At 36.9% G+C, this 60,948-nt stretch overlaps 2 long non-coding RNA genes across 2 annotated transcripts; one reads left to right on the forward strand and one right to left on the reverse strand.

Moving 5' to 3' along the window:
* Positions 1-18,750: 18,750 nt before the first annotated feature.
* LOC125346852 lies at positions 18,751-41,720 on the reverse strand. Its single transcript, XR_007210048.1, has 2 exons — positions 41,648-41,720; positions 18,751-18,905 (listed from the first exon to the last, which is right to left on the reverse strand). It is a non-coding gene; the product is annotated as an uncharacterized LOC125346852 (long non-coding RNA).
* On the forward strand, positions 29,894-58,415 carry LOC125346850. Its single transcript, XR_007210046.1, has 4 exons — positions 29,894-29,907; positions 35,027-35,036; positions 51,994-52,001; positions 58,276-58,415. It is a non-coding gene; the product is annotated as an uncharacterized LOC125346850 (long non-coding RNA).
* Positions 58,416-60,948: the final 2,533 nt, after the last annotated feature.

The raw sequence follows: 60,948 nt of genomic DNA on the forward strand, positions 1-60,948 counted from the left end.
ATGATATATACGATTAAAATGTTTACCATAGTGAAATACATTAACATATCTACTATATTACCTGTTATATTTTGTATGAAATAAATTAAAATTACATATCTAACAAAAATCCTAATACACAATTAGCATTTTGATGGAAATGAAACTTCACTAGGTAGCAGTGAAGAATAGGTATGTATATATGTATGTACACAAACTATATATATGTATCCATACTAAAAGCACACACACATATATGTATATACAAATATATATATGAAATTATTGGCATTAGTGCTCAGTACTCAGTAGTAGCAACAATTGTCCTTTGCCAAGTGTCTGGGGGCAGTGAAATGTGGTGTGGTAGTCCAACCTACCTCCAGACTGCACTTAGGTTCCACCGACCATCCCACAGTAGTTGCCTCCTCAAAAAAGTATTCTGAGAAGAGTACTGTGAGAATGGGTTGGGTTGTTCAGTAATCTTTGAAGGACAGCAAAAGTAAATGGAATATTGAGTCTATTATAGACTTTGGGCGTTGATGAAGAGTAAGTATCTTTGCCTATCAAAATAAAAATAAACTCCATTCCAGTGTCTGAATAGAGAGCAAGTCTCCATTTAATTCTTCAATAAGACAGGTCACAACAAAATTCTTCCTGAATTACTCTCAGAGGAGAAGGGATTACCTTGGGATTCCTGGAATCTGGGTGTGGTAAGATAAAACAGGGTAACCCTATGTGTGTGGGACTTCAAAGCAAACCTGGGGGCCGTGTTGTGCAGCTGTAAACTTCTAGAAAACAATAGCAGGAGAGGAATCAAGTTGGCATGTGTATTGAGCAACGGGTAAGAAGGAGTTGGCAGCAACACCAACAGGTTCTACACCAAATGACTACAGGTGAAAAATCAAAAAGAGATTTGCCACGGGCACAGCTATAACGGGATGTTGAAGATTCCTTGTTGTGGCGGGATCCCCACAACTTCACACAAAACCGTTATGACCTTGCTCTCCTGCATTAGTGAGTGGTTCAGAAATAAGAGGTAATGGCATAGAATTTTGGAAATATAACATTTACAATTTAAAATAAAAGTAGGGCTGGGGATATGGCCTAGTGGCGAGAGAGCTTGCCTCGTATACATGAGGCCCTGGGTTCGATTCCCCAGCACCACATATACAGAAAACGGCCAGAGGTGGCGCTGTGGCTCCAGTGGCGGAGTGCTAGCCTTGAGCAAAAAAGGGAGGCCAGGGACAGTGCTCAGGCCCTGAGTCCATGGCCCAGGACTGGCCAAAAAAAAAAAAAACAAACATAAAATAAAAGTAGCCTTGAAAGGCCATGATATACAGAGGAAAAACTGAGACCCAAAGTAACTATATACAGTGCTCAGGACTTAAGAGGCTATTTAGCAATCCATCAACCTAGAACTCAAGCATTTTAGGGCTTTCTGTATTCTATTTGTTATTATTATTCTGGTCAGAAAAGGAGTACTTTTTTATTAAGTAGAAATAATTAAAGTTAGAATAATAGCATGATCATATCTTCAATTTTCAAAAAGATAGAGGAAAGTTACACTGAACTTACAAATTTCCCCAAGCAAAATAGAAGCCACTGTGATCTTATGGAAGGTCTATGGCTATCCTTTAAGATGAACATAGGTTTATAGTGGTGGGTACACACTTTTCCACATATTGCCCAGGAATCAGATAATTCACACATTACCATTTTCCAATACATAATTAAGAGAACATTAATTCAACTTCGCTTAAAAGGAAATTGAAAATTAAACAATATTTTGGTAGGTTTTCTGGGTCTCCACTCAAATGTGTCAGAGGTGAAGCCTTCAAATAAAACACACTTTCATGTTATAAATCATGTCCCAAACCCTGCCCATCTATCACTGGCTGCTCCATCCACCACTTACGTCTTTTCTCCACAATGATTGCAATCTAACCAATGACAATATACACTTTGCTATGCCCTACCTGGCATGTTTCAAGTGGTAGAGTGGCAGCCATGATAAGAAAAAGCTGAGCAAGAGCTTAAGAACTCAAGTTCAAGTATTAGAATTAAAATTATATTTATATTATACATAAATAAATATTTATATAATATAGCATACATTATATAATATAAATATGTTATATGTTATATAATTTCTATAAACAGATAGTCTATATTTATGTATATTATATACAATTAATTAAATCATATGTTTAATATATGTTAATATAACATAATATATTGTTTATATATTATCTTATATATTATATAACATTATATTATAGACATTATTACATTATGTACTACATTATATTGTATGTATTATATTCTATTACATGTTATAATGTAGTGTATGAATTATATTTTATATATTGATAAATATTTTCAATTAAATTATATGCTAAGTACATCATTAAATATATATATACATATATGAAAGGAAGCATGTTGGCATGCATGTTGAGCAATAGGTAAGTTGGAATTGGCAGCAGCACCAACAGGTTCTACATCAAGTGACTACAGGAGAAAAAATTCTTCCTTTATATATTATATAATATATATGATGTATGCTATATATTACATATGCTATATACTTCTTATTTAGACACTGATTGCAATTTCTGCTCCCAGAGTGGGAGAGATCATCAGAAATTAACTTTAAGTCTCTATGGATATGAGCACATTAATTTACTCAAAATGTGCATTTTAAAATATCTCCCCATAGTTTGCTTATGAGAACTAAATAAGAGGTCAGTTTTAACAGATGGGCAGGTTGGCTAATAATCATCAAGGGACAGCCACCTGAAAGGAGTGAGGGAATGAGTATTTACCATTCCCAGGGTGTGGGTGCAGACATTAGCTGAAGGGGCTTTCCTTCCTGGACTGAAATTGCCATCCATTCCAGTCCCAGAAGGAGAAAGAGACGTGACATTGATTTTCTGAATTCTTCAGTGGAAGAGAAATAGAGAAAGAGGCGATGGTTTTGTTTCTCGGCATTCACAGTCATCTCACAGCCCACCAGGGAACTTTTCCTTCTGACTCCCAGCAGCCCATTTGCAAAGTTGTCGCATGGGAGTAAGTGCGGACTACAGAAAGAAACTAGGCTAAGGCTTTCAAAAGCTACCAATGTCCCCCTAAATTGAAGAAAATACTGGAAATAAAATGTATGCCACTATATTGCATTTAAGATATGTGCTTATTGGGCTGGGAATGTGGTAGAATGTGTGGGAATGGGCTTCGTGGTAGAGTGCTTGCCTAGCATGCATGAAGCTCTGGGTTTGATTCCTCAGTACCACATAATCAGGAAAAGCCAGAAGTGTTGCTGTGGCTCAAGTGGTAGAGTGCTAGCCTTGAGTAAAAGCAGCTCAGGGACAATGTTGAAGCCCTGAGTTCAAGCCCTAGGGCTGGAAAAAAATAATAATAACTAAAATGCCAATGGTACCAGGGCATGACTCAAATGGCTTAGCACATAAAGAACTCTAAGTTCAAAACCCCAGTATCATTGACTAGGGGTGGGAGGAGGAGGTAGGGAGAGAGGGAGAGACAGAGAAACACACAGAGAAATTAATATACTGTAAGAATAATTGTTCTTAATTCTTGTACAATAATCAGATCACCTGGAAAAATCAGAATTTTAAAAAGAAAAAATTAATAACGATATGTGCTTGCAAAATCATTTCCAATATATCTTTTTTTTTTACATGGACTATGTAGCAGCTGAGTACTTTATATATCGCTTAGCACCTTTACTATACCGTATTCTCTTGAAGCATACTATTGTCTTGTCATTGATACCCAATGCTGGTGGGAAAAGATGGAGGGAAAGCAACCAATACTGCCTCGAACCCTTTTCACCTACATTTTCTAACAACATACGGTTTCAAACTGCATCCAGCTACAACTAATGCATTAAATAGTAGATAGATCCATCTCAATAATCCTCCCTCTATCTTCTCCTGAAATATGCTAAAGTCCCCCCACAACCTTATACCCACTGATATCCTTGATGACAAAAGACAGAGCTTCCTTATCTACTATCCAAAACATTCAGCATGGCTTCCCCCTCCAACTGCCTCACTCTCTCTAGCCCTGTAAGAATTTTAATGTGTGAAATGAAACCCCGGATTATGCAGGTCAGATCACAGGTGCTACTTTTGTAGAATCTGGATGAATATCAAAGCTCTTCATTCAACAAGTGTTAGTTGAATCTACATTACATTGCCTTTTTATTCACCTCTCAAAACTCAGGGGTGCTTCTGCTGTGATTCATAAGTTAAAACAATTATACTCCAGAAGCCTTAAAAAAAAAACTGCCTAGCTCTCACTGCATTGTCAGTACAAACCACAATTATTTAGCTCTTGTTAAAAAAAAAACCTCATTTTTGTCCTTTTTAAATGTCCATCTCTGTTATCTTCCCAGTCAAACTGTAGGTCATCAAATAACAAGATGCTTATCTTTTTTAGGTTTCTGATACCCACGTATTTCTTACACCATAATATTCATGCTCATTTCCTTTAAATCTTATATGAAGCAGAAGCATTCCAAGATCTTCAATTGTTATCAATGCTGGAATCCGAAGCCATTTTCACTGCCCTCTCCTCCTTTATGCGAATTATCCCCAAGATGGATTTCACAAAGAAACACCAAACATTTTTTAGATGTATCTTCTGTTAGCTTTTTTTCCTCAAATCAGAAGTAAAGCTCCTTAAAGTAACCTTGTCAAAAGCAGCCTGTGACTGGAATGAGTACCTAGTCTTGGAACATTTTGGCATTTGATGCCCTGAAAGCCACATGTGCTAAAGTCCAAAGAGCCTCCTTTCAAACAGCAGACAGATCTGCAGGCTGCTCATGCAAGAGGAGGAATCAATAGCCTTGAAGGAGAGTGGTAAACTCCCCTCTTCTTGGCATAATCCATAAGCCATGATGAGACCAAATAAATTTCATAAATATGTGTCACCATCCAAACTGATGCATCCAGACTGTACTCATTGAAATGCCATGGAAATTGCGCTGGTGATACAATGGGATTAGCAGTTTGTGCATAAATCTATTTAGAATACTCTTGAATTTCTCATGGGATGTTAGCAATATGGTTTGAAAAATGATAAAATCATGTTAGGTTATCTCACAAAGTGATCATCAGTTCAGTAAGTTAAAAAGTGACAGACAAAGTAGAAATGTTGGTGTGGGCCTTGTTCTCCCTGAATGACCTGAAACTGGCCACCCTTTATGGTCTTATGAAGTAATACATGGCATGAAAAAGAAGCAAGGAGAGACCAGATTGCACATGAAACTGTGTCCAGTGAGTTATATGGCTTCATTAGTTAACAGGCTTCTGTTCTTTAATTTTCAACAATAGATTCTTCTATCCTACCCTACCCACTCACCTAAATACTGTCCCCTTACCCTATGCTAGCATTCTCCTTATTGTGTGTGTGTGTGTTTGAGTGTGTGTGTGTCTGTCTGTGTGTGTGTGTGTGTGCCAGTCCTGGGGCTTGAACTCAGAGCCTGGACACTGTCCCTGAGCTTTTTTGCTCATGGGTAGCACTCTATTCCTTGAGCCACAGCTCTGTGTCTAACGTTTTAGTGATTAATTGGAAATAAGTGTCTAACAGACTTTCCTGTCTGGACTGGCAGCAATCCTCAGATCTCAAACTCCTGAGTAGCTAGGATTACAGGTATAAATCACCAGTGCCCAACTCATTCTCTTTATTTTAGTGTTTCCAGTATATCTGCATCCTCAAATAACCATTTGGACATTTTCCTTTTTTCCCAAATTTTTATTATCAAACTGATATACAGAGAGGTTACAGTTTCATGTTAGGCATTGGATACATTTCTTGTACTGTTTGTTACCTCGTCCCTCATTCCTCCCACCCTCCTCCCCCTTTCCCTTTCCCCCCATGAGGTGTTCAGTTCACTTACACCAAACAGTTTTGCAAGTATTGCTTTTGTAGTTGTTTGTCTTTTTTTTACCCTGTGTCTCTCGATTTTGGTATTCCCTTTCAATTTCCTAGTTCTAATACTAGTATACACGGTTTCCAATATACTCAGATAAGATTACAGAGATAGTGTAGATACAACCACAGGAAGGGGATTCAAGAACATCATCAATAGTAGAAGCTACAGATACACATGGGATGTTGAAAGTAGTTACAACTGTGATATAACAATCATTTCCATAACATAGAGTTCATTTCACTTAGCATCATCTTATGCATCCATAAGGGTATAGCTATTGGGCTCTTGTGATCCTCTGCTGTGACTTGCCTAAGCCTGTGCTAAGTCCATGTTTCTTTGGGTCTGGCTCACTTCACTTAGTATAATTTTTTCCAAGTCCTTCCTTCCATTTCCTTACAAATGGGGCAATGTCATTCTTTCTGATAGAGGCATAAAATTCCGTTGTGTATATGTACCACATTTTCCTGATCAGTTTGTCTACTGGGGGGCATCTGGGTTGGTTCCAGATTCTAGCTATGACAAATTGTGCTGCGATGAACATTGTTATGCTGGTGGCTTTACTGTGATTTTGTTTGTGGTTTTTTGGATAGATACCCAAAAGTGGGGTTGCTGGGTCATAGGGGAGTTCTATATTTAGCCCTCTGAGGAATCTCCATACTGCTTTCCAGAGTGGCTGAACCAGTTTACATTCCCACCAACAATGAAGTAGGGTTCCCTTTTGGCCACATCCCCTCCCATTTGGACATTTTCTTGCATAGTCACCATACAGTAAGCATTCAATAAACATCTTCCAAAATTAGTGAACCAATGAAAATTTAGTGTTTCTAAGTCATTAAATAACTACAGTAAAGATTAAAAATGTTCTCGCCTTTTCATCATAGATATGCCTGAAAAATCAGTGACCCTCAGCTCATCCATGCGTCCATCTCTAAGCCTCAATTGGACCATTTCTCAGTTTGGCATGGAATAGAGACACTAGAGGTCAGGAATAGGAAAGAGTAGATCTCAAGAAAGTGATGCAAACTTTTCTTTCACAATTTTTTGTTTAAAAAAAAAAACAGAAGTTTGTTGTTTTGTTTTAGAGACCCTGGTAAACTATTGATGACCTCAGCTAAAAGATTGCATTTTTCCAACTGTCTTGGATACTCGAGCAGAAGTTACTGTGTGTTTCTTCCAGGAATGCCCTTTGTGGTAGAGTGACTCAGCTGAGAGAGAAGCCTTTTTCCTCTTCCCACTTCCCCCCTTCTTCCCCTGCAGAAAAGACAGATTCAGTAAGTAGGACCTCACATGTATAGTGTTAGCCTAGAAGATACTCAGAATTAAGAGAGAAACGAGTTGAAAGTCTGGTTATCTGAAGCCATCATGGACTCCAGCACCTTCTATCTCTCAATAGAGAGATCTCTCTGAGAGAGAGACAGACAGAGACAGACAGAGACAGACAGACAGAGAGACAGAGACAGACAGACAGACAGACAGACAGAGAGACCTAGAGCTTAAACTCAGGGCCTGTGCACTATTTTTGAGTGCTTCCATTCAAGCCTAACACTCTACCACTTGAGCCACATCTCCACTTCTGGCTTCTTTGTGTTTAATTGGAATAAAAGTCTCATGGATGTTATTGCCCTGGCTGCCTTTGGACTGTGATCCTCAGAACTCAGTCTCTTGAGTAGCTAGGATTACAAGGGTGAGCCAAAAGCATCCAGCTACATTTGAAAATTCTAAGGTAAAATTATAAACTTTTTCTGCCACCATCATATAATGGATTTTCTCTTATTATATTCATCTAAATCTACCCTAATCAATACATCACTGATTGGGCACAGTCAAATAGGCCAAATTTTCATGTCAACATAGCTATAATTAAATACGTGTTTTGCAAAGGTTTTTACCTACTTTGTCATTTTTAATCTTTAAAAGATACATCAAGAATTCATTAACGAAGATGTGTTCATACCCATTTACAGATGAGAAAATAGACTAAGAAGGCTGTCTCTCATCCAGTGTTTGTAGATGATAAATTAGGACACAAATCATCTAATTAGCCCAGGGTTGTTTTCAGTAGTGCTGGTTCTCACTTGCTGAGATATGTGTCAGTGATTTAAGAATCCCGACATATCACTCCTGTGGCATTAGATTTATAATCTACTCCTAGATTTTTTTTGAGAAAAAAAATGTTAAGCTTAACCATTTGTGCAGGAGATAAAATGAATATTTCAATTGTCAGAAATCATTTTTAACTATTTCTGTAATTTCTAAAATCTTTCACAGAGAAAATAGAATCTTCAGCCAAAATGTATTTTTTATAGTTATTCTGGCCCAAATAACTCAAAGGATTGATGTGAGAATATATGCACCATAACAGAGTTATGTTTTGAGAAAGCTTATGCCCACAACTATGACCACAATCAAAAGTACACCTTTTCACCTGTTATAGACCACTTGCAGTTATTAAAAACAACCAAGTAGATTGCCATACACTCAATCTAATATATTTAGGGCAATTCAATTATATAAGATGTATGCATAGTATGAATATTTGTGTTATCTAGTTAATTTTCACTAATATGCCAAAATTTTCTTGGCGAAAAGGTGTTTTATTTTTCTTATACAAACAAGAAAATTGCCAGATATGCTACAAATATTAGGTTAAACAAATTACTCTGTGTATTTTGTCAACAGGTTCAGTACCAAACAACAGATCCGTAAATTTAAACTGATAAATTAAAATGATATTTTTATGGGTAAAATTATTTTTGAATATAAATTTATGCCCTGTTATTTTAAGTTAAGTCATTTCAAAAATAAGAAAATCTACTTCTCTTAACTCCCAAGGTTGTTTTTTCGTGTGTTTTGTTTTTTAGCATTTTGACCACTGATGCATTTATTATCACGTCACTGAATTTTGGAACTAATTATTATTCTGTGAAAATGGTAGGCAAAAATGACAGGATCATATGAATACCTTTGGATTATCCAACTCTGTTTACAGTCATAGTTGTCTCCCAGAGATATCTTATTAACCCTTCACAATGCACCTCAGTGAAGTTCTCCCTGGGGACCCTCCCTTTCTAGTGGGAGCCCTATTTATCTTTTTCTTCAATAAATTTTCCATGGATCTTTTTCTTCAATAATTCCTCAATACATTTTACTTCTCCCTCTGTGATATGGCCTCATTCTTCCTATCATAGAGACAAAGGACCTGATCCAAGTGTGGCAGTCTTCCTGTGTCATGAGGAAGGTGATAGAATTATAATGTTTTAAATAGAGGAACCAAAACTTATGCCTTATACTCTAAGGCTTTCAAGGAACCCACTTCCCTTAAAGTCTCTGGCCACTTATAAACTGAAATAGTCAGTTCTCAAGAAATATTGGAGATGAAGACCTTTGAAGAACAATAGTAGTTAGACATCATTGTTGCAGGTTTGGAATGATTTGCTGTAATCATTTATGATTCCTCTAGTTTGTCTTTATTTGTAATTTCTCATCTCATCTCATCTCATTTAATTTCTCATATAATAAGCATATCAGTGTACAGCTGGAAACACATTTTCACACTGGCTAGCTTTCCAAATATAACATCTTAAGTACAAGACACGATAGAAGAATGCTAGATTTATTACTTAAAAATATTTTAAATTCCTTATGTGTTAAGGTATTTATAATTTATACACTTGAAATGCAATTAAGAATTCAATCTGTATGCCTTAATTCACATAGGGAAAAAGATTTCTCCTTCAAAGAATTAGGTTATTCAGAGATAAGTCATTGTACCATTGTATTTACCTGATGTATTCACTGTGATGCAAATTTTCATTGGAGTTTTCAAAGATCCTATGGAAGGTTTAATAGTGTGATCTGCAACTTCTTCCTAAAGACATAATGACATGCTATGTGTACAGTTCCAGCCTTAAGACAGCTTTTTAAAAGTTCCTGAATTTCAATGGGAAATTAAATATTGATGAACTCAAGAAATTTCTGACAAGATTAATAAAACTGTACATGTACAGTCTCTCTTGATAGTTAATCATGTGTATATATAAATGTATACACACGTATACATAAAGCTACACATATATAAAATATCTAGTCTTAATGTGTATACAATTCTTGTAAGCTACAAAATATAACTATGGTAACTGTATAAAATAGTTCATAAAAAAGTTCCTATTTAATCACAGTTGTGATGCAATGACGATTACTTTTCCAAGGACAGAGTTGAAAGGATCAAAGCATGAATAATACCCATATGTTCACCACATTTAAAAAACATGAGAGTTTGAACAGATTGACCATAATGTGCTCCATCAGATTTGACCTTGAGGGGAAATAGCTACTCCATAGTTATCACTTAGAAGGAAAGTTATCCTTTGAATTCAACAACCAGCTTTCCCTTCTCCCTCACTGGCTGTCTAGAGGTCTTTTTTATCTTTTGGAAGACACAGAAGCTTTGTTTGTTTTAATATCTAGAAATGTTACCTTTTAGTTTATGCTTGGGATACAGAGCACTCCTGGTATCATGAATTAAAATCTATTCAGGGACTCTCTACCAGAAGTGTTACTAAAAGAGATGTTTTTTATTTTAATTTTTATTATCATACTGATGTACAGAGAGGTTACAGTTTCATACCTTAGGCATTGGATACATTTCTTGTACTGTTTGTTACCTCGTCCCTCCCTCTCCCCCTTTCCCTCCCCCCACCCCACCATGAGTTGTTCAGTTCATTTACACCAAACAGTTTTGCAAGTATTGCTTTTGTAGTTGTCTTTTTTTTACCCTGTGTCTCTCGATTTTGGTAAAGAGATATATTTTTTAAGACCGCAAATATATTTTAATGACTAAGTTTCTAAAGTTCTGGTTTTAAGTTTAGATTGTTGTTCTAAATCTTAAAGAAAGGATGAGGAAAATTTATAGGCTGGTGAAAAACATTTGAATGCTGGGGAGTTTAGGGGAGAAAAATAAGCCAATTGCAGCTTACATAGTGAATCCCTAAAAGCAAGTTAAGTATGTTCATAAGATTCATTTAAAGGAACTTGTTTGCAAACTAGATTTTGTTTCCACAAAATGTGGATCATTCTCAGTTTAGCTCTACGGACTGCTGAAAGAATTCCACTATAAAAGCTCAGCATACTATCTGTTCCAGATTACCCAATGATTTAAAGACAACTGGCAATAAGATGGGTCTTTGCATGAAGTAAGCTCCATGTTGGATACATGTGAATTTAATCCTTATGTGTTTTTGTAATTTTCTTTCCTTTTCTCAATTTATTGTTGTTTTCACACATTTTTGCAAATAAAGTGGGTTCATGCATGGTATTAAATTCTTTAACTGTAGAGATAAAGTATCTTCTGATCATGAAGAAGTAGAAAAAAAATCATTATCAAGTTAGCCTAGGTCATCGTTGATAAAAATGCAGTGCCAAAACAAGTCTGTGATGGATGATTTCACATTATTACCCTAAAAAGACACTAGCTACAGCTCTTCCAGGAATTAAAACTGGCAAGTACAGGAAGATTGGGCTAGGATGTGTTATTGTTACAGCAGGTATATGCATAGACTTGCTCTGATAGTCAAAAGCTTGCATCCTGGCTGCTTTATATTTCTGAGTCTATTATTGTGCTAACACAAAGGCCTGGATAATCAGGGACCTCTTTTCTGATGGGTTATACAAATGTTTTATACCAGAACTTTGCGGCTTACTGCATGAAAGCTAGATTGAATGATGACAACAAATTTTGGTTCATCTACCAGCCAAAATTGTCTTCAAAAGTAATAATGATGATGATGATAATGATGATGATGATGATGATGATGATGATGATGATGATGATGTGTTCATGCATGACTTTTCCCTCAAATGTGAATTCATTAACTCAACTGTGTGATTAATGTACTCTTAAGTCAGTAAGGAATATGCATAAAAATACTTTCTTAGACAGCATGATGGTACCAGCAGACATGAGAGTGGAAGGTTTTCAAAAGGAGTTCCAGGGTTGGGATGTAGCTCAGTGCCAAAGCGCTTGCCTAGCAAGTGCAACGTCCTGGATTCGATCCCCAGTACCAAAAAAGAAAACAAAAAAATACAGTCAAAAGGAGTTCCACATGAAGCATGCCAATACCTGGAACACAGTGAGTAAAGACACACCCTCTGGTCTGCGACTATATTCAAGCAAGAAGCTGAACACAGTGATGACTTTGAAGGATTCTGTTTGTCACATAAGAAATAAAATGGGGTCTGATTCTCCACCGAGGTGCATGAGCTGGAACACATACCCCCGAAGTGCTTTCCACATTGAAGAGGCATAAGTTATCCATTTACGGACCAGTTGTCAGAACCAAGATTGTTCTGGAACATGGTTTGATACATAGTGATGGTAATGACATTGTTAGCACTGTCGTAAAAGATCCTGTAGACAACCTAGTAAGAATATGTTAGGTGCGGATGGAAGGATTACAGCAGTATGCATTCACCACAGAGTAAGAAACCATGTCAGTTTATAAGATGAAGCAGTTAAAAACAAACAAAAACATTTTTTACCATGGCAGGTGGCTCTGGAAGAAATATTTTAAAAGAGTCAGCAGAATACCTCTGCATCACTGGAGGAAATACTTCCTGTTTCCTCTGTGACCTGTGACAGTCTCACCTGAAACATAAACTGTATAATGACCTTTTAGTCAAAATGCCACCACCCAGGCAGAGATGGAAAGAAAGCCTGTTGTATTGTCATGGCTAGTGTTTAACAGCTGGTCAGGCTTCTAGCAATGCTGCAGGACTGCTTAGTTACATTGAACACCCTATTAATTTCATTGGCTAAATGTTGTGTCATATTTTCAACTGTTATTTACTTACATGTGAATGCATAAGGAAATGATTACCAGTAGCACACACATATAGAGTCAGAAAGGATGCTGATGTCAAACCACCACAAATCATCTGCATAAGTGGCTGAGATGGTGATGCCTTTGTCTGGAATGGTTCAGTGGTCATAAACTTTATTTCACACAGAAAGCTATCAAAAATATTGTATGAAATTATCTTCAGGCTGTATTTCTAAGGAATATATGAAACCAACATGAAGTTTTTATTCTAAATGTGAATTCATCACCAAGATATCTAATTAGATCTATGTAGAGATGCTGATTTTTTTAATTCAAAATCCAAATTTTGGAAGGACACAGAAAAAAAATTATGTTCTGTGAAGTCAGGTTCAGAGAGACAAATGGTACATGTTTGCTTTCATATGTGGAAACTAGATCTAAAATACAAGCATATGTGATATTATAAACAAGGTTTTATGCACAAACACAGAAAACAACTAAAGGATTGTATGCTCAAAAAGAGTTGTCCAATAGTGTAACTCCTCTGAACAACTAAAGATTTCTCAAAATGAATACCTGGAAGTGGAAACATGTTTTGGCAAGGTGGGAAAAAAGGGAGAACACAGGAATGGTTAGATGAAGGGTGAGTAAATGAAGTCACTATATTCAATGTACATTATGTAAAAAATGAACTATATAACTTGAGAGTAGGGGCAGAAGGGAGAAATAATGGAGAATAACAATGGAAGAGGTGGGGCTGGGGATATGGCCTAGTGGCAAGAGAGCTTGCCTCGTATACATGAGGCCCTGGGTTCGATTCCCCAGCACCACATATACAGAAAACGGCCAGAAGTGGCGCTGTGGCTCAAGTGGCAGAGTGCTAGCCTTGAGCAAAAGGAAGCCAGGGACAGTGCTCAGGCCCTGAGTCCAAGGCCCAGGACTGGCCAAAAAAAACAAAAACAAACAAACAATGGAAGAGGTGGCATTGTACAGTAAATATATTATACTCATAACCTGACTTAAGAGATTTAAACCTCTTTATACAAATACTTAATAATTTAAGAAAAACCATTTCTGATCCTTGGCATTTTAAATAAAGAATATTCTATATGCTCTGCTGTCTTTATGAAGCTAAAATGAACACATTCTATGTATCCTTCATTAAAAGATTGGGAAGGACTTTTTGTTAGAAATATCTTCTGTGCTTGGGAATAAATGATCTTTTATTAGAAGGTGTAGAGGCAAGCATTAATAAATAATGATAAAAGTAATTTAAAATTCATATTTGACCTCAGGGCAACAGTATTTTATATAAACCTTACAATGCCAGACTTTAAAGTCAGAGATAAGCTTGTGTACACACGGTAGACATATAGCGTGATTCAGAAATTGAATACTTCAAAGCTCTGAGCAATATGCCCCCAAAGGACTGAATTTCCCATTTTTATATTCCAGTTTTCAAGAACACCTTCAATAGAAGTCAGTCATTCAAAATGAATTAGAGATGACAACTACGCTATTTGTTTCCACTAGGAAATTCTAAAGTGTCTTAAAATGAATTGTTGCAATCTAACTAACTATGTAAAAACTGTCTGGAGAAAAGTCCTTTTATTATTATACAAAAAGCTAAAATATTAGGCATTTTGTATCCAAACCGAGTTACCACTTGCTTAACTGGGAAAATAGCATTCATAGTTTTTATCCAGAAGAATAAATTATACCTAAATCTTATAAATTTGCATTGAGTTCTTGTTTGAATTCTATCACTTCATGATTTCAACAGATAACTTAGTTATACTCAAATTATTTGGACACTTGTAACTGTAGACAAAAGAAAACAACAACGACAAAACATAACAAATCCTTTACAGAAAATAAAATTGTTCAATTTGGGGCTAACATTTCAGAATCTTAAGTATGTTAAGAGCAAAATGATCAGAACATCAAAACACTGAAAATGAAATCCAACAATCATAACAGAAGATATATTTATACAACAGGACATAAGAGCTTAATGGACTAGCATTACTGGAAATAGCTGAATAGCTGTTTCTATTGCTTTTTATCCAAACTTCAATTACTATACAGTAGTTAGGAAGACTAATAAAACTTTTTATATTTTCTGCATTTTCAAGAAAGCAAGCAATAAAGACATATAATCGTGATAGTAATACAAAGAGTCTTCTAGGTACTATGGAATATACACATGATTGTAAAACTCCTTTCGTTTATTACCCAATTTTTTTCTTCTAAGACAGTTTCGATGGCATATTGGATGTTCAATTCTTTAGTCTTTAGACTCCTACAGAGACAGATACCCACATATCAAAATGCACAGAATGTTTATGGTTGTTTTCTCACTTAAGTGGTGTACAATAGATATAGATCATTTCATCTTGGCCATCTGTTCCAGTGAAACTCATTGCACCACGTCAACATTTGTGACTTCCATCTCTGAAAGTATATCTCTTTCCCCTAAATTATGGCTTTAAATATCAAACTTTATGAGTTTATCTAGTCTCCATCCTCTAGTTGACAGTTTCTGAAATTTTACAGCATACATGAATATTAAATTTATCAGCATTCAAGTTGATGATTGGCATCTCTTGTATTTAGAACTCTGACTTTAGAACTTCAGAAAATAATTCTTAGGCCAAAACCTCCCTACAAGTTTAATTTTTTTCAGTGGGGCCTGTAGTTCCAGTATTTTGGAGTTTTAGGCAGAAAGATCATGAGTTTGAGGCCAACTTGAGTTACATAGTGTGTTCACGACCAGCTTGAACTGCAGAAAGAGACCCTGTCTCAAAAATACAAAAATGGAGGTGCAGCTTGGTGGTAACGTATTTCCCTAGCAGACAGAAAAGAAAAAAAACGAAGAGAGGGGAAGGAAAGGGGAGGGGAGGAAAGGGAAGGGGAAAAGAGGAAAAAGATGGAGACAAAGAGAAAGAGAGGAAAAGAAAGAAAGAAGAGAAAGAAAGGAATGAAGAAAATAAGAGAAAAGCCATACTTTATAAAACACATTCACAAGTTTCAAATTGTTTGCCAAATTTTATTGTTTCTAGCTTCCCACAATATTCTAAAATACAACAGACAATCAGGCGTCAGCATGATTAATTCTGATGATGACTTCATTTTCTTCTTATGTGCAGTGACCCTGGAAGCTCTGAGTTCAGCTTGCTATGCACAGAGGCTCTTCAGCTAACTGGAATGTTTGTAAATAAATGATATTTTTTCTCCATTAGCATGTCTCCATTTTGACCTACAGGAGTGGACTGTGTGGATAATCTCAGATGACTAATTTGTCTTTTCCTTTAAGCTTCTGCAAAAGACAGAAAAAAGAAAATGTGGAGAAATAAAAACATTTTCAAATATATACATATTCTGGCCCTATCACTGAAAATGTACTTCTTCATTCAAGCCAAAATTTCCTATACCTTTCTTTTTTAATGACACCTAACATCAATTGGGTGACAATGTATTGCATTTGAATTGTTATAAATTAAAAGACTGTTTTAATGTTCGTTATCTCATTTTATTTCCACAAATATCTGATAACCTAATTATTATTCCCATACTGCAAATGGAGAAAATAAGAGGCAAATAACTGAAGTAAATTCTTCTAGTTTCAGAAAAGCTAGGACTTTGTAGAGCCTAGCTCTTAGTCAACATGACTGAGAACACACGTATAGGTACATGACAAGCATCTACACGAAAACAGTGAGACTGAGATTACTTTCTACATGAGGAACACAAACACACCAACCAAAAAATCAAAACTAGATAAATGTAACCACATCAAACTAAAAGGTTTCTGCACAGCTAAGGAAATAATCAAATGAACAAAGAGAAAATCCTTCAGAATGGTAGAGGGAGGAACCAATATGTAAAAAGAATAGAAAGGAAGACATAACCCTATAAAAATGGACAAAAATTGGAAGACACCAGTGGCTCATGCCTGTAATCCCAGCTACTCAGGAGGCAGAGATCTGAGGATCACAGTTCGAAACCAGCCCAGACAGAAAAGTCCCCATGAGACTCTTATCTCCAATTAACCACTCAAAAATCAGAAGTGGCTTTGTAGAGCTCTAGCCTTGAGCACAAAGAGGATCAAGGACAGTACCCAGGACCTGAATTCAAGCCCCTAAACTGACAAAAAAAAAGACAAAAATTAACCCTAAAAATTACATTATTAATATGGGTAGACATTTCTCTAATGAAGACACAGAAAAGATCAACATACAAGTGAAAATGCTCTCACCTTCTTTAAACCAGGGAAATGCAAATGAATACTGCAATGATACATTATCTTTTATAATACAGTAATTATGGAAAACAATATGTTAAAGATGTATACAAACTCTATTACCATTGCAGCATTATTCATGATATTTAAAGATGTAGTCAGTCTAAGTGTTCATAAGGGATGTACAGATTTTTAAATTTGGCAAATATAGACAATGGAATCCTTTTTCACTCTTTAAAAAAATGGAAAATCGGGCTGGGGATATAGCCTAGCGGCAAGAATGCCTGCCTCGGATACAAGAGGCCCTAGGTTCGATTCCCCAGCACCACATATACAGAAAACGGCCAGAAGCGGCGCTGTGGCTCAAGTGGCAGAGTGCTAGCCTTGAGCGGGAAGAAGCCAGGGACGGTGCTCAGGCCCTGAGTTCAAGGCCCAGGACTGGCAAAAAAAAAAAAAAAAAAGGAAAATCATAACAACATGCTGATTTCACTAGTAGTGAAAGGCATAAAAAGACAAATAGCTCACATTTTCATTTATTCTCTGGAATCTGAGAACTCAAACTCATAGAAGTAGAGCACACAATGGTGGCTCCCAGGAGCTGAATGTTGTTGGGTGTCCAGACAGAAAATGGGAAACATTGAGTGACTATGGTAGCTCTTCCTTGAGTTTTTCTGAGCCTTCATCCCTGCTAGACTATAGTATTAGGACATGTGGAAAATAAAGTAGAAAATTAAAAGAAAATCTCAAGCACATAATCCTATCTACACTGGAGGCACAGATCTGCGCATAGGTGTTGGAAGGGAGCCTGGCAGGAAAGTCTATTGGGTTTCTTAACCACCAAAAAGGCCTGAAATGGCGCTGTAGCTCCCATCATAGAGTGCTAGCCCTGAGCAAAACAGCTCAAGAACAGTGTCCAGGTCCTGAGTTCGAGTCCCAGAACCAGCATACACACATACACACACACACACACACACACACGCACATACACACACACACACAACACTGGAAGAAGCACACTTCCTGATGCCATTGGGAGAAGTATCATACAGAGCAAAGCCTGTGCAGCTTCACACATCAAGGCTTGTAGCACCAAAGATGCTACCAGGGTGGAAGGGGTCAGGTGAACTCGGAGGGATCCAGAAGATGCTGCCCATGGGCCAGAAAGCAAACTTGACCACCAGCATGTGCCAGGCATACTGGAAGAGGGCCTCCCGGGGAAGCCAGGGGACTTTCTTCAGGTGCTGAGACCTTGTCAACAGATGAAGTCAAGGCCAAGTACACCATAACCAGTTATGCAATTGCATCTGTCCCTATGTGCCAGGGATGCCTGGCAGAAACCTGAAAGTACAAAAACACATTGTTATGTCATATCAGTCAGGGTGGAATTTTTTTTAAGTCACATTGTTACTTTTTTGGGGGGGAGGGGGCCTGGGGCCAAAGTCCTGGGGCTTGAGCTCTGGTCCTGAGAACTGTCCCTGGCTTCGTTTTGCTTAAAGCTAGCACAGAGTTAATATACATTTTCTCCTGCCTTCCCCCTTCCCCATCCCCCCATGAGTTGCACAGCTGGTTTACACAATATAGTTTTGTAAGTATTGCTGTTTCATTTGTCTTTTTACCCTTTGTCTCTCTATTTGGGTACTGCCTTTCACTTCCCTAGTTCCAATACACATATATACAATATCCAGGGTACCAAAATCAGTTACAGTAATATGAGGGGTAAAACCACAAGAAAGAAAGACAAAAGGAAAAGGACATAATTTCACATGGTATATTAGCTTTTATGGAAGTGAAATGGGTCATTCACAGAAACTTCTTAGGAGGGAGACCGATTGGCAGTGAGGCCATTGACACAGAAGTTCTTATGGGAACATTTTTGTCATTCTTGCATCACCAGGAAATAGAACAGCACCTGGAACAAGTAGGAACAAAATAAATATTTGCAACAAATAATAAATGCTGTAGCATGCTTGTTTCCCTTGGCTCAACCCAAGTGATCCCTTTATAGTCTGTGGGACCTGTGTGGGAGTACGCAGGGCAAGTGTTTAAAGATTGTTCTCAAATTGGAAATAAAGGAGCCTCCCCTTGGCTTCTCGTAACCCAAACTGTATTTTCCATGACCCATTATCACATGCCTCTGTAGTAAATACAACCTGCCCTGTCTTGCACAGCATACAGATCTAGGTTAGATGCTTGAGCACTTACCCATGTGCCAGCATGCCTCTGCCTTCCCTTCTTCCCAAGCTGACTGATGAAGAACAGTTGAGTCCCTGTAGCCCATTATGCCAGAACTCAAGAAGCCATGTTTCAAATGATCCTTTTCTGCAGCTCATGTTTGTGAATAAAACTATTTGTATGATGAGTTCTCCTCTGCAGATAAACTTTTGATATTTTCCAACCCCTTGAGAATAATATTGTAAATGGCAGAATTAGAGTAAGAGCTACTAAAACGTGGATTTTTTTTTTTTTTTTTGCCAATCCTGGGGCTTGGACTCAGGGCCTGAGCAGTCCCTAGCTTCTTTTTCCTCAAGGCTAGCTAGCACTCTACCACTTGAGCCACAGGCCCACTTCCAGCCTTTTCTGTTTATGTGGTACTGAGGAATTGAACCCATGGCTTCCTGCATGCAAAGCAAGCACTCTTCCACTATGCCATGTTCCTGGCCCCTGGAATGGTTCTCTTTGCCTAGAAGGTATATTAACAGATAACAGTAGCTTATGCACTGAGCAATCCAGGCTCAGTATAAATAAGCTGTTTCAAAAGCCAGATACCAGTGGTGGCTCACATCTCTAATATACTAGCTCTTCAGGAGGCTGAGATCTGAAGATCTTGGTTTGAAGCTATCCCAGGCAGGAAAATCCTTGAGAATATTATCTTCAATTAAAAAAAAAAAAACTACCCAAAAGCTGGAAGAGGAGCTGTGGCTCAAGTGGAAGAGTGCTAGCCTTGAGAAAGAAAAGTTCTGGGGCTGTGCCCAGGCCCTAAGTTCAAGCCAAAAGTAATAAATAACTAAAAATAAAGGTAGATTCAACCCAACATTATTAGGTGGCTCTTTGCTTTGTCCTGTGAAATTCTGTGATGCTCTATATGACCTACAAGTTATATTATTTTTCATGTTCTTTTTAGTGCATTTCCTGAGTACTTAATCACAAGCAAACCAAGATGTATTAAAAATAATACTCACAAATCCTCAATAGGCTCTGATTTGAGGGGTGGGGCCTGTGAAGGTCACATGAGGTTTTGACTGAGACAAATCAGAGGAATCATCCCTTTTGGCCTCAGTGTCCTGCTTCATTTTTCTATTCACCCTTTGTCATGAACCCACTGAATGTTTATTATGAGAGATGTCAGACACTGTTGACGAAAGCAGTCAGATCTGCAGCCAGAAGAATGCATGCCCAGCACGTGTGGAGACTCCAGAGCCTAGCCTGTCACATTCCCTCCCACCTCTCCCCTAAGTCAAACAGAGGGAGACAATTATTTGGGAAAGTTACTCCTTATTTTTAGAATACTTATTTTTAGAATATTGAATTAACTTCTCCCATTGCTTTGATCCTTCCCTACTACAAAATGCTGAAGGAAGACTTCACAGGACATGTATTTGTTTCTTGAAGCTGACCAAATAAAAGAGATTTCACAGTTCCTCATCTCAGCAATCAAAGAGGCTTATTATGATTCAAGCATGAATCACACTCTCTGTCCCTGTAGTAAATTTGTCCAGGAGTTGAAGTTTAAGAAGCAAATAGAGAAAACCATCCTTTCTCTTCTCTATGCATGCATGTGCAAGCGTGTATTAGAATTACTAAATCACTGAATGTTTTCAGTAAATACCAGTGATCGTTTGGGATTGAAGATCTTAAAAATATGCTGAAGTACTTTGACATATTCCCCTCATGCCCAATAATTTTACAACTGTTAACCTTTTATTTAATTTGTTAAAAAAAATACAAATGTCAGTAATTAAATGCTTAAGAATATATTAATAAAACATAGTTTCCCCAAACTGAAAGCCTTATTAATTATGTTTTTCTCTTTTCAGACCATATTTTTTAACTCTAATTAGCCAGAGTGCTACAAAGAGCCTACTGAAAGGGTCATTGTTGCAAACATATGCACACATGCACAAACACATGCACACAGACACACACAGACACACACAGACACACACACACCAGTTAACTGGGAAATATCATGTGGGCTTTATATAACCTATTATATTAAGTCTATATGTTCCTTTTATTTGACAAAAATCACATGAAAATTGAACTAACTTTAAGGGTAAATACGCCAAACTGTTTCCAAATCATCAACCCAGTAGCTACAGTTTAGTACTAGTAGTCACCAATGCTCTGATATAAGGCCAGCTACTATGTTTGTAAGGTAATTGGCAGATCAATTAAAAAAAAAACATTGAATAGAATCCATGAAATGTACTGGCAGCAATGTATGTTATAGAATATGTGATCATTCAGTTGGGAAGTGCTTATCAATTTCCCAAAGTACAGCATCTCTACATATTTTTCCCAAATAACTAACATGAATATTTTGAAAATACCAAGTTTATATCTTAATGACCAAAGTCTTCATCTGTAAAGTCACTGTCCAGCTGACTTTCTAAGATAAAAATCCACTTCCATAATAGCTACAAAACATTTTTTAATTCGGAAACAATAGCACTGTAAGATATCATTTATCCAGTATTCATTTTTATGTAGAAAGTGACTCAATTGCTTGTACTTTACAAGAGAACTCCAGAGTCTGAAAAAGGTGAAATCTTGACAGATGAAAACTCCTTATAAATGTCTTTTATGCACTCTAATATCACACTGCCTGCCTTGGGACTTGCCCTAATGCAAACCCTGAGGTAGGTGCAAGACTACAGGTGTGCTTAGAAGGTTGAAATTTTATGGTCAAAATGGTTTGCTGTTATTGCCTTGTCATTGACAGGGTCGTGGACAAATAGATCATGACATCATTATTTCACATACTGAGTTAAAAGTATGGAGCAGTTGTAGATTTGAATATTCTCAGTTCAATCACTATAAATATGCTTTAAACACGAGGCTGCTACACATTCAATGAGTGTCTAGAAACTTTCCCTATCTTTTTTGTGCTGGGTACTAAGAAAACACTGCTTTAGCCAATGGCAGTCTCTCAAATGGAGCTGACTCTTGAAAAAAAGAAGTGTTTACTCCTGATGAAAGGATGATGCACAAAATTGTTTAAGTCGTCCTGTTATGTTAGGGGTGTTTTGTTTGTTTGTTTGTTTGTTTGTTTTCTGTTGCCTGTCACAGGGTTTGAACTTGAGCCCAGGGTTCTGTCCTTGAGCTCTTTTGATCAAGGTAGCTCTCTACCATTTGAGCCACAGCTCTACTTTTGCTTTTTGGAGGTTAATTTGAGGTAAGAGTCTCAGAGATTCTCCTGCCCAGACTGGCTTCAAACCATGATCTTCAAATCTCAGCCTTTTGAGGAACTAGAATTGCAGATATAAGCCAGTTCCTGCCACATCCTGCTTGTTATCTTTTGACAGCAGCATCCTTTCTCCAGATTCTAGAGAATATTTTGGAGTTCACTAAGTGTCCAGCTATGTTAAGTATGTCTCTCACACTTGAGTATTTCCCAACATAGTAATTCACAATGTAAGGTTTCACAGAGAATACAGAAAGGGAAGGTTCGAATTTTCTTAGACAAATATTATTCCATGTGGAAAATTTTCTACTACAAATAAGTATAGTGAGGTCTATTACTTTGGTTGATGAATTTATTTATCACCAACATTTTTTGTCTATTAACCAAAAACATACCCATATCCTGGGATACTATTTTTTCACATGCTTTGGGAAATCCTTTAGCAAACGCTAGAATTTTTTAAAGGATAGAGAAAGGAAGTTTATTATGTGGAGTAGATACAATGTTGAAAGAAAGAAATCAAAAGAGAAGAAAGGGAAGGAGGGAGGGAGGGAGGGAAGGAGGGAGGGAGGGAGGGAGAGAGGAGAGGAGAGAAGGAAAGAAAGAAAGAAGAAAGAAAGAAAGAAAGAAAGAAAGAAAGAAAGAAAGAAAGAAAGAAAGAAAGAAAGAAAGAAAGAAAGAAAGAAAGAAAGAAAGAGAAAGAAAGAGAGAAGAAAGAGAGAACGAGAAAGAAACAAAGAAAGGAAGGAAGGAAGGAAGGAAGGAAGGAAGGAAGGAAGGAAGGAAGGAAGGAAGGAAGGAAGAAAGAGAAGAAAAAAACTCAGCTCTTCTTTGAGGTATAGACATGATTTTAGGTTTTACTAGAGAAAGCATTGGGGCAGAGGGTAAAAGCTATTCGTATTTAAGCAGCCACAGTCCCAGTGTGTCCTGATTATTAATCATTATCTTAGTTTTAGTTTGTGGGTTCTGGAGGAATTGTTATCACCGTCATCACTTGAAGAGAGTGATCTGATCAGATGGACAAGTCCTTGTCTGTTGCAAACCCTGGAATTTATTCATTCAGTGGTTTTGTTTTTCCTCCCTGAATCTCTATCAGATGTGACCTTGTCTTCAGAAAACTTTCACCACAGTACTTACCATTTTTAGGATTTACCTGCAAGTCCCTTCTCTCTATTTTTGAGTTAAATAGCCAAAGTAACAAGAAGATGACTCAGAGGTGTGGCATCACACTCATGCAATCCCACCTACTTGAGAGGTTGATGCAGGAGGAGGATAGACTTCTAGACCCAAAGAGGAAATGGTAGAGGAGAGACCCTGTCTCAAACACAAAATGATAAAAGTGGGGGCATGGCTTAAATGGTAAAATGTTGGCCTTTGGGGGTGGACAGTGCAGTCAAGTGGAAGAAGCCTTAATTTTAAGCCCTAGTCCTTGGATACAAGAAAAAAGCAGAAGAGACAAAGAGAGAGAATGAAAGAATAGTGGTACTGTGGATGTGGCTCAAATGGTAGAGTATTTGCTTACCACTTATCAAGCTCAAGGCCTGTGGTTTGATATCTACCCACCCCGAAGGAAGATGACTCGACAAAGGAAAAGCAGAGCATTTGCCCCAAATACCAGTAGGTGGCAATAACTCAGAAATTATTGAAATTGCCTATAATATCAGACACCAAGCACTGCAGATACACCCATACTGAGAAGCGAGGAGTTACTGGTTCTTATGAAGATCTTAGAAACTCATCTGTAATCTTTATGTCAGCAGATAATGGGGGGAGGGGGGAGAGAAAAACTCAGGAGGAAATTTTATTCACCCATGCATGCTGTCTTTAATATGTTACCTTCTCATTTAGGCCTCCCCTGACCTCAGTGCATAATTGCCAACACCCTTCCACCTAGTGCATCTTCTTCCCTTATTACTTTGTTCTACATTGTGCTCATCACATTCTTCTGCACGGAATAATTTATTAATTTATTCTGTGACATAACAGCCTTCTCCAGATCAAATGGAAGTTTTATGGCATTGCATTTTTTTCCTGTGTCCATTGCTATTCTAGATTAATTTTTGGTACCCAGTAGGCTCTGAATGAATATGAGGTGATTGGATAAACAACTCTAGATGTAGGATAGGTGTTGCCCGTGTTACATGAATTACCGAGTATTACCAAGAGTGAATTCTCTCTGCATTTTCAGATTGGCTTCATCCTGAAGCAAACATTTCATGTAAACATGAGAGCTGCATCATTACCAGACATCACATCCTAACAGGACAAAATTCAAAATAAGAAAGCCTGAAAATCCCCCTTTTAAGGCGAGAAAACATTTACAGAAGCTCAAAATAGATTTACCTTTGTACCTCACTGAACAAAACTTTGTCATGTAAACAGATTATTGTTAAGGAAAAACATTTCTTTAAAAATCAAAAAACTCAAATCTCCCCCAAAGAAAATGGGGGAAAGAATCATGTTCATCAAGTGGTAGTATCTGAACTGCGTTGGTGTTCCACAGTCAAAGAAGAAAAATTTGGTTGGTGGATGTACTGAGTAGGTAACTCTTATTGCTATAATCCTCAGAGCTCTATTGCTCTGAGTTTCTCAAGTGATCTGAGAGCTTATTAAACAACTAAATAATGCTATCGAATGGATCCACCTGTGAAAAGAGAGAAGTAGAGTGCAACTTGCATCCTGCTCTTTGGATACGAACTCTGCTTCAGCCAGAGGGTGAGGGACAGTGACCTAAATAGACCCATCTGTGAACTAACCCATTCCAGGAATGTCCACTTAAATTTCAAAAAGTGTTTGATATGTTCATGTTACAATGATTACTTGCTTTTTACCTCACATAAACAATCCCATTTGTGTTGGCTCTGTAAGTGGCCCAGATAAAATGTGAAAGAAAAAGAATATTTTTGTAGACGTGAGAAACGATGTGTTGAAACATTTCATTGGTTTAGATTCAGTTTGGTAATTTGGTGTTTCTTCTTGAGTTGCCCAACAGAAATGAAAAGAATGAGGTTTGTAAACTATCTTCTAGAAAATGAAACAGCATGACTGAATATTTGCTTAAATATGCACATAAAGTAGTTGAACTTGGATTTTAAACAACTGACCTTTGCATTTTCAAAAGACTAATTTAAAGTCATACAATTTACTTGAGAAATTCTCCATTTTCTGGCAATGATTTTTTGTTTTCTTGACCACTGTCTGCTATTGGATTTTATGCTATTTACCTTATTGCTGACATTTACAAAAAATAGAAGTAGTTACCCTCCACCCCAAAATCATAACATAGCTGGTTGCCAGTGGCTCATCCCTAAAATCCTCACTACTCAGGAGGCTGAAAACTGAGATCTGAGGATTGCAATTTGAAGCCAGCCTAAAGACTCATATCTCCCATTAATGAAAACAAACAAACAAGCAAAGAACAAAAAACAAAACCTCCAGAAGTAAAGCTATAGCTCAAGAGGTAAAGCACTGACCTGAGTAAAAAGGCTCAGGGACAATGCCTAGACCCCATGTTCAATCCCCAAAACTAACACACACACACACACACACACACACACACACACACACACACACAATCAATCCATTTCATTAAAACTTAATACTTCTAATCCAACTTTCATATTGTCTGGATGAAATTGAGGGCTCATCACAAATTTACTGTACCTTTTCAGGTAATTGAAATATCAATTAAGCTTACTTCTTGAAGAAAGTCAAGTGACCTCCCTGACAAATGTGGCCTTTATATGCCTGACCAATCTGGGCTTCATATACTCCCAACCAGTCTGTGTGAGAAGTAGGTGTTGTCTGAGAGTGAACTTTCAATATTTTATTTGGAATATCTCCATATATATGTATGTATGTATGTGTGTGTGTGTGTGTGTGTGTGTGTGTATTTGCCAAACTAAATTTAAACCTTCCTTGGTGCATATTTTCAACTATGTCAACATGCCCCACCCAAAAGGCCTATCTCCTCCCTTCCTGTTTCCAATATACAGATCATCTTCTTACACAGTATATAATTCATAAATTCTTGTATTTATTTTTAATGAAAGCTGAAATTAGGTAAGTTGTTATCCCTGACAGAAATCTGTAAAGATAAAACCAACTTAATGAACAAAAAAAAGCCACAAATTAAGTTAAGTTGAAATTTTTTGCAACACAAAAAAAAACATTTCTCTTTGAGATTATCTGTACTATGTCTTATGTGATAGGCTCAATAAATAAGTGGGATCGTAACAAATGTCTATTTTCTACCCCTGTGTCCTGAGGGTTTTCTACTTTAAACACAGAGAGCTTCCACACAATGACCCACATACTATGGACATTAAAAAAAATAAACAGGGGCTGGCGATATGGCCTAGTGGCAAGAGTGCCTGCCTCATATACATGAGGCCCTGGGTTCGATTCCCCAGCACCACATATACAGAAAATGGCCAGAAGTGGCGCTGTGGCTCAAGTGGCAGAGTGCTAGCCTTGAGCAAAAAGAAGCCAGGGACAGTGCTCAGGCCCTGAGTTCAAGCCCCAAGACTGGCCAAAATAAAATAAAATAAAATAAATAAACAATCAAAATTATGGAGTCCAAGCTGTGAGGACTCTCTTTGAGCAATGGAAACAGGATAGATTGATTCTCACATACCACCAGCACCCAGAATGAAAGACTAAAGCTGTGGAACAGACTCTGCAAACAGTACAGAACAGTCCTGCGTGAATATAGTAAGACTCACATATCCCACTGACAAATGAAGGGCAGGAAAAGCCCACATTCTACTCATCTGACAGGATGAATACTTGATTAAATCAGATAGAACAGCCAAGAATTGGAACATAATGTATAATCTTGCATCTCACAAAGAAAAGTTTAAATTGTAAGGAATGAACATAGTATAAGACTAGTAACTAAGAATCCATTTGTCTTGATTGAAAGAAAAAACTCAGGCTGTATCTGCACTGCACCCTAGGAACATTGAAGATACGGCATCATTAGTGCCTTAGCTGTGCACATCACAGAGGAGCCAGGACTACAGCATCAGACTGTATAACCCAGAATCCAATGGTGCATTTCCACTTTTAACCAGTCATTCTGTTATTGGGGTTTCTTTAGCATTAGTCCTTCTACAGAAAACCTCCATTAGCATATACATTCATCAAACATGTATTAATAAAACAGAATAGAAACAAATTTTGCCTGAGAAAATATTTTTCTTGTTCCATTAACAAAGTATTTAAGATTTTAGAATAGTTTCTAACATATTAGCCTCCAGTTTTGCCGAAGAACTCTCTGTGACAGAAAAAAAAGCAGAAAGAGGAAGTAATTGAAAGCAATTCTGTTCTATGTAATACTTAGATGCTACTCTAACTTTTATTTCAAAATATATCTGTTGTATTTTACTCTATAACTTCATATGGCCTTAAATAGAAAGTGTCTGTACATGTTCAAAGTCAGAAACCAAATAAGTTTACCATGACTTGATCATATTGTATTCAGTTATCAAACTATGTTCATTGATAAGCTATATTCCGTTTGTTACCTAAAATGAAATAAGATTATCCAATGAAAATGAAATAGAGAATTCTTTTTTTCAGACCACTAAACAGGATTTATAAAACATTAGGACCCCAAAACATAGATTCATGCTACTCTTTGAAATATAAGTCATGCAGCCCTCTCTCAGAAGTGTTATTGGAAAAATAACATACAATAGAGAGAAACCTGGTACACATGCTTTTTTAGTAAAAAGTATTACTTTTGGGAAATTGTGACACAATGTCTGAAAACAAAGTAGCCCTCTGAAAATATGAGGACTCTCTTCAGAACTAAATAAAATTAATAACCAAATATACTAAGGTCTCTATCAGTGGATATATTCATAGGAGTAAACTAAGCTACTACCTAGCAAGTTTATAAACAGACAAGAGTATTTAATGGCTAGGTACTAGCTTTTAACATCTTTATCTCTTGCAATATTATTATTTTCTTACTATTCACATTAGTGATCAATAATATCAAATAACTAAGTAATTTGAATAGATTATTTTTCCTACAGATATCCATGAAATAAAATAGCAAAATTGGGCATCTAAGTACTAATGCCCTAGCTTTTGAAAAGTTATGTGTATTTTTATTTCCTTGATAATTATTTCTGTTCCTCAGTACAGGTTCTCTTTCTGAATTTCCTCTAAGATGTTTTGGTTACAGTCAGTTGGTGACTCATCTCCTTGTTCTTGAGAAAACTATTAATGTGGTTTACTGTTGTGGAGTAATATCACATTTTCCCCCACTTTCTATGTGAATTTAAACTTTTAAGCATATTTTTAGATTTAAAAATGTTTATATGTTCAAAGAACATTAGGGATGCTCTCCAAGTGTTTTCCCTTATACTCTCTAGCATTTCTGACATGATTTCTTCACGGGATTCTCAACGTATGTCCTAGAATCCTTTCATAATATGGTATTCCAAGAATTGAAAGAATATTACTACTTGAAAGCAGCCCAAACACCAAGTTTAACATGTGAAAATTTCACTACATGGAAGAGTTAAAGCGATTTATGAAGGCAACACATAGCAAAAAAAAAAGTTTACAATTTGGACTTCTTTATCTCCATTGTAATACCCTTTCCTTGTCATCATTATATGATACCACAAGTATGTTTTAAAGATAAGTAAAGCGTTATCTAGATCTGCAATCTATAATTGTGTGTAAGTCATCAAGCTTTGAGTTATTATCATCAACAAAAATTGAACATTTTATATGAATAAAATGTTACACAGGATTCAAGAGCTGGATTAACATAATATAGGTACTAGAATCACTACAAAATAGGTACCCAGTGTTTAAAGATTGCCATTGAAGCAAAATATGAGGGTATAAACAGTAGTGATTCTTGATACTCAGAAAAGAAAGAACACTCACAAGGTAAATTCCATTCTTACGGGATGGATGGGATGTTTTTTGTCACATAAAAATGCATAAAGTTAAAAAGCACAAGGCACAAATACATAACCTTAAGTGTCTCAAATCAATATGTTCATTCCATCTTCACCTCTACTAAATGCAATGGCCATCACTCGCTTTGCTTTGTATTTCTAGTTACTATAGCTATTTTTTTGCCCTGGGATTGAGTTGTATTGGAAACTGGTAGTAGGTATTCTGTATCTGACTTCTTTTGCCCATTATTGTGTTTTTAGAGATCCTTCATACACTTAAAGTGAGAGTCTAATCTGTAATTATGTGATTTATTCCTTTATTCCTTCTTTGATATGTTTTTGAGTTTCTGGGTTTTTAGCTATTAGGAACACTGCTACTTTGAATGTATTTAACCTTATGACATAAGGGCAATTTTTACAATATGTTGGTAATTATAAGAAGATAAGGTTTCCATGTCTCTACATATTCAAAAAACTCAAAATTATCAGATTTTAATTATATATTACCTACTGAATGATGTGATCATCTCTCCTGGGAGTTTTTACTCTATATTCACCTAAATGCTATTTTTAAAAAGTGTGTTTTGTTATTTTTGTTGGCCATTTGAATTGCTTTTTATTTCTTTGGTTTCCCTTTTTGTTTTATTTATATGTAGGATTTTTTTTTTACTTATGGTGAAAATTATTTTTTGTTGTATGTCCTGCACATATGTTTTTGTGGTCCATTGGTTACCTTTTTACTCTCTTTTAAAATTTATTTTTATTATCAGTAAGCAGTTGTACAAAAGGGTTTCATTTCAACATGTCCAGATTATGTGTACCACTACTTCTTTCATTCACCTACATCTCTCCCAACCCTATTTTTTCACTCTCTTACTGGGTCTTTTAATAAAGAGATGGTATTGATTTTAAAATATTCTTGCTTATCAGTCTTTCCATTCTGATTTGTGCATTTTGTTTTATTTTTGTCTTGCCAGTCCTGAGCCTTAAACTCAGGGCCTGAACACTGTCCCTGGCTTCGTTTTTGCTCAAGGCTAGCACTCTGCCAACTTGAGTCATAGCGCCATTTCTGGCCATTTTCCAGGGCTTCATGTATACAAGGCAAGCACTCTTGCCACTAGGCCAAATTCCCAGCCCTGACTTATGCATTTTGGAAAGAACTATTCATTTACCTTTCAAACAGGCTGCCAATTAAAAAGCAGGTTACATTTTTCTTAGCCAAAATGGGAAATCTATCAGTCAGAGAACTACAAAGAACTATGTGCGCCAATGCCTTATATCTATAATCCTAGCTACTCAGGAGGCTGAGACCTGAAGGATCACTGTCTGAGGCCAGCACAGGCAGAAAAGTCTATGTACTAAGTCTTTCCTGTGCTTGCTGTGCCCTGTTCCAAAATAAAGATATAGCTTTTGAGAGTTCAGAAGAACATAAAAGTACAAATGTTTAATTAAGTTTACTATTCTTCACAGCAAGTCTAGTGGCAATAGCGCTTATTTCTTACTTTATTATCTTCAGATAGCTGTACAAGAGCATTCCTATTTAATGTGTTCATTTATGTATACAGTGCATCCTGATCAAAGTCACTCAAATGAATTGGGCATACTGTAAATTGAAATCTAACTAAAACAGCACAAAAATGCACAGCTTTAGTCAGAACTCTGGTGAAATCACAATCTCTAAAACAACGGACTTCTATTATTCTCAATAAGGTAACCATCACCATTTGTTTTGTGCTTACTATGAGCAAGGGTCTGGATTAAAGTGCAATGTCTACTTTAATTCTCACTTCAAACTTGTGAGATAGGAAATACTTCCTCCAATTTGACAGATAAAAATTGAGAAAATTTCAAAAATTTTTCCAACTTGACAGAGGAACTTGTGCTTTCCTCACAAATTAAATAATATAAGCTTAAAGTAAAGGTAAGTTCAGTAAATGTGTTAGTATTCAAACTAAGAAACATCTGATTGAAGTTATATATAATCCTTTTTATGTCACATATCCAAAGTAGAAAAAAATCTTGTGAATTAATATATATATATATACTAACACACACACATATATGTGTGTGGATACATTTAACATCATGTTCTTCAAAGCATTCAAACTCTCAGTAAGTTGAAGATGGAACAAAATGTTCCCATGTCCTGAGCTCAGTTGTTACCCTGTTTCTATTTAGTAGTCAAACAAACATGGAAAACTCTTTATGTACAGTATATACTTGAAAACAAGAACCAAGTGGAAGAATAAATCAAAAACCAAAAAGGGTAACAGAAGGAAACATAAAACAAAAAAGAAAGAAACATGAAACATATTTGAAAAAACACAGAAAGTGTTTTGTTTGAGGATCAAGAGTTCCAGATTGCTATATGTATATATGTATACATACATACGCACACACACATCACATACACACACACACACACACACACACACACACACACAGTCTGGTAAACCTGAGTCTTTAAAGACAAATCCAAGCATAGAAACATTTTAAAGACTCATAAATGCAAGTTGAAATGTTCCTAGTTGTCAATAAAACAAATGGCCACGTGAATAGCTAACTTAAGAACTTTCTCCATAACACTTGAAAATACAAGTTACTTTAGAGCCAAATGGGAGGCACCAATGTGTAATGATGCCATTTGTGCTTTTATATTTCTGGTCAAGGGAAGGCTTATGTTGATTGAGAAGACATTAAGAGATACAGCTGCTAGTAGCTTCCCTAAATTAGTGTGCAAAGACCAAAGAGAGGTTGTCATCTGGGCAAGGCCTGAACCTCTTTAGTTGAGGGATGGGGTACAATTCTATTCCCTCTTGTTCAGACACACTGCTGAACAACTCCCCAGTAACAAACACATATAATTCAACTTGTTTGAAGGCTTTGTTAGAAATCATTAATTGAAAACATCTTTATACTATATTCACATCTGTCTACAGTAAGTGAACTGAGCACAAGAAATGATAATCTAGTGTCAGAATAGAAGTGAGCACCTTAAATGATCTACATGATAATGCCATGCCTTATTCTCTAGAAGACCAGCAAAAACACACACTATTCATTAAATAAACTTCACATTTTGCCAATGACAGTGCTTTTTATGAATAGAATGCGTGTCATTATAGAATATTAAAATTCTGGTTGTTTTCCATCCATACAGAAGAAAATTGTTCCAAACACAAGAGGAAAGGGCAACATGATGAAAGTGGCTAAGAGTTCCTAAAATAAACAAGGCAATATTTAACATCTTCTAATGACCAGAAATTGATCTAACTATTTTCTAATATATGCCTTGGGAAATTTTCTGGAGCTTTCTTGCAAAGCACACTGGCTAGTTTAGTCCCATCAAATCTATCAGCTATAGACATATGTGAAGAAAGATCTTAGAGTATCAGGGAAGCAATATAAAATACTAGGAGTAATTTAAGGTTGTAACCAGATAGATCTGTGTTTATTTACATTCCAGACTGGAAAGTTGATTCTAATGATCTCTTTGATAGTATATTAGCTCTCATCTGTAGTTTGATCCCACTACTACATACAAGATTTAAATGGAGAAAAACATACGAAAATACTTAGACCAGTGGCATTTGGAGAATATTCTGAAAACACAACAAAATATTATATCTGTGTACTGGGAACACTGAGGAGCAAAGGGAAAATATGAGAGTTAAAAGGGATAACCGGGGGCTGGGAATATGGCCTAGTGGCAAGAATGCTTGCCTCGTATACATGAGGCCCTGGGTTCGATTCCTCAGCACCACATATTCAGGAAATGGCCAGAAGTGGTGCTGTGGCTCAAGTGGCAGAGTGCTAGCCTTGAGCAAAAAAGAAGCCAGGGACAGTGCTCAGGCCCCTGAGTTCATGGCCTAGGACTGGCCAAAAAAAAAAAAAAAAAGGATAACCGATCTCTCACCTTCCTGTAAGGAGTCCATAACCAGATTAATTGAAATTTTGTTTGGTTATAAACTTTTCAAATGAAATAATATGTAAGAAGGAGAGGCTTCAAGGAGGACATCTGGACATCTGGAATGATTGTGGCATCTCTGACCTACCAGTCAGTTTGAGTGTGACAAATTATTTCCACAGTCTAAGATGGCAACATCTGCATTCCAGGGATCAGGAATGAGAAACAAAAGCAAAGAACAAAAGGGGCTGACTACTTTTTTTCAAGTTCCCCCAAATTTCCAAAGGATAGTCATGTTAAATCCTACTGGCCATGGTAAAGTAAGAAAGCTTGGGGTATGCAGGCATAGGCTAGAATAAAATTTCTGTAATATAGAGAAATCAGAGGCAGGGTACTAAGCTAAACTTGCAGTCAACACATCAGACGTCTTTATTCCTAAGGAAAAGAAATAAGTACTCTTATTAATTCTACCACAACAAGCAAAAGTTGTTTTGTCTGACCTCTGTTGTATTTTCATTAATTATTTTAGAGATGTGAATGGAAGGGAATACAGAAGATGGACGCCCATGTTCAATGCCTTTTCCAACCTCCATTTGGTATCTTTAACTTTACATCCTTGTTTGTGCAGTTTTTTTTTTGTTTGTTTTGTTTTGTTTTGGCCAGTCCTAGGCCGTGAACTCAGGGCCTGAACACTGTCCCTGGCTTCTTTTTTGCTCAAGGCCAGCACTCTGCCACTTGAGCCACAGTGCCACCTCTGGCCATTTTCTGTATATGTGGTGCTGAGGAATCGAACCCAGGGCCTCATGTATACAAGGCAAGCACTCTTGCCACTAGGCCATACTCCCAGCCCCAACTTTACATCCTTGTAAAATAAACACTTTTATTATTTTTAGGTAAATTTTTGAAACATGTTATTGTCTTAACCTTAATATCTCTGAAAGTCTCTATGTAAGTGTGAAAGACATAGAAGTGTGCCTTTTTCCTTCGAGAGACTGCTGCAACACTGTCTGGTTCTTTCCTCAAATAACTGACCACTATTTCTCACCCATAGATTTCTCACTTTAAATATCTGCTCCTTTATAGTAAGAAGCAAAGCAATACATATGCAAGTGAAACATAAAACATAACCAAGTAAAAGAAGCAAAGGGAAAAGAGAGAGGAAGGAAAGGAAAGAAAAACAAAGAGCAAATAACAGATCACACAGAAAGGAGAAAAAAGAAAAGCAGCATCTCACAATTCAGTAATCTCTTTGTTCACATCCCCAAAATTTGTGACCAAAAGCTCTTCATCATGAAGCATCTTACGGCTATTTACTGGTATGTTCTTCAAGTGGAACTAACATTTTTATCCAGGATACCCATTTAGTTTCTACTTACTTGTCCTATTCTGCCCACTGCAGAACCGGAGTTGTAAGTTCCATGCTTCAAGGTGTGTTCACTTTCTACAAATACTTTCTGTGTAACAAGGATTCTTTCACTGGTATCAATTAGTATCAATCAAGTGATAGAGTTTGTGCATTTTACAAACCAATGCAACAGCCATGCTTACAAGACAATACGTTATAAACTAACTACAATTGGGTGGGGGAATTAGGGAGGAAGGAAGGTGGGAGAAAAATGAGAGGAGGTAACAAGTTTGGCAAGAAATATACTCACTGTTTTACTGTAACTGTAACCCCTCTGTATATCACCTTGACAATAAAATTAAATTCAAACAAATGTATGCATACATTGCTGAATTGGGTTCAAAGAATTAAAATGGAAAAATAGAAAAATTGGCCAGAATCTACACAGTAGTAAAAAAGTTATTTCTTTAAAAAAAGAGGAAAATAAAGAAAGAAAAAATGAGACAGGGGGATGGAGATCAAGAAAGATATAGGAGAAGAGAATGGGAAAATAAAGAGAGGAATTTGCTAGTATATGCAATGATCCCAAAATAAATTTGGGTTACAGGGCTCATAAATCTAATTTACTTCACTGAGAAACATAGGTCAATGTTGATAACTTAGTCAATATAGTTCAAACTTCTTACAACTACAAACTTCACCAACTGCCATCTTCAGTATGATACACTTATAACCTGACTTACATAATCGTAACTCCTTTGTAAAACTACTTAATAACAACTTGAAAAACAGAGTTGCTTTAAGGTTTCACATAACATCCAAAGACACAGTTAATTTTAACATTGAATATAATATTGAAATCTGAACAATCCAAAGAAAATCTTCCCTCCTCCTCAAATTATAAACTATGCTTTGAAATGTCTTAACTACAATACTTAAAATGTATACAATTATTTTATATTCTTTTTAGATTTAGTATATATGTGCTCCTTTTTGGAAGTATTCTTTGTGCATGTGAATTTTCATTTAAATAAAGCTTTTAGGATAACACATTTTTTAGAGAAGTATGTCAGAGGTGGGAAAAATGTTTATTAATCACTTCAACTTGAACATGGGCTCAAAATCAATGACTTTATATAGGCAAACTTCAAGCCATTTGACCATATAAAACGATGCTAATCGAAATGATCTCCACAACATGGAAACAAGAAGGCTTTGTTGTCATTGTTTTTCTTTTTTCTATTTTTAGTGTACTGCTTACAGTTATTTCTTTTGTCTTTTTTTTCTCCTCCTCTGTTTTATTCCCTGTGATCACTGTGTCTGATTTCCATCCACTTTGTCTTGTATATAAGTTTATCTGATTTGGGGAAGGAGAGGGGAGTCACAGAAATCATGGGACAAAGGGTGAACCAATGTAACAGCAATACTCACTAGACGCTGTTGGAAATGAACTTTACAACTTGTTGGAGAAGGGACTTGAGGAGGAGGGAAAGCAGGAGAAAACAGGGAGGGAATAACACTGAAAAGAAATGTGCTCAACCTTACTAACTGCAACCCCTCTGTACATCAGCTTTACAACAAAATACTATGCATTAGGTATCTGCTAGTAAAACTAAGGTGGGTCAAAATCTTTTGGTGCCCTCACCTTTATTTCTTAGGAAAATAGAGCTCACTATAAGTTGGGGTAAAGGTAGATGACTGAAATTCATTTAGCATTTCAAAGGTCAAACAAATTCTAAATATTATAGGAAATAGCACACAGTAATCTAAGTTTAAGCCATATTATATTTAAATTTATCATTTCCAGACAGCTTTCTTCTTCTAATATTTGCCTATTTTTTCTATCAAATTGTACTTCTGATGGCTGCATTATGCATAAGACAAAAATAAGGTCATATAAACTACTGAATACACACCCATATACCCCTACATACTAAATATATGAAGCTTATGTTAAGCATGATAATAAGTTTTTCCTCTTTATCATGATTGTAATTGGCTGTTTATTCTTGAATTCCCCATAAAAATATATCAGAGATTGATAAATAATCTCTGAATATGAGCTTTGCCTCAAAGCATAGGTCTTAAGATAATGGTCCACTGAATGCAATACACTCAATGCTACTTTAAAAATACAATTCAAAAAAATCCCTGTCAAAATGGGTGAGTTTTTTATTTAAAGTTCATGATACAAATGATTTTTCCTGTTTAACTGCTCACATTCTACAAATTAATCTGCTTTCAAAAATCTCTCATAAGTTTAGATGTATTTACTCGCTGCCACAGTCTTCTTTGCTTTGGTTTTGCTGTGCTGGTACACAACAAAGAATTAATTTCAACTTCCTTTTTAATAAAACAGTCCAACATGCATTGCTTTGTTTTGATTATAACTAGGCTGGAACCTGTCCCAAATTGTTAGAAAACATTTCTAGTTCACATCACTCCTGAACTAGCCTTGTGGTTTGTCTCTACCCACTAGATCACCCTTAAAGGCACTCTTCAATTGAATTGCAGATTACTTTATGAAACTTATCCTGTTTTCTGTGCCAGAAAATCTATCTGACACATAGCCAGTGTTTCATTCCATAAAGAGGAAAGGATGTCAACAGTTTCCATGGTAATCAGTTGACAGAATTAAATTAAGCAGGAAACTCTTCAGAATGCTGTTGTCTTAATGGTCTGAAAAATCCAGGAAGTGTGTCACAGCAAAATGAGAGAAATAGAGATATGAATACCTCTATAATGTAAACTCTCTATCCTTAAAATAAACAATCAAATGCTAGCCTTTGTCCAGTAAAAATAAACTCCCAAACAACTGTCATTTCTAATTAAATCTTTTGTTTCAATAGACTTTACTTTGTTCAATTTTTATCTGTTGTGGTCAACATCATATAAGAATATGAATCCAATTGTTTGTAGAAAGAAAAACAAAAACCCTTTAAGTTACTGCTGTTAAATTTAGTTTGCATGAAACAGTGTACAATTTATTAATTTTGATACCAGTCAGATAAAGGAAATTCCAGAACTTATCACGATGCAGGAAGAAAAAAAAATGGATTTCTAGATTAAGAAAGGAATTTAACTTTTAAAACAGGTGTCTCTTTGTGGACTTTTAGATTGTTAGTTTTTAAAATTAATTTATTTATTGTCAAAGTGATGTACAGAGGGGCTACAGTTTCATATGTAAGAGAGTGAGTACACTTCTTATCAAACTTGTTACTTCCTCCCTCATTTTTCTCCCACCTCCCCCCCAGTTCCCTCCCCCAAGTTGTACAGTTGGTTTACAGCATATTGTCTTGTAAGTATTGCTGTTGCATTGGTTCACCTTTTACCATTTAACAAAGCAGTTTATGAATATATAATGCATCTTGATCAATGTCACCACATGTACCATTCTTACCCATCCCTTTCAACCCATCTCTTTCCTACTTTTCTTAATTTTGTAGAATATAAACTTAAACACAGAGTTCTTGGTTGCACTCCCAGCCTCTTCATTAGTCTACCCCTCTTCCTTTAGCACCACTTCACCTCTTGCAAGTCTTGGTTCCCTGGGGGTTATTTTGTTGGACTTTGCCTTTCTAAGGAATTACACTATTTGAGTTCTCCCTGGAGACCATATTTCAGTTAAAACATTTGCAAACATGTGCATTCCACCCAATGTGTTTACTTACAGATTTTTATGCTACTTCTAGCTTCCTCATATAAGGGAAAACATGCAACTATTGTCGCTCTTAGCCTGACTTATTTCACTTAATGTAATTTTTTCCAAGTCCTTTACAAATTACATTCCTTTACAAATGATCTAGAATATCGTTCCATTTCTTAGAGTAGAATGAAAAGGAATGAATCTTGAAATCCTAAGAAGCAGGATAGTCTGAATAAAACAAGGACTCCCTTACCTTCTCATTGCTTATTGTGGAGATACAGTTTCTAAGTATATGAGTACCTACATCCAGTGGGTCTTAATACCACTTAAATATTTGTTCGTTTGGTGCTGGTACGGGGCTGGAGCTTAAACTAAGGCCTGAGCACTGTCCTTCAGTTTTTTTCATTCAAGGTTAGTGCTTTACCACTTTAAGCCACAGCTCTTCTTCCACCTTTTTATTTTCCAGTGATAAGTTGCAGATAAGGGTTCATTGATTTTCCTGCCTGGGCTCACTTTGAGTCATGATTCTTCTAGCTCAACGTCCTGAGTAGCTAGGATTCCTTGCATGAGCCAGCAACACCCAGCCCTGAATGCTCTTTTCTTTCTTTTTTTTTTTCTCAAATTTTAATTATCAAACTGATGTACAGAGAGGTTACAGTATCATACGTTGGGCATTGGATACATTTCTTGTACTGTTTGTTGCCTTGTCCCTCATGCCCCCCTCCCTCCTCCCCTTTCTCTCCCCCCCCCCAGGTGTTCAGTTCACTTACACCAAACAGTTTTGCAAGTATTGCTTTTGTAGTTATTTCTCTTTTTTTACCCTGTGTCTCTCAAATTTGGTATTCCCTTTGAATTTCCTACTTCCAATACCAGTAAACACGGTTTCCAATATACTCAGATAAGATTACAGAGATAGTGTAGGTACAACCATAGGAAGGTGATACAAGAACATCATCAATAATAGAAACTACACATACACATAGGACGTTGAAAGTAGTTACAACTGTGATATATCACTTTTTTCCATAACATGGAGTTCATTTCACTTAGCATCATCTTAGGTGTTCCTAAGGGTATAGCTATTGGGCCATGTGATGTTCTGCTATGGCTTGCCTAAACCTGTACTAATTATTCCCAATAAGGGAGGCCATAGAGTCCATGTTTCTTTGGGTCTGGCTCACTTCACTTAGTATAACTTTTTCGAAGGAGTAGGAGAAACACTTGGGCTCCTTGGCACAGGACAGAACTTCCTTAACAAAGACCCTGAAAGGCTACTAATCAAAGAAAGGTTGGACAAATGGGACTGCATAAAACTCCAGAGCTTCTGCACAGCAAAGGACATAGCTCTCAAGATAAACAGAAAGCCCACAGACTGGGAGAAGATCTTTACCGGACATTCAACAGACAAAGGCCTCATCTCTAAAATATATGCAGAACTAAAAAAATTACCTTCTTCCAAAACAAAACCGCAAAGAACCAATAGCCCCCTCATCAAGTGGGCTAAAGACTTACAAAGAAACTTCTCTGATGAGGAAATGAGAATGGCCAATAGACATATGAAAAAATGCTCTACATCACTGGCCATAAAGGAAATGCAAATCAAAACAACTTTGAGATTCCATCTCACCCCAGCAAGAATGTCATATATCAAGAAAACTAATAATAACAATTGTTGGAGGGGATGTGGCCAAAAGGGAACCCTACTTCATTGTTGGTGGGAATGTAAACTGGTTCAGCCACTCTGGCAAGCAGTATGGAGATTCCTCAGAAGGCTCAATATAGAACTCCCCTATGACCCAGCAGCCCCACTGTTGGGTATCTATCCAAAAGCCCACAAACAAAATCACAGTAATGCCACCAGCACAACAATGTTCATCGCAGCACAATTTGTCATAGCGAGAAGCTGGAACCAACCCAGATGCCCCTCCATAGATGAATGGATCAGGAAAATGTGGTACATTTACACAATGGAATTTTATGCCTCTATCAGAAAGAATGACATTGTTCCATTTGTAAGGAACTGAATGCTCTTTTCTTAAGAGATGTTAAAGCCAGTATTTCTTTTTTTTTTTTTTTTTTTTTTTGGCCAGTCCTGGGACTTGGACTCAGGGCCTGAGCACTGTCCCTGGCTTCTTTTTGCTCAAAGCTAGCACTCTGCCACTTAAGCCACAGCGCCACTTCTGGCCGTTTTCTGTATATGTGGTGCTGGGGAATGGAACCCAGGGCCTCATGTATACGAGGCAGGCACTCTTGCCACTAGGCCATATCCCCAGCCCCAAAGCCAGTATTTCTAAAGCAGAGGAATTAACAAGAAGAAATATGTAAGCCATTCCTAGAAACCTATTAAATCCCTGGTTACCCCTGCCAAGATATTTCATTTTATTTGTTCTACATAAAATTACAGGTTCTCTTCTCTTTGTGAACACATTAAATGTAGGAAGATGAGGAAGATTTTTTGAATTATTGACTTCAGATCTTCTGGCCTTCATTTCCATGTGAATGTTAAAGCAGGATCCCACTGCTTACTTGGCATACTATAAACATAAGGACATAGTTTCATGCCAGCTGCCTGGTGTAACTTTCCTGTCACCATTGTGCTGCTTTCCCCCAAACCCCCCAAGTAGTTTCTGGACCAGAAACTACTTTATACAAGTGTAGTCTCTGCATGGCACATTATCTTATCACATAAGGAAACACACGTGCATACACATCATAGCACAAACATATTAAATATCACCTAAATACAAAGCCAAGATATGGCATATACTACAGAAATGCTCACCTGAGAAAGGTCTGGACCCTGGATTTGCCTAGTCACTGGCTGTCAGTTTAATTCCCCCCAATTATATCATTTACTCCAAATCACTCATTTTACTGCAGATAAACTGTCATGAGAACTCTTCATTAAAAAATCTCTTAAAAGCTTCAAATATGTGTCCTCTATTTGGGAAATGACAGGGATGAGATAAGGAAGTAAAACAAAGAAGGAAAGAAGTGCATAGAGCTCACACCTACATTGTTTGTGTGCTTATTTCCACTATGGCGATCTAGGCTCAGGGAGGGGAGGGGGAGGAGGGGGAGGAGGGGGAGGAGGGGGAGGAGGGGGAGGAGGGGGAGGAGGGGGAGGAGGGGGAGGAGGGGGAGGAGGGGGAGGAGGGGGAGGAGGAGACATTTAGCCACTACTTATCCCTCATAGGCTGAGAGTCACTCTTGGGTTATTAACTCCATCATACCTCTGCCCTGTCCTTCTTGGATCTACCACATTCCTGTGGTCCGAGAACTTTCCCAGCAGAGATATTCAGAAAGCTTCATTTGTTCTAAATAGTAAGTGACTCAGAGGCCAGTAAATGTTAATGATCCAAGTGTTTTCTGGTGGCACAACGCAATTGCCAGGAAAGTCTAGCAAAGCAAACCAAATCTTACTGTAGAGGAACTCCAGAAAGAGCACTGGTTTTTCTTGCATCTGGTTGGTAGAGACAAACCAATTTTTGCCTGTAGTAATGAACAGATATTCTCCTGATCCAAATATCTGAGAATGTTTGAAAGGAGTCATAATTTAGAATTATACAGAGGACACAACATAGGATAGAGCTATGTGATTTTTCCTGAATTATTCATTGAGACACAAATATGCATATTTCCTTAAAAAAAAATCCCAAGATTCATGCATAGTGGAATCATGGTATAAACTTCAACTCTTTTCATTAAAGAACTCAAAGAAACTGGTTTGACTGAGGGAATCAGTCTCACTCTGGTCCTTCCTGGTATCTCTAGGTTCTTGCTTTCTCATTCTGTCTTCATTTGAGCCTGTTATACCCTATAATATTTACAGTTCTGCCATTAACCACTTATCAGAATGCCACCATTAGAATGATTGCTTCCTTGAAGCAGAGCTCTTCATAAAATCTGCAGAAAGAAGCTGGATGCTAGTGGCTCATGCCTGTAATTCTAGCTACTCAGGAGACTGAGACCTGAGGATTGCAGTTCAAAGCCAGCCCTGGCAGGAAAGTCTGTGAAATTCTTACCTCCAAGTAAACATCAAAACCAGAAGTGTCACTGTGGCTCCAAGTGGTAGACTAACAGCCTTGAGCTGAAGAGGTCAGGGACAGTGCCCAGGCCCAGAGATCAAACCGCACAACCGACCCCCCCCAAAAAAAAATCTGCAGAAAAGTATGTCTCTATGTATTACTACTAGACAACAGTTCACAGTCCTGTTTAACACTACAGGTTGAGCATCCCTTATCTAAAATCCATGGAACCACCCACAGTATATTTTGGAGATTTTGAACTTTTTCAGATTTGGGAATATTTATACATACACAGTAAAAAAAAAAATTGAAGAGAAGACTTTAAACATAAAAGTCATCTGTATTTTAGGTACTCTTGCGTATGTACTTTAAAGGTAATTTTATACAATATTTATAGTGCTGAAATTTTTCCTGTGACCTGTCACATGTGGCTTGCTGTTGAGTTATTTCCTTGCAACACCATGTTGGCATTCAAACCTTCAGTTTCTGGAAAATTTTGTATTTCGTATGTTTGAACTAAGCGGCCATTGCTGCTGTAGCACTTTGACTTTTGAGCATGAGCAAGTCAATAAACCCATCACTGTACCACTTAATTCAGCTCTACTATTTGAACCATACTTCCACTTCCAGTTTCTTGTTGGTTAACTTGAGCAAAATATCACAGACACATTAGGTTTGAAGCTTTGAACATCAATCCTCAGACCTCAGCCTTCTATGTAGTTAGGATTACAGACATGAGCCAATGACTCCCAGAAAAGTATTCTTTTTCTAAGATTATGCTGATGTATCATCAAATAGGACACTTTCATATAACTTTTAGAATAAGAACAATTATTGTATATTATTAATATAAACCTCCTAATCTGGGATGTGATTTGGTGCAGTTAAAACAGATTTAAAGTTTACTTTATGAAACCAGGCATTTTATGTATTGGGGCTCAAATTTAAATATTTGGGCTCTATTTCTCAGAAGTCCAATTTTACCACTGAGTCACAGAGGTAACTGAAGTTAAGCAATATATTCATATATTTGGGTATCATGGGAATTCTAAAATGATAAAAAAGTAAACATAAAGCCAAATATCTCGATTAGTGTTATCTTACTAGAAGTAGACTAAAATTGACCATCATACACTTCTAACAAGAAGCAGCCACTCTCTTGGTAACCTTAAATTAGTTCCTCATTTTGCAATACTGCTTTGGAATTTTTGAAGAATTTTCAATGTTCTATTTTTTTTTTTTTTTTTTTTTTGCCAGTCCTGGGGCTGGAACTCAGGGCCTGAGCACTGTCATTGTCTTCCTTTTGCTCAAGGCTAGCACTTTACCACTTGAGCCACAGCACCCCTTCAGCCTTTTCTGTTTATGTGGTACTGAGGAATCAAAGCCAGGGCTTCCTGCATGCTAGGCAAGCACTCTTCCACTAGGCCACATTTCCAGCCCCCAATGTTCTATTTTTAAAGCTCCTTTTATCCCCAGGGGGCAGGGGGGAACTGATAAGAGCTATCATTTCTTTTTTCCTGATACAGAAACCAAGATCCACACAATGAACATGTAAAAACACCTGTTCTTCGCTCTTGTTATTCTTTATTTTTTTCTCACTCATATTTCATAGGGGAAAATCCAACCACAGGTTGGAGCCACAGCAATGGACTACTTATGGTCTCCATTTGGATCTAATACTCTCAGTCAACAGGAAAAGCAGACACAGAAAACTGCTTACACTTTGCAACCCATGATAGTCTAATAGTCTAATATAAGAAATCTGGTAAAAATCTTTAAAGAAAAAATATTTTAGTGCCAAACAAAGAATGTAGTTTAACATACAAAATTATAATCCTATTCTAATCAGAATATAACAAAATTGAGCTGAAAAACAGGCATTTTCTTACAGAGTAGCAAGACACATTGCTGCAGGGATAGGTGGGATGTTAAAATTTAATACCAATCACTACAAATTTACTGCATCTTTCATGTAAGGATATTATTTCAAGCTTATTTTTTTACTATCTAGATACACAATAGAAAGGGGAGTACAAATCTACAGTTTAAGCTTTGATCAATTTAGTTGGCTTATAAAGCTGGGACAATAAAAGCGGGATCATGTATGTGAAAATTAGCTGTAGGTAATTTCATTATGTACAAAGGACTTAGCACAATCATAAACATAACCAGATCTCAACACATCTGAGTAGTGGAGGCAGTTTTATTATAGTCTGAAAAGTTGTAGGGACAATAGCAGTGATAATGCACACTACTTTCTTTTCAAAACTAGATCTGCTTGTTGCTGGTTCATTTTGTAGATGAGAAAAGAAAAGGGAAGATGAGGGAAGGGAAGAGAAAAAAAGAAGAAGAGAAAAGAGAAAAGAAATCAGTTCTAGAAAGGCTAGAAGCTACTGTCTTCTGTATCTTTCCACTGTTAGAATCCATGAGTCCTTTGGCCAGAACTTTCTCTGAGAAAATAGCAATTCATAACTAACATCAAGGGAGTATCACATAAGATAGCAATAATCTAATAATGTATAAATCTAATTCTTATCCCTTTAGGGAATAAACATTAAGTTCCTACCATACTCTATTTTCCAAAATAATTTCCAGGTAGGATTAAATAGTGCAATGTAAGAAATTTTAAAAAACAAAAGAAATAAACCTATTTGTTTATCTGAGTAATTGAGTAAAATAAAATTAATTCAAAGAAATAAAATTAGTCAAAGAAATAAAAATTAATTCAATGTCATATAATTTTCCTTATCAAATGGATAAAATAAAAAGGAAATATAGGGGCTGGGAATGTGGCCTAGTGGTAGAGTGCTTGACTAGCATGCATGAAGCCCTGGATTCGATTTCTCAACACCACATATACAGGAAAAGCTGGAAGTGGCACTGTGTGCCTTGAGCAAAAAGAAGCTAGGGACAGTGCTCAGGCCCTGAGTTCAAGCCCCCAGGACAAGCAAAAAAAAAAAGGCAATATAATATTGCCAGACTGTCATAAGTAAATTCATATATTTACAAATATAAATACACCATTTTGGAGACTTACTGGTAATCAAAAGTTTATAACAATCTATACTCTGATTTTTAAAAATCCCCTTTGAGGATCTTAGCTAAAGATAATCCTTGGGATTAAATGCAAATTTTCTAACTGTGTGATGTATGTTTCAGCATTATTTATGGTAAGAAAATAATTCAAAGCAGTTTTCTTAACCAAAATGATAGGATTAGTAAATGATCATTAAGGAAGTGGTGCTGCGGCTCAAAGTGGTAGAGCACTAGCCTTAAGCTGAAGAGCTCAGGGACAGAGCCCAGGCCCAGAGTTCAAGCCCCATGACCAATTTTTTTTTTAAATCCCAGTAAATGATCATTGAGATTTTCATACAAGGAAATAGCAAAGTAATACAAAATCATATTTATAGCAGGTAGCATTTACCTGAGTGATATTTACTACATAGTGTAACAAAATATACAGGAAGAGTCCAGTTTTTCTAAGTCAACATGGCAACATATATGTGTACAAAATACCAAAGAAAATGTCAAAGAAGTAAGATTACATATATACTATAATTTCAAAACCAACAATAAATATGTATAGGATATATCACATATATTGTAATATAGTACATGTTATAATATATGTGATATTCAATATATGTAATATGTTACGTACATGTAATACATATCATTGCAAAGATGTATGTGTTATATATATCATTACAAAGATATTTAGTTAAAGAGAAGAAGGGAACTAGCACAAAATGCAAAGTAGTGGTTGGTGGAATGAGAGAGAACTGGGAATAGTCAGTGGAGAAGTCAGAATGGACAATGTGTACATTTGATCATGGTTCTAGTGATTAAAGATCCAGCCAATTAACTTGTGGTTCTTCAAGGATAGTAGGGTGAGACTGATCACTGGCCACAAGAAAGTTTCTCTGCATTCTATCATTCCCATAGAACTAAAGGGAAGGTAAGTGGCCGATACAGCTGTTCTTCCCATGAGCATGAGTGGGGAAGTTTCCTGAGGAGGAGACTTCTTGCCAGCAGCTTTCTCTCCAATTAATTCTCTTAGCAATTACTCCTTCTCTTCCTGAACCTTTGAGGTACAGGGAGTTGAAGGGAACATCTGCACCCACTAACCTAAAATGTACTTATCTATCCTATAAATATCAGATACTGCTATGTACAAGAGCAATTTAAGGCTTGATCTCAGATCAACTTCTCAAAATTATAGCTAATGTTATAGAGGAAATGCTGAAGGAGAAAACAAGAAAGGGGAGAGCTGGACAGTGTACAGGGTTTCTAGTAAATTCTCTCAGAAATTCAACAAAAGAAAAGTCAGCTGATCTTTAACACTAATGTGATTCATGTCCTCTTACTGCAAGAAATCCCTGGACACCTCACCCACTAGAAGTGGAATCCTTGGCTATCAACCAGCGAATTGTCATCTGCTCTTCTCCTGTAGGGAAGAAGCAGTTCTTCTCATCCTTGTTCTTCACCAGAATAGCCAGGAGAGCCAGGCAGCCACCTTGCTATGCATTATGGATGAGGATGCTTATTGTGAAGGTGAGCCACATCAACCACCAGAATCCCAAAGTCTGGGCCATCTCTTCAGCTATCATATCCCACAGAAAAACTTTACATGACAACGTTGTTAGCATTATCTCTAACCCCGAGCCAGAGAGTCCAGAGTTTGGTTTATTAAGACTCCCTCCTCTCCTCCTCGCAACCGCTACAGATAGTTCTTCAGTCATGCTTCCTTTAGAGACATGGAAGCTTTCACTATCATACTGTATTTACAATATAAATCTAATTATCCTTATTAGCTATTCTGTTTCTCTTGACAAATTAACATTTGATAGACTTGATAATTCTATTTACAGACTTTGTTATGGGAAAAACAACCCTGGACAAATGACTAAATTCCCTAAGCTTACCTCAGACATCATTATATGATATAAGGTGCAGATTGCCTTGGTATTTTGGTAAATGGGATTATGCTTTCTAGAACCCATTCTCTCCTCTCTCTCTCTCTCTCTCTCTCTCTCTCCCTCCCCCAAATAAAACAATAAAATAGCTGAGGGCAAGTGGGTTGAAACTAAGGCCTTTGGGAAGTTAACTATGGGGAAATATCCACCCTGAATGAGCAAAAAATGTCCTTTTGGGCTTTCTGTGCAAAACTCAGCCTACAGCGAAAGTATACTATGATGCAGACAAACTGCACCATTGTCATTATCTCCAGCTCCATCTCTGAGAAAGACTAGAACAGGAAGAATTCTAATGCCACTTCCTGTCTCCCTGGGTTAACTCTAATACTTCAGTGACCACAAATACATGGTGTAGATTGTAAAGCACTAGCTAGTACAGGCCAATGGATCCTGTTTCAGTCTGAAACAGTAAACACCACTAATCCCATCTAGAAAGTTCAGCTTCACAGGTCACTGAAGAAAGATGTCTTTCAGGAGAGATCTGGACATGATAGAATTAACACCTGAGATTCTCTAATATAATGTCTTGTGGATCTCTCAAGAAAATAATAAAATGTCAGCAGAAATCCATATGCTTGCATACACACCTATATGTATGCACATATAAGCATGCTTTCTAGAAATATGAGTGAACTAAGAGAGATTCCATATATGCATGTATAATTTCCTGGTGTCAGTGGAATGTTTACTCTGCTTTTTTGGTTAAAGCCATATGCCAGCCAGCTGCCGGTGGCTCACACCTGTAATCCTAACACAAAGCAAACCCAAGCAGGAAAGTCCATGAGACTCTTCCAGTAAACTTCTCAGCAAAAGCCGGAGTGGCACTATGGCTCAAGGTAGAGCACTAGGCTTGAGCACAAAGAAGATCAGGGACAGTGCCCAAGTGCTGAGTTCAAGCCCCAGGACTGGCAAAAAAAAAAAAAAAAAAAAAAAAACAAAAAACACCCAATTCAGAAGATTTTTTTAAATATTTATCTTGAAATAACTAACAACTTACACTATTAGTTATCTTGTCTTTTGCTATCTGGCATTATTTATTGGATTATCCAACCAATATTTATCCAAACATACACTGTTGAGTATTCTATTACTTCTTTTTTTTTGACAGTCCTGGGCCCTGGCTTGTTTGCTCAAGGCCACTTGAGCCGCAGCGCCACTTCTGGCCGTTTTCTATATATGTGGTGCTGGGGAATCGAACCCAGGGCTTCATGTATACAAGGCAAGCTCTCTTGCCACTAGGCCATATTCCCAGCCTATTCTATTACTTCTTGGTGATCAAACTAGAGTCAGTACCACCCTTGAGAAACTTAAATCATGATAATTTCCAGAAGAAAGAAGGAAAAACTAGAGACCTGTGAAAGGAGCCGCACAGGAACCATTTGTTAATCAAGTATCCATGAATGATGGATGATGATACATGTCTGCAATGGTGGCTGTTCAATATTTTCTGAACACCTTCTCTGCATCCTGGTAGCTTTCTACATTGACAAATCAGTATTTTGAGAGCGAAAGCAAAAACTGTTCTGCATAGGAAAAAAATGTGTAACCTTAGATCTTTCTGACTATTTCTTCCCTTGTAACAATGCTACTCACTTCTCAACTGTACCTCTACCCTGCCAATTCCATAGTCTGGCTAGAGGCTGAGAGGAAGTTCAAGGTCTATGGTGGCCCATATACTGAAGCTAGGCATCCCAAATTGCTCCCTCTCCTTAAAGGAGGTGAATATGGGAGGTAGCTTCACAGATTAATTTCTCCTTTCCCCTTTCTCTGGATTTCCTTGAATCCATTCATCATTTCAGCTACCCTGGAAGAAATATAGCATGCCTCCAGAAACCTCCATGTCCTGATGGAATATTTGTGCTAGAAAAGTCTGTGATGTGTTCCTAGCTATATTGTTGCACTTTGTCATCAATAAACTTGCCACTCCTTCTGCTGATTCTGTAATACTTTATAAGAAAACAGTACAAGAAATGTACCCAAGGCCTAACATATTAAACTATAACCTCTCTGTACATCACTTTGACAATAAATTAAAAAAAAAAAACACCTTTCTGTTGGAATTAAATGAAGAGAAATCCATAGTTTGAAAATGGGACTCCTGGGGCTGGGGATATGGCCTAGTGGCAAGAGTGCTTGCCTTGTATACATGAGGCCCTGGGTTCGATTCCCCAGCACCACATATACAGAAAATGGCCAGAAGTGGCGCTGTGGCTCAAGTGGCAGAGTGCTAGCCTTGAGCAAGAAGAAGCCAGGGACAGTGCTCAGGCCCTGAGTCCAAGCCCCAGGACTGGCAAAAAAAAAAAAAAAAGAAAGAAAATGGGACTCCTATTTTGATGCCTATTTTCAACCCTCTCTTTACCCTGACATCCTCAGGGATTCAAAACTTAAAGCACACTTATATTCTCAGTCTCCCTTGCAGTAAGTATCATAAGGGTATTCAGCTATAATATAGACAGGTCCTATGGGATAGAAGGGAGACACTTTGCTTCTGAAATAAAAAGGAAATAGTGTGCTTTTACCTTTAAGTTTTTTTCTGCCTTAATCACAACAACAAAAAGAATGTACTGACATGACTGTCATCTTGTAGCTACAATAGAATAAGCCAAAACTTCAAAGACAGCAAAATGACACTGATGGTATGATATAATAGTGCACTCCTGCATTGCTACACTGCATCTGGGGTATTACATTGGCCTTATATTTGGCAGGATTAAATGTGGCTGTCCAATGCCCATGTATTAGTCCCATGTTAATGGGTTGCCTTACATGGGACTAGGATTTGAGTGTGATCAAATAAGGGAATTTTAAGCTGTGATTAGAACTGGAAGACCATGTAAGTAATCCGAGCAGGTTCAGTGAAATTATAACAAAGAGACAAGAGAACTAAATTAGAAAGCAATGGCATAAAGAAGGAAAGAGAAGTCAGAGAGGACAGAAGTTGCTGAGCTGCTGCTGTTGAAGGGGAGGAAGGGGTCATAAGCCAAGGAGTGCAGGCTACCCTAGGAAGCTATCAAAAGCATAAAGGAGATGCTATCAAACTGGCTCCAGAGAGAATTTATACAGGGAACATATGCATCCACACAACCTGAAATTTTTCAGAGTTCTTTAAACTATTTCTGGTCCAGTGAAATTGAGTTTAGACATTGATCTTTAAAACTGTGGGATAGTAAATTTTTGTGTTTGAAGACATTTAGTTTATGATGATATGAGGCTCACTCTTGTTTGTTTAATCTGTCATTGATTAATTAGATTTGTCTGGGGGTTTTGTTATTATTGTTTTGTACTAGTACTAAGACTTGAATTCAGGGCTTCATCCTTGTGTTCAACTTTTCTTCTCAAGGCTAGAGCCCTACCACATGAGCCATATCTCATCTTCTGGCTATTTTGGTGGTTAATTGGTGATAGGAGACTCATAGAGCTTTCCTGTCCAGGCGGGCTTCAAACTGCAATTCTCAGCCTCATTACTATTTCAAGAAGTTGCTTTGTGAACTTGAAGAAGACCAGTTTCTCATCTCTACTGAGGATGTAATATTGCAAACTTTCAAGAATGTGAAAATGAACTATCAGCATGTATGAACAAGTTGCACAATCTCTAAAGTGTTGTATTGATGTCTGGGTTTTGTTTTCTTCCTGTAAATTCAAGAAGCTGAAATAGTGTAGAGATATCAAAGCATTTATTACCCCTGCCACCATTCTCTGGGCTGTGTGCTTATAGACAGATAAAAGTCATCTACCATGGGATTACTTTTTGCTTCATCTATATGTAGCTGAGAATAAGTATCCTCTGGGGGGCTGGGAATATGGCCTAATGGCAAGAGTGCTTGCCTCCTACACATGAAGCTCTTGGTTCAATTCCCCAGCACCACATATATGGAAAACAGCCAGAAGGGGCACTGTGGCTCAGGTGGCAGAGTGCTGGCCTTGAGCGGGAAGAAGCCAGGGACAGTGCTCAGGCCCTGAGTCCAAGGCCCAGGACTGGCCCCCCCCCCCAAAAAAAAAGTATCCTCTGAACCTGCTATCGTTTTCATGAATTAACACAGGAGCATGAACCTATTCTAATTCTAAGACTGCTTGATTTCTAATATCTGATATTCCTATAACACACTAATTCCAATATTATTTAGATATGAATAAGGTTACAAATTATTCCATGTCTTATGCTAGGTCAAGGATTCAATGTATAGTAATAGATACTTCATTTAAAGAATGTTGTAGATTTTAAAGTCCGTAGGATGTGTTCGTTATTATATCAATTTTATAAATATGATAATTACTCAATGAGTATAATTATGAACTCTAAACCACACATTTGTTTCAATTTTATTTATTCTCAAAATGCATATTACTCTGTCTCTTCTTTTTCTTTCTCATTTAGTCTCGCCCTCCCTCCTCTCCCTCTCTCTTTCTTCCATTGCTTTTTCCAGGCTAGTCAAAGGTATCAACACACCTGGATGGTTATTATGTATACAATATGCAGTTGTTTCTTTTAATTCTGAATTCTTATTTTTACAATATGCAGTTTTTCAGAGTTCCCATGACCTAAGAAAGTCAAAAGCCTAAGCCAAAAGTACATTACAATGAAGTATTTTCAAAACTGAAATTAAATGCATTTACAAAGGGAAGATGTGATAATTATTTATAGTGTTCTTATGTTCTTTGATGTATTTGATAAGATCAAGAAATAAATATCATTCCAGATAAGCACTCTCTAATATATTCAAAAATTCACAATTTACTCAAAATGCCCCAGATTGTGAAATTGGAGATCAGGTAGTGGTAGTATATCTACATCTTCAAGTTTAACCTCTCTCTCTCTCTCTCTCTCTCTCTCTCTCTCTCTCTCTCTCTCTCTCTCTCTCTTTCTCATTCTGTGTGTGTGTGTGTGTGTGTGTGTGTGTGTGTGTGTGTGTGTGTGTGTGTACCAGTCCTAATGCTTGAACTCAGGGCCTGGGCACTATCCCTGAGCTTTTCAGCTCAAGGTTAGCAATCTACCCCTTGAACCACAGCTCCACTTTTGGTGTTTAGAGATAAAACTCTCCTGGACTTTCCTGCCCTCAGGCTGGCTTTGAACCACAACCTTCACATCTCAATCTCTTTAGTACAAGCATGAGCCACTGGCTTTTTGAAGGCTTAACTTATAGCTTAATAGAATCCAACCCATAAACATTAGCTTCATTTATTAGCTGAGACAAGCCTAATGAGAGACATTCCACTCACACTGGAGCAAGATGCTCCTCACTCACTCTAGCCATAGACACTTGCTCCTTTGTCTGAGAGGCTTTCTAAGGAACACTCATACCTTGGCTCTCCTACACAAGACTAAGCCTTAAGCAATTACTTGCACATAAAAACACTGTCCTTGGGCATCTTATGTCTAAACAAATGTGATACAGTTTTTGTCAAACATAATTGGCTTACTGGTTATTAAGCTGTTTTAGTCAACCTTCTTTTAAATTATTTATTTGAAGGTCAGATTCATATCACCTGTTTCATAACTTTTCACTTCACATGAATAATTTATGAGTAGGAAAGGGACATGTATATTTTGGGGATCCATTTCCCACCATCTTCATTCCTTCTTTAGGAGGAGTAAAGCAGGGAAATCAAGAATGAACTAAGGAAACAGAAATTGTTTTTCATTTTTTGTCTTTAGTTTTTTACCTGCTAGTGTCCTCCAAAATAATTCATCCCTCCCAACAGACACCAGAAAGGAAAAGTTCTGCTTCCACTAAGACAAAAAGAATCTAGTCATAAAATTAATATTGAAAACATATGCCCACAGTTATATTGATTAGCACAGTCCAAGAACTAGAAATGTATTTGGCATTGGCCCCAAAATCAATGTCTGGAAAAACAATAATAATTTAAATCCTAATCCACATTTTCTAGTACAGTAAAGCATTTCTAAAGTCTGCTTATTATAATTGCATTCAGATGCATCAACAACATGATATTATTAAAAGTGAGAGAAAGAAAGCAAGTCAAATCCCATTATCACAAATGAGGTTTTATGTTCCATGCCAGAATAATTAGCTTACTTATTATATATACTGTAGCTTCAATGATGGACTAAATTCCAGGACAGAGAGGTGATGCTACGCTATTGAAATATCTATGTTTTGAATCTGGAGTTTGACAATTAAGAAGTATAAGTAGTTACAATAAGATACTGTGAAATATTATGAATAACTGATGAGTACCATAAAATGGAAACTAACGGAAAACATAGATGCAAATAAAATTATGTCCACTATTACTAGATTGATAATAAAAACCAATGCTTCTTAAACTATACTAATGACAAGATTTTGCAGAGATATAGACATACTTGATCAGAGATTTTTGTAAGGAAGGATGAAACTAAAACATTTAATGTCTAAATAAAACTCTCCTACCTTGGTCTGACCCTTTAAGTTTCATTCAGCCCTGACTGGTTCTGTACTGTTGAGAATTCATCATATATTAAGAAAAGATTATGATGTATCTAGAAAGAGTACATGAATTTTGGCTCTAAGTTCCATTTTTTAACTATGTAGGATGTACGTTGGGAGGACTTGTTATAAAGTTTCAGGAGCACATATTTGAGAAAAGATGATCTGTTCCAATAAATGCTGCTGGCAAAAAAATGGATATGCATATGCAGAAAAATAAAGCAACATAGAATTCTATCACCATACACAAAATCAACTCAAAATGAATCAAAGATCTCAGGGTTGAGCCTGAAATTATGAAATGACTATAAGAAAACTCTTTAATACTAGGGTAGGCAATATTTAATTTTAGGTACAATCCCAAAAGGATGGGCAATAAAAGTACAATGGACAAATGGGATAATAGCAAATCATAAGCTTCAACATAGCAAAAGAAATAATCAAAAGGATATGGCGACAACTTACGGAATGGGATAAAATATTTGCAAGTAGTACGTTAAAGAAGTATTGATATACACAGTAAGAAGCTCAAAAAAGATGAATGCCAAAATAAAAATCTAACCTAAAAGTGCACTAAAAACTAAATATAAACATCTTAAAAAAAAAAAAAAGGATGTACCAGCAGCCAACACAGCATGGAGGGAATAAAAAGCCCAATTTCACAGAAAAATGCACATCAAAACCAGAAGGAGTTTTCATCCCAGTTAGAATGGCTGACATCCAAAAGACAAGAATTAACAGATGCTGGTGAAGATGTGGAGCAAAAGGAAGTCCTATGTGATTGGTTGGAATGTAAATTAGTTTTGCCATTATAGAAAACAATATTGAGATTCCTCCCAAATAAAAATAGAAATACCATATGATCCAGCCCTTGAAGTGGCACCGTGGCTCAAGTGATAGAGCTCTATTCTGTGCTGAAAAGCTCAGGGACAGTGCCCAGGCCCAGATTTCAAGCACCATGACCAAAAAGAGAAAAACAAAAGCAAAAAACAAAGGAGGATTGAGATTTGGGGAAGCCATTATATCAGACTCTTATCTCCAATTACACACACACACACACACACAAACACACACACACCCCTGAAACACAAAAAACAAAATCCTAGAGGTAGAGCTGTGGCTCAGCATGAACCTTGAGCTCAAACCTCAGGACAGCACCCAGACCCTGAGTTCAAGCCCCATGACCAGCACACACACACACATGCACATGCACACACACACATACTATATATGTGTGTGTGTGTGTGTGTATATATATATACATATATACTTATTTATATTTCTTACTCAGCCATGAAAAGTAATGCATTTTTAAATATTGTGTGTGTGTGTATGTATTGCAGGCATGAAAAGCAATGTAATCTTGTCCTTTGTAATAACAGAGACAGAACTGAAGAACATTTTAAGTAAAACAAAGACAAAGAGAGCCAAATACCACATATTCCTCTTCATGTATGGCAACAAGTCCCCATTCATGTAAGGAAACTAGAAATAAGGAAAAGAATAGTAGTCACTACCCTTATGAACACATAAGATGATGCTAAGTGAAATGAACTCCATTTTGTGGAAACGACTGTTATATCACTGTTGTAATTACTTTCAACATGCCATGTGAAACCGTAGCTTCTATTGTTGATGATCCTCTTGTATCCCCTTCCTGTGGTTGTACCTGCACTATCACTGTATCTTATCTGAGTACGTTGGAAACTGTGTATACTCGTATTAGAACTAGGAAAGTAAAAGGGAATACCCAAATCGAGAGACACAGGATAAAAAGACAAACGACTACAAAGCAATACTTGCAAAACCATTTGGTGTAAACCAACTGAACAACTCATGGGGGGAGAAGGAAAGGGGAGGGGGAGGGGGGAATGAGGAAGGAGGTAACAAACAGCATAAGAATGTATCCAGTGCCTAATGTATGAAACTGTAACCTCAGTAACATCAAACTCAGTATTGTCAAACTGTAACATCAGTTTGACCATAAAAAAAAAAAATAGTAGTCACTAGAAACATGCAAGGGTAAGAAGAAAGGATACAGAAAGAATTAAGAGGGACTTCTAGAAGTTTTGGAAGGATTCTGGGTGAAATAACAGTGTAGAGTATAGTATGAAGGGACATGATAAATACATGAATTTATTGAAATAACGCAGTGAATCCTACCATTTTGCATAAGTAACATTTGCTAAAAAAAATTAAACAAAAGCAAAGTTTTATTTTATTCAACTGTATTGTGTTATAGTATTTCCCAACTACAACAGAACTACAAAAATGGTACAAACAATTTAAGAATAACACTTGATATGTTTTGCAATATGGATTATTTATGGAAAGAAGAAGGGACAGAAAGTATAGAAGGTGGTGGGACTTAGGTTGAATCCTGAGGTAGAGTAGTTATGGTGCCGACCAACTTGTCCTCTTGGTTTAACTTGATTAATGTAGACAACAGAACTGAAACAGCTAACAAATCAATATCATTTGGAAGAAATTGTACTGGAGATGAACTCTTTAATATAAATTATCTATAGATCATCAATGGTTTTGTGACAGCATTGAATCTTAAAGTTTTTATTGTCTCCAGTAATCTTAATAAAATTAACTACCATTTTGCCAAATTGCTTTTAAAGAACATTGAATCCTCAAAGTCCCTAAGTTTCCTATACAAATTTTCTATAAATACATAGACAAAACACATTCCCTATAGTCCCTTGGTAATTTTTTTCCCTGTGGAGAAATTTAAAAAATTTTAAATTTCATACTTTCTGCTAACTCATCAAGATGGCACACAAAGGCTTTTTATAGAATTTCTTTTATTGAGTTTCACAAGCTGCCTAGAACTAGGAAAGTGAAAGAGAATATCAAAATCGAGAGACAAAAGATAAAAAGACAAACGACTACAAAAGCAATACTTGCAAAACCATTTGGTGTAAACCAACTGAACAACTCATGGGGGGGGGGAGAGGGAAAGGGGGAGTGGAAGGGGGGAATGAGGGAGGAGGTAACAAACAGTACATGAAATGTACCCAAGGTCTAACATATGAAACTGTAACCTCTCTGTACATCACTTTTACAATAAATAAGAAAAATAAAATAAAAAATAAATAAAATAAAAGATAGTCCAATGAAAAAATAATTCACACACAGCATTTGCCATGGTGTGTACAATCACTGGGCTCTACACACAAGCTCTAGTAAACTTTACATGGAGAGTAGAACACTAAATACATTGTGACTATAACAATAAGGACATTATATACAAGTAATATGAAGCTTAAAAGTAACTTCAGAGTAAGAGCATAAAAATATGTGTTGATCATATTTGCAACAGGAAAGATTTAAGAAAAAATTAAATATTGAGCTTGCCCTTGCTTCTTCAACCCCCAAAATTTGAAATAAAAACAGTCACCATTTAAAATAATGATAGTCAAATGAGTATTACCAAGTTTGTACCTATTAAGGGAAATTTTTCAGGCTCCATAAGTATGCTATATATACACTGTAGCTTTCTACTACATTAAATCACATATATTTAAAAGCACTTCTCTGAGAATTGACTATAAAGAATGTTTTCCTTTCATTTTGTGATCACCATGAATCTACATTCAGATCACTTTTATCTCTTTGCTTTTTAGAAAGAAATGGAAGAGAGACTAAAGAGATTATAGATCAATATCTCACTAAATGGCTGGTATCAAAATATCGCACTTATGCCTGGGAGATAGCTTACTTGCAGAACAGTGCCCCAGCCTGTATAAGGTCTTCCTTTGGTTCAATTCTTACCTGTGCAAAACCAAAACCAAATAACTTTTGTCTTTCCATATCTGAGGATTCACCCCCAAAGCATTAGTTTTAGAAATATCCTCAAAGAAACATGGATAAAGCTATTTTTTCTTCCTTTGATTCTGCAAGATATCTAGAAAGTGCTTGCAGATAACCCTGTACACAAATTGCCAAATCAATTAATCTGAAATGCATATTCTCATAAATTATCTATTGAAAGATATTAGCAATTACTATTCACATAGTATCAGAAAATGTACAATTTGAGACTTCTAATGCCAACAGATAAACCACTGTAAGACCTCAAAAGCTAAGTATTATAGGATTATCAATGTATTAATTGTGAGATAACTTCTCAAACATTATTTTCCTAGCTTAGGTCCATGGATCTTTTCAATAAGTTAGCTAGTTAAGAAGTCTAGCAGATCACAGTTGTAACTACTTTCAACGTCCCATTGTATCTGTAGCTTCTACTATTGATGATGTTCTTGTATCACCTTCCTGTGATTGTATCTACACTATCTCTGTAATCTTATCTGAGTATATTGGAAACCATGTATACTGGTATTAGAACTAGGAAATTGAAAGGGAATACCAAAATTGAGAGACACAGGGTAAAAAAAGAGAAACAACTACAAAAGCAATACTTGCAAAACTGTTTGGTGTAAGTGAACTGAACACCTCAGGGAGGGAAAGGGTAAGGGGGAGGGGGGAGGGGGGTATGAGGGACAAGGCAACAAACAGTACAAGAAATGTATCCAATGCCTAACGTATGAAACTGTAACCTCTCTGTACATCAGTTTGATAATAAAAACTTAAAAAAAAAATAAGTCTAGCAGAGGGCCGGGAATATGGTCTATTGGCAGAGTCCTTGCCTCACATACATGAAGCCCTGGTTTTGATTCCTCAGCACCATATATATAGCAAAAGCTGGAAGTGGTGCTGTGGCTCAAGAGGTAGAGTGCTAGCCTTGAGCGAAAAGAAGCCAGGTAATGTGCTCAGGCCCTGAGTTCAAGCCCAAGACTGGCAAAAAAAAAAAAAAAAAAAAAAGTCTAGCAGAATAGCCGTTTCAATTGAGCAGCTGGTAAAACCCACTAGAAAATAGCATTTGAAATGATGAACTTCCCAGGCAAACTTTACAACATCAGTCCTAAAATAAGACCTTCAGAGTAGCAGTTCTGAGCTATAAACTTTGGGAGTAAAGAAAGACTTCATGTTGAGTGTGTAAGATTGCTACCACATTGTCTTCTAACCCTTGAAAAAAGTTTTCTCAAAAATAGAGAGACACATTGAAAATGAATCTAGAAGTACATTCCATAATAAACAATACAGTAGGTAAGCAGGAAAATGGAGTCATTCTAGTTTTGACTCACAAATAAGATCAGCCCATGTGATAAAATGTTATATACTATGTATGAATCTCTTCATAACAGCAGTTGGAGTAGAGTCAAAAGAGGCAACACAGGAAAGATTACCTAAATGCAGTTGGCAGAGCTTGGTGGCAATCAAAAAATGACTAGAAATATACCAGAAACTAGAGGTCGGTCAAGTTGGAGTCCAAGACAGAAAGAGGGATCTCATCACCATATCATGACTCCGTTCAGCATTTAGTAATGAACCTTTAACCTAAAGGTTAATGTCTATTACTTGCCAAGTTAAGGATTTTGTAATTTAAAAATATGAGTTTTATGTAAATCTTAAAGTTCAGTGTGCAAGTGACAGGAGAGTTTTTTAAAGTATCAGTGAATAGAGTACAGTAAATAAAATAATGTGGAGTGTTCAGGTCTCATGAGACTTCTGTAGTTACTGAATTATAGGAAAAATAGATCAATTTACTTGATAAATGAATTTTATCAAATAAGGCAAAAAGATGTTTGGCATTACAAAGAAAAAGTAGAAACAGGTTGACAGAATGAGGTAAAAATTTTAGATTTGCTACTATGAAATTTGGCAGTCATTACACATTCTAGAATAAGAAAGTACATCTCTAGTATTTATGTCTAAGAAGTAACAACACTTATTTGGGTTTAGTCACTTATGCCTATAATACCAGCTATTTGGGAGACAGAGATCTGAAGGACTGAGGATCAAGGCCAGCCTAGGAAAAGGTTAGCAAGGACCTATTAAAAATTAAAGTAAAGGTCTGGGGATATGGCCTAGTGGCAAGAGTACTTGCCTCGTATACATGAGGCCCTGGGTTCGATTCCCCAGCACCACATATACAGAAAACGGCCAGAGGTGGCGCTGTGGTTCAAGTGGCAGAGTGCTAGCTTTGAGCAAAAAGAAGCCAGGGACAGTGCTCAGGCCCTGAGTTCAAGCCCCAGGATTGGCAAAAAAAAAAAAAAATTTAAAGTAAAAAAATTTAGAGTTCATTTGGTGGAGTGCCTGCCTAACAAATGCAAGGCCCTAAGTTCAAAGCCCAGTATTCTAGAAAGGGAGGAAGGGAGTGGGGATAGGAGGGATGGGAGAAAAGGGAGAAATGGAAAGAGACAAGAAGAAGGAGAAGGAAGGAAGGAAGGAAGGAAGGAAGGAAGGAAGGAAGGAAGGAAGGAAGGAAGGAAGGAAGGAAGGAAGGAAGGAAGGAAGGAAGGGAGGGAGGGAGGGGAGGGAGGGAGGGAGGGAGGGAGGGAGGGAGGGAGGGAGAGAAAGAGAGGGCACTGACAGTTTGGTCAGTAGAGTCAATGCTCAAGGAAAGCAAAGGATACTGGGGACTTCCTACAAAGAATGTCACTGGGGATATGATTTATACTTTGAAAGCTTTTGATTGAGGAGAAGGAAAAACGTAGTGGATGACTGAAGATGGAAGACACCAAAAAGTGGTTCATCCAAGAGAGTTCTCTGAGAGCATCCTATGTATCCAGCAGTGTGTTTGTTGCCAAGGACAAAATGGTAAACCCAAACAAATGGGGCTCCTGTGCTCCTGGAAAACAATAGTGAAGTGATCATTGCAGTCATCTATTTAACAATTATTTAAATGTGAAGCTTCCTTCAGACAATACTGTTTCATGAAGAAAAAGGTCTGTTTTAAAAGAACTATTAAAAAAATAAACCTAAGCTGGGTGCTGGTGGCTTACATCTGCAATTGTAGCTACTCAAGAGACTACTCTAAGGATTGTGGTTCAAGGCCATCCTGGGCTGGAAAGTCTGTGAGACTCTTATCTCCAATTAACCCTCAACAAAAGTGGAACATAAGTGGAACTGTGGTTCAAGTGGTAGAGTGCTAACCTAAAGCAATAAAACTCAGGGGGCAGCACCAGACCCTGAGTTCAAGTACCAGGATGCCATAAGAAACAGAGAGAGAGAGAGAGAGAGAGAGAGAGAGACATCTAGGAGAAGATCTCACTTGATGTGAGATATGCAGTTAACTAGGTAAAGGGCTATTCAGGCAGAGAAAGAGCCCCAGGAAAGTTCTTACAGGGAAAGAAGTCTGGCATAGGCTAAATGTGAAAAGATGGCTATGGGTTCCATGATGAACAGTGATGTCCTGAGAAAAAAATAAAGGACAAGAG

Source organism: Perognathus longimembris, chromosome 2, assembly GCF_023159225.1.
Source record: "Perognathus longimembris pacificus isolate PPM17 chromosome 2, ASM2315922v1, whole genome shotgun sequence".
Classification (NCBI taxonomy): Eukaryota; Metazoa; Chordata; class Mammalia; order Rodentia; family Heteromyidae; genus Perognathus; species Perognathus longimembris.